Genomic DNA, 72,089 nt, shown 5'->3' with positions numbered 1-72,089 from the left:
GGTGGAGAAGAGAAGTCTGGGGAAATCCAGGCTTTGTTCATCTTGTTCATACTGTCTCCCTCCGCCTCTGTTTCCGAGCGCAAAGCGTCTGCCTTTATGCTTTGCAGGGAACTTCTCAAGAGGCATAGCAGAGGAATGGTGACGCTAATGATTGCAGCATCGCTGCTCACCACCTGGCTAGACTCCTCAAAGTTTCCAAGGACCTGGCAGATGTCTGCCAACCAGGCCCACTCTTCTATAAAGAAGTGAGGAGGCTGACTCCCACTGCGCCACCCATGTTGGAGTTGGTATTCCACTATAGTTGTACGCTGCTCATAGAGCCTGGCCAACATGTGGAGCATAGAGTTCCACCGTGTGGGCATGTCGCACAGCAGTCGGTGCACTGGCAGATTAAACCGATGTTGCAGGGTGCGCAGGCTGGCAGCGTCCGTGTGGGACTTGCGGAAATGTGCGCAGAGTCGGCGCACCTTTCTGAGCAGGTCTGACAAGCGTGGGTAGCTTTTCAGAAAGCGCTGAACCACCAAATTAAAAATGTGGGCCAGGCATGGCACGTGCGTGAGGCTGCCGAGCTGCAGAGCCGCCACCAGGTTACGGCCGTTGTCACACACGACCATGCCCGGTTGGAGGCTCAGCGGCGCAAGCCAGCGGTCGGTCTGCTCTGTCAGACCCTGCAGCAGTTCGTGGGCCGTGTGCCTCTTCTCTCCTAAGCTAAGTAGTTTCAGCACGGCCTGCTGACGCTTGCCCACCACTGTGCTGCCACGCCGCGCGACACCGACTGCTGGCGACGTGCTGCTGCTGACACATCTTGATTGCGAGACAGAGGTTGCATAGGAGGAGGAGGAGGGTGGTGGTTTAGTGGAGGAAGCATACACCGCCGCAGATACCACCACCGAGCTGGGGCCCGCAATTCTGGGGGTGGGTAGGACGTGAGCGGTCCCAGGCTCTAACTCTGTCTCAGCCTCCACTAAATTCACCCAATGTGCCGTCAGGGAGATATAGTGGACCTGTCCGCTTGTGCTTGTCCACGTGTCCGTTGTTAAGTGGACCTTGGCAGTAACCGTGTTGGTGAGGGCGCGTACAATGTTGCGGGAGACGTGGTCGTGCAGGGCTTGGACGGCACATCGGGAAAAGTAGTGGCGACTGGGAACTGAGTAGCGCGTTGCCGCCGCCACCATCATACCTTTGAAAGCCTCCGTTTCCACAAGCCTATACGGCAGCATCTCCAGGCTGATAAATCTGGCTATGTGCACGTTTAACGCTTGAGCGTGCGGGTGCGTGGCGGCGTACTTGCGCTTGCGCTCCAACACTTGCGCTAGTGGCAGTGGCAGGTTGGGGCACAGGGGGAGAGGCAGCGGTGCAAACCGGAGGCGGTGAACGGCCTTCGTCCCACCTTGTGGGGTGCTTGGCCATCATATGTCTGCGCATGCTGGTGGTGGTGAGGCTGGTGGTGGTGGCTCCCCGACAGATCTTGGCGCGACAAAGGTTGCACACCACTGTTCATCGGTCGTCTGCACTCTCAGTGAAAAACTGCCAGACCTTTGAGAACCTCGGCCTCTGCAGGGTGGCATGGCACGAGGGGGCGCTTTGGGAAACAGTTGGTGGATTATTCGGTCTGGCCCTGCCTCTACCCCTGGCCACCGCACTGCCTCTTCCAACCTGCCCTGCTGCTGCACTTGCCTCCCCCTCTGAAGACCTGTCCTCAGTAGGCGTAGCAAACCAGGTGGGGTCAGTCACCTCATCGTCCTGCTGCTCTTCCTCCGAATCCTCTGTGCGCTCCTCCCTCGGACTTACTCCAATTACTACTACCTGAGTGATAGACAACTGTGTCTCATCGTCATCGTCCTCCTCACCCACTGAAAGCTCTTGAGACAGTTGCCGGAAGTCCCCAGCCTCATCCCCCGGACCCCGGGAACTTTCCAAAGGTTGGGCATCAGTCACGACAAACTCCTCCGGTGGGAGAGGAACCATTGCTGGCCATTCTGGGCAGGGGCCCGGGAACAGTTCCTGGGAGTCTGCCTGCTCCTCAGAAAGTGTCATTGTAATGGAGTGAGGAGGCTGGGAGGAAGGAGGAGCAGCAGCCAGAGGATTCAGAGTTGCAGCAGTGGACGGCGCAGAACTCTGGGTGGTCGATAGATTGCTGGATGCACTTTCTGCCATCCACGACAGGACCTGCTCACACTGCTCATTTTCTAATAAAGGTCTACCACGTGGACCCATTAATTGTGAGATGAATGTGGGGACGCCAGAAACGTGCCTCTCTCCTAATCCCGAAGCAGTCGGCTGAGATACACCTGGATCAGGAGCTCGGCCTGTGCCCACACCCTGACTTGGGCCTCCGCGTCCTCGCCCGCGTCCACGTCCTCTAGGCCTACCCGTACCCCTCAGCATGGTATTTTACCAGTAGTGCAGAAACAGAACGCTGTAATTAAATGGGCCGCTTATTGGCCTGTGGTTGGAGGCTGACTTTGCTTACGGAATGCACAGCAGAGGCAGGAAAGAATTTTGCGCAAGCCTGCTGTAACACTTAGCTGGCTGCGTATGAATTAGGACAACTACCCCCAGCAGAGACCCAGTACACTTGTGGACAGGAATACAACGGTGATGTAAGAGGCAACACAGAGGCAGGAAAGAATTTTGCGCAAGCCTGCTGTAACACTTAGCTGGCTGTGTATGAATTAGGACAACTACCCCCAGCAGAGACCCAGTACACATAGGACGGTCACAGGCAGCCCAAATAGATTTTTTTCCCAAATGTTTTTGGAAAGGCCCACTGCCTATATACACTAAATATGTCTTCTGTCCCTGCCTCACCACTACTGGCCCTGGACAATGTAAAATTACTGCAGACTGTTTCACTGTGGACAGGAATACAGCGGTGATGTAAGAGGCAACACAGAGGCAGGAAAGAATTTTGCGCAAGCCTGCTGTAACACTTAGCTGTCTGCGTATGAATTAGGACAACTACCCCCAGCAGAGACCCAGTACACTCGTGGACGGGAATACAGCGGTGATGTAAGAGGCAACACAGAGGCAAGAAAGAATTTTGCGCAAGCCTGCTGTAACAATTAGCTGGCTGCGTATGAATTAGGACAACTACCCCCAGCAGAGACCCAGTACACTTGTGGACAGGAATACAGCGGTGATGTAAGAGGCAACACAGAGGCAGGAAAGAATTTTGCGCAAGCCTGCTGTAACACTTAGCTGGCTGCGTATGAATTAGGACAACTACCCCCAGCAGAGACCCAGTACACTTGTGGACAGGAATACAGCGGTGATGTAAGAGGCAACACAGAGGCAGGAAAGAATTTTGCGCAAGCCTGCTGTAACAATTAGCTGGCTGCGTATGAATTAGGACAACCACCCCCAGCAGAGACCCAGTACACTTGTGAACAGGAATACAGCGGTGATGTAAGAGGCAACACAGAGGCAGGAAAGAATTTTGCGCAAGCCTGCTGTAACACTTAGCTGGCTGCGTATGAATTTGGACAACTACCCCCAGCAGAGACCCAGTACACTCGTGGACGGGAATACAGCGGTGATGTAAGAGGCAACACAGAGGCAAGAAAGAATTTTGCGCAAGCCTGCTGTAACAATTAACTGGCTGCGTATGAATTAGGACAACTACCCCCAGCAGAGACCCAGTACACTTGTGGACAGGAATACAGCGGTGATGTAGGAGGCAACACAGAGGCAGGAAAGAATTTTGCGCAAGCCTGCTGTAACACTTAGCTGGCTGCATATGAATTAGGACAATTACCCCCAGCAGAGACCCAGTACACTTGTGGACAGGAATACAGCGGTGATGTAAGAGGCAACACAGAGGCAGGAAAGAATTTCGCGCAAGCCTGCTGTAACACTTAGCTGGCTGCGTATAAATTTGGACAACTACCCCCAGCAGAGACCCAGTACACTTGTGGACAGGAATGCAGCGGTGATGTAAGAGGCAACACAGAGGCAGGAAAGAATTTTGCGCAAGCCTTCTGTAACACTTAGCTGGCTGCGTATGAATTAGGACAACTACACCCAGCAGAGACCCAGTACACTGAGGACGGTCACAGGCAGCCCAAATAGATTTTTTTTCCCAAATGTTTTTGGAAAGGCCCACTGCCTATATACACTAAATATGTCTTCTGTCCGTGCCTCACCACTACTGGCCCTGGACAATGTAAAATTACTGCAGGACGCAATGCTCTGCACGCCGATATACAAAAAAAAAAAAAAAGTGCAACACTGCAAAAAGCAGCCTCCACACTACTGCACACGGTTAGATGTGGCCCTAAGAAGGACCGTTGGGGTTCTTGAAGCCTAAAATAACTCCTAACGCTCTCCCTATAGCAGCTCCGGCACCAGCACCACTGTCCCTGATCTCTGTCAGAATGCATCTGTGGTGAGCCGCGGGAGGGGCCGATTTATATACTCGGGTGACACCTGATCTCGCCAGCCACTCACTGCAGGGGGGTGGTATATGGCTTGAACGTCGCAGGGGGAAGTTGTAATGCCTTCCCTGTCTTTCTATTGGCCAGAAAAGCGCGCTAACGTCTCAGAGATGAAAGTGAAAGTAACTCGAACATCGCTTGGTACTCGTCTCAAGTAACGAGCATCTCGAACACGCTAATACTCGAACGAGTATCAAGCTCGGACGAGTACGTTCGCTCATCTCTAGTCATTAATAATAAAAACACCTGGAACACACATTTAACTGCTTGAGGACCAGTCTGTTTTGTACCTTAAGGGCTCAGTCACACGGGCGCATCCCAGCGCCGATGTGCCCGTCTTACTGCACGATAAGACGGCCGCACTGCAGGTGCGGAACATTCTCCGCACCACCGGAAGAAAGAACACATGACCGGCTCCATTGCCGGTCATGTGTTTTTTCTTCCGACGGTGCGGAGAGCCGTCCGTACCTGCAGTGCGGCCGTCTTCTTCGTGCAGTAAGATGGGCGCGTTGGCGCTCGGTAGCGCATGTGTGACTTAGCCCTAAGGACCAGACACCTTTTAGGGATTTTACCCATGTAGTAGTTTTACTGCCATATTTTTTTTTCCTTTTTCCAGCTACCAAAATTATTTTTGCTACGTTTTTTTTTCTGCAACATATAGGGCAATTTTTTAAAATATCTTTTTCACTGACTTCCCCCCCCCCCCCCCATTTTTTAGTTTTATTGGAGGTAAAAAGCTAAAATAATAATTTTTTTTTAACATTTATAGTTATTTTTTTGATTAGTATATTTATGCTAAAATAAAGTATGGGAACAGGTTTCTCATTTTATTTCAGACGTTTTGATATATAGTATGTATGGTTTTGGTTTACAGGGGGCATACGGCGACGGTTTTGGTTGGCATCGGCTTTGTGTTATTTTCTTTATTATGTATATATTGTTGTTTTATTCTGTCATTTTGTTTTACCTATGTATGTTATTACATTTTTTACTTTCTATGTCCCCTATGATGTCATATAAGACCTCCTGGGGGACATTCACATGTTTTTTGGGGGTTTTTTTATTTGACATTTTTCCACTGTAGCTGGGGCATCCATAGGAGCCCCAGTTACAGGGAAAAACATCCCCTGTAGTAATATTAGTCACTGGCAGAGCTGGTCAGGGTCTAGTCTGACCCTGCCTGGTGGTCACATGACCCCCCCAGCTCCCGAAGTAGAAGTTACACTTCTGCTTTTACTTTTCAGTACTAATTTTGTATTATAGTAAGCCCAATAATGTCTTGCATCTTCATTTTGAAAGCAAAAAAAGCAATACAGCCTAAACTATGCAAGCATAAGAAGCATAATTGCTAATAACACCATAAGCCACCTCTATTTTTAATTACCACTTTTCAAGCTACAATATTGCTAACATCCAGTTATAACTGATGTCAAAAGGTGCCTTTACATGGATTGATAATGTGTATGATGCAAGAAATTCTGTTTAGCACTTCCAGTCATCTCAACAACTACCAGCAGATGAACACCTTCAATAGTTTAAATCACGAATGTAGGTCATCAGAAGTGCTGAACATTTTGATCATAAGATCGGAAAATCGATGTGCAAATGCCAGTTAAAAAGATTGCTGCCATGGGAAAAAACATGCATTTTTACTTTTTTTGCCCTACCTATAAACCATGTGACTACAATTTTAATTTGCACGGTTTTAATTTGTCCTGGGATTCTAATTATAAAAGCATGTAAAGCACCCAAATTGTGATTATACAGTTACTACAACATTTTAAAAAGATATCTTTTATCTACAGGTGCAAGTGGCAGATGTTACTTTAGGTTGTGGATGGGTGATCTGTGGTTGGTAAAGTTTAAGTACACATTGTCACTTATGATTAAACTAGTTGGAGCAACTGAACTCGATTTATTTTGGATCCGAGTACAAGGTAAAACCAGAGAACAAATTAACAGGACATTTAGGGTCAAACATAGGTGACTGGAATGCACAAATAGTAGAAACGGTGATAATGGCAGCAAGGTATCATCTGTACAGCTCAAACTTGAGTAGCCATTCAAGCTGAACATCCGCTCTAAAAAGAGTGACTTCACTGTGGGAAACAAGTGGAGACCCAGTCTGAGCTGAACCACCAAGAAATGCTAAAGCACAGTGTACAGGGTGCTAAACTTCTGAAAACGGAACTGTAGACGAGGGAACCTTTGAACACAGGTCCACTTGACTCCAAACTGCTGAGCGCAAATACTGGCCTGAACCCTAGGAGTATAACCAGCATCCTTTACACAAAGAACACGATTTCAAATCCTAATAACCTCACAGAGAAACTTATAAGCTGACTGGGCTGAAAGACCATTTAGCCAGTCTATCAGTGCTGGAACCGAAGAGAGATGTAAATCCCTTGGTGTCCAGCACTAAATGAGACCCGACACATCACATGGTCCAGGGCTGATGTTATGATGTCTCCCCGAACAAGCACCGATGATCAGGAAGTCAGGGTACGGTCGATGCTGTGACACACGATAAAACTCTAAAAGTTACAATTTACGGGGTCCTGTAAAGTAAAGGTACCAGCAGACGCTGGGGTGGGGAGTGGGGGGAATAGAGTGGGATTAAGGCTATAAAAGTTTTTGAACTAAAATTTATATCGGAACCAACTACATTTTTGTACTAGAGGGTTCCAGACTAATAGAATTCCACTGGATAAATTACATACACATAAGTCTTACTAACATGGGGAATGCACACATCTATCTTAAAGATTCTAAGCCTAATCATTTATACATCTGTATATTTATATATACCTGCGAAATTTAGTACTTAGAAAATTAATATCTATCTTATAAGGCTGTAACAGTGATTTAAAGATCCTATTAAAATAATTTCCCTACAGTAAAAAAGCTGTGCCAAAAAGATGGAAAGCAATTTCTCCAAATAATTATGTGGCAGCAGATAGTGGATTTTGAAGGCACCAATTAAAAAAGATTTATGTTTTATTCTAGACTCCGATGTTAAAAAGTATCTAGCCAACCACATTATCGCATATAATATAATCATCTGCTCCCTGTGCAATAACAAATAAAAGAATGACATTATCTAAAAGCCATAATAATCTCAGTATATTTTACTTGCTGATTTAAGTTTTATCAACTCCCTCTGTCATGCTGGTAACTACGAAGACATTTTTTTTTAAATCAAAGGCAAGGAAATTTATGTTGAGCTATGTTTGAGTAAGAGTGGTGCATAGAAAATAAAGGTAATAATAATACACTAACAATAATAAATATGATTAAAAATGTAAGTCAAAAAAATAAGGCACTGAAAAATTGAAAACACCAAATTTTTACATGTGCTAAAATGTATTCTTATGATGGACTAATGGACCTGACGAAACAGTCTGTATGGCTAAAACCTATTGCCAATAAAACTTTATTTCTGAAGAATATTGGATTCCTTCCTTATAGAGTAGAAAAGTAGTCCTCATTAGTCCTCTTCTGCATGCCACAAAGCAAACTACATAAAACAGTACATTGTGTAAAGTCATAAAATATGAAAGCCGTCCATTGAGGCTATGGAACAAGTCTACATATTTTTTTTACTTACTACCAGAGACAGCAAGACAAGAAGCTTGTACAGCCCTTTCTGTAAGGAGGTGCCCTGATAAGCACTGACAAGGCACATGTCCACCCCCGTTCAACAAATAATATCATTGAACTAAAACCGTCAGTGAAATAACTGACAATGAATGCAGTCTTGTGTTATAAATATCTGTGATAACTAACATGTACTTTAATTCAGGCATTGTATATATGTGAACTACTGAATTAATGTGCATGGTATCTTTAAGGCAATAATACTGTATAGCGTGTAGGAGAATCAGGCTTGACCACAGTTAGCCGTGTTTCCTTTGGCAGTCATCTTACTAAGTATATTGTAACTTAATAGGGTACTGTTTTTGGCCCCACTAGGGGCCAGGTGCAAGGATGTACTCATGTACTAAGGTTCTACTTCCTTATCCCCTTAACGACCAGCCCATAGCCTTTTTACGTCCTCCCGAAGTGGGCTTTATTCTCTGAGGACGTAAAAACATGTGTCCTGCAGAGAATAATGCCCCTCGGGCTGTGGACGTGACAGCTCCATGCTGTCGGTGTCCGCAGGTAGCTGACAGCATGGAGCTGTCATCCCGGGCTGTTCGGAGCCCCCCCCCCGGCATTGCGATCGGCGCTATGCAATGGATAGCGCCGATCGCAAAAAAGTAAATAAAAGTGCAATAAAAGTTAAAGATTCAGCTGTTCTGATAGATCGGATCCATCGGAGCAGCTGAAATTAGTCACCGAGGTCCGCCGCACGACTCCCCGCTGTCCCGATGCTCCGGGCGCCGTAGCCGTCCTTCTGCACATGCGCGCCAGGCGGCATTACGTCAGCCGCATGCGCAGAAGGCTCGGCGGCGCGGGAGACTTAAAATCTCCTGGCTCCCGGCTCCTGTAGGTAGCCGGGAGGCAGGCGATGTCAGCGGGGACCGTGATGAGCGGTCCCCGGTACCGCGATCGCCGTTATACAATGGATAACGACGATCACGGAAAAGTGAAAAAAAGTTTTAAAAAAAGAAAAGTTTCACCTCCCCTCATGGATCGGATCCATGAGGGGAGGTGAAAATACTCACCTCAGGTCCGCCGCTGTCCTCCGGCCGGTGTCGGGACCCCCCGCTGGCTTCTGCGATGTGCCGATGTGGCGCGCATGCGCAGAAGCCGGCGAGCCCGGCAAATTCAAAATCTCCCTGCACCCGGCTGTCACAGATAGCCGAGTGCAGGGAGATATGACTGGGGACCGCTGTATGCGGTTTCCAGTCATATGATCACCATTATCCATCGGAAAACGGTGATCATATAAAGTTAAAAAGTAAAAAAAAAAGTTAAAAGTAAAAAAAAGTTTAAAAAGTTAAAGTTTCATCTCCCCTTATGGATCGTATCTGTAAAGGGGGATGAAATTACGTACCCAAGGTCCCGGATTTGTTCCCTGGTGGGATGTTGATCCGCGGATCTTACCCCAGCTTCGGCGCATGCGCCCATCAGCATGATGGCGGACGCATGCGCAAAAGTGAAATATTGCCCAAGAAATATAAAATCTCCCTGCTGCTGGCTACCAAAGGTAGCCAAGAGCCTGGAGATGTCACGGGGCGGTTACTGGTCACGTGATCGCCGTTATCCAATGCATAATGGCGATCAAGTAAAAGTTCTTTAAAAAGTGGCAGTTTCATTTCCCCTCACCGATGCGATCTAATATTTAGGGAATGCCAAAAAATGGGGATGGCGGCGGGGGGGGGGGGATTATTTTTTAGAAGTCAAATTTTTTTCCGTATAAGTGGGCAATGGGGCCTTGAATTTATTCAGTTCTGCCCTGAAATCCAGCGGGCATTCCCTCCATTATGGGCCTAGCCATGTGTCCTGTAAGTAGATTAGGGCCACAATGGGTATGTTTCTGAACACAGGACAAACAGGGGGATCCATTTTGGGGTGAAAGTCTTCATTCCTATGTACACTGTACAAAAAAACAGTTTTTAAATTGACAAAATTGCCAAACAAATGAAAATCGTAATTTTTTCCTTTTGCTTTGCTTAGATTCATTCAAATACTTTGGGGTCAAAATACGCAGTACACCCCTAGATGGATTTGTTAAGGGGTCTAGTTTTTAAAATGGGGTCATTTGTGGGGGTTCTCTATCGTTTTGGACGCTCAATGGCTCTGCAAGTGGGCAATGGGGACTGGAATTTATTCCGTTGTACACTGAAATCCAACGGGTGCTCCTTCCATTATAGGCCTAGCTATGTTTCCTTTAAGTAGATTAGGGCCACAATGGGTATGTTTCTGAACACGGGACAAACGGGGGTATCCATTTTGGGGTGAACGTCTTCATTCCTATGTACACTTTCCAAAAAAAACAGTTTTTAAATTGACACAATTGCCAAAAAAATGAAAATCATAATTTTTTCCTTCTGCTTGGCTTAGATTCATTCAAAAACTGTGAGGTTAAAAAAGTCATCATACCCCTAGATAAATTCGTTAGGGGGTCTACTTTTCAAAATAGGGTCACTTGTGGGCGTTCTCCATCGTTTTGGTCACTCAATGGCTCTACAAGTGGGCAATGGGGACTAAATCTCCTTCAAGCAAAATTTCTGTTCCGAAAGCCACCGGTTGCTCCTTTCATTTTGGGCCCCATTGTGCATATAGACGTAATACTAGGGCCACAATGGGTATGTTTCTGAGCACAGGACAAACAGGGGTATCCATTTTGGGGTGCAAGTCTTCATTCATATATGTGCGGTACAAAAAAACTGCTTTTGAAATGACAGAATTACCAAAAAAATGAAAATCGTATTTTTTTTCCTTCGGCTTGGCTTAGATTCATTCAAAAACTGTGAAGTCAAAAAAGTCATCGTACCCCTAGATAAATTCGTTAAGGGGTCTACTTTTCAAAATGGGGTAACTTGTGGGCGTTCTCCATCGTTTTGGTCACTCAAGGGCTCTACAAGTGGGCAATGGGGACTAAATCTCCTTCAAGCAAAATTTCTGTTCCGAAAGCCACCGGTTGCTCCTTTCATTTTGGGCCCCATTGTGCATCCAGACATATGATTAGGGCCACAATGGGTATGTTTCTGAGCACGGGAGAAACAGGGTTATCCATTTTGGGGTGCAAGTCTTCATTCATATATGTGCTGTACAAAAAAACTGCTTTTAAAATGACAGAATTAGCAAAAAAATGAAAATCGTAATTTTTTTCCTTCGGCTTGGCTTAGATTCATTCAAAAACTGTGATGTCAAAAAGTCATCGTACCCCTAGATAAATTCGTTAAGGGGTCTACTTTTCAAAATGGGGTCACTTGTGGGCGTTCTCCATAGTTTTGGTCACTCAATGGCTCTACAAGTGGGCAATGGGGCATAAATCTCCTTCAAGCAAAATTTCTGTTCCGAAAGCCACCGGTTGCTCCTTTTATTTTGGGCCCCATTGTGCATCCAAACGTAAGATTAGGGCCACAATGGGTATGTTTCTGAGCACGGGAAAAACAGGGGTATCCATTCTGGGGCGCAAATCCTAATTTTCATGTGTACTATAGAAAAAAGTCCTGTCTTTAAAATGACATATTTGCAAAAATATGAAATTTTAGTTTTTCTCTTCTAAATTGCATTGACTCCTGAAAAAAAACTGTGGGGTTAAAATACTCATGACACCCCTCAGTGAATACGTTAAACAGTGTAGTTTTTAAAATGGGGTCACTTGTGGGGGTATCTATCATTTTGACTCCTATGAGCCTCTCCAATCTTGGATTGGTGTAGGAAAACAAAGTGTTCCTCAAAATGCTGAAAAGTAATGTTACATTTGTACGTCTCCTAAATGGTTAAAAAAAAAACGAAAGTTTTTCCAATGTGCGCCCAAAATAAAGTAAACGGATGGAAATATAAATCTTAGCAAAAATTTCAATATTATGTTTGCACATATTTGAAATATTGCAGTTGGAAATGTGAAAAAATGACGATTTTTTCAAAATTTTCCCAATTTTGGCTCTTTTAATAAATAAACACAAATTCTATCAGTCTTTTTTTTCCACCTAAATGAAGTACAATATGTGCCGAAAAAACAATGTCAGAATCGCTTGGATATGCAAAACCTTTCTGGTCTTTTTCCCTGCTAAAGTGACACGTGTCAGATTTGCAAAATTTGGCCAGGTCATTAAGGCGCAAACAGGCTTGGTCACTAAGGGGTTAAGCTTATCTTAGACGTGGGAGATTTACACGCACATCCTCTTTATTAATAGCAGGACATCTGAGTGTCTTCTACATATTATATATGTATACTATCTTACTTAGATGATTGTGTTAACTCAGACTTAGCCTTAGCCATGGTATTGTCAACTGTAGACCCTATAGTTTCACATATGTATATTTAACCTATCGTGATGGATTTATAGCTTTACAGTAAACCAGCAAAGGAAGACATTTGACAGGGATGGACGGGGTTTATTGTTCTAGTCCGAGATACCCACAAACACCTGGTGTCTCCAATGGAAATTGGGTTTCATATAGAGGGGAGGGCAGGATATATGTGTAATTTAGATGTGTGATGTATTTCCTTATGTGGAGAAAAATGTATAGGACCTGCGTATTTCCTATGTAATGTAACCACTTGCCAGCTGACTTCTGCCTTGTAAGCACCCTGAGAAGTTTTACTCTGTCTTGCTGTGTCTCATCTTGGAATAAATGCTGCTTGCTTAAAAGAACATGTTCTCAGAATAAATGATTTTCTGCAGGGGATGACCAATATAGAACGTCCAAAAGCTGTAGCTTTGCATTGCACAAATTGTATCATAGGATGGGCCACTCTAGGGCGGCCATAGCCACTTGACTGTTCATCTAAAGATAGACATAAAGGTTGCCACTTCTTTACTATCATAATTCCTGTTTTTAGGCCATTCTAATAAAAGCACATTTTTTTGATTTGAAGGTGGTAGGAGATAAGGGCTTGGATGTGCGGCTTGCAGTTCAGGGTGGAATCAAAGGTTACCCCGAAACCGCACACTTGTAATACTGAGAAAAGCATGAAGCCATTGACTGTGATTGATAGGTCTGATGCGAGCTGAAAGATATGTGGGAAAGATAATAAATTGTATTTACCCCACATTGAGTTTTAAAAAGGTGGATAATAAGGAGTATAAAGCTAATAGACACTCTGGAATTCTGAATAGCACAGAAAGTAACTCCTGGGTTAGAGAGGTAGATTTCGATTTCATCAGCAGAAAAGTGGTACTGAAAACTATATAATTTTTTGAGCTGTCCCAGGCCAAGGAACAAATGGAAAAAGTAGGGATCCCAGGATAGAGCTTTGAAGGACACCAACTGAGAGCATGATATGATACTCAAAGTGACCTCTTTTTGCTATGATACATGCATGGAGCCTTCGTTGGATCTGTGTTCATTCCAGAGGCTCTCAATGTGAATTGGTACCTGAATCTACTGCAGATGACAGTGGATGCACTGGCATAACTATGGGGGATGCGGTTGCACCCGGGCCCATAAGGTCTCTCTTCTCCATATAGGGAGCCCAGTACTATGAATAAAGTATTAGAGTTGGGGGGCCTTGTTACAGGCTTTGCTTTGGGGCCTAGAAGCTTCAACTTATGCCTCTGGCCACAGGGCTGCTCTGGTTAAATCTAAGGAAGTTACGCCTTTGAGTGGATGATTACCTGGATGGATGATTTGCCCCTATTGTAGCAGAAGGAGTCCACTTTGAGTATGCTTTCCTTACTTCAGTCATAGCATAGTACTTAGAGGCATGTGGAAAGTGAATTTCAGCTTCTCACATGGTACTCTTCAACTTTGCAATTTAGTTTTACCCTTTATATCTTACAAGAGCCACAACAGAAAATTGAAATCCATGTTCTGAGGCCCACAGGAGCCTGTCCACCATACCATTGTATAGTGCATTCATGTTTTACTATTCAAGAATGCAATTTTTCTTTCAACATAGGACACCAATATTGAGATATAGTGCTGAACTATTGTCAAAATATACCCATTATAAGGCCGGCTGCACACGGCCGTGACAGGCTCCGCCGCAAAATTCCGCGGCGGAGCCCGTCACGGCGCCCCCCAGGAGACCCCATACTTACCTGCGGATCCGGCGTCATCGCTCCCGCATGATGCTTCCCCGCCCACCTCCGCCGCGTCATGTGATACGCCCACCGCGTCACATGATGCGCCATATGATGCGGCGGCGGTGGGCGGGGAAGCGTTTTCACGCTATCTTCCGCTGTGCTACAGCACGTACACCCACGGCAAATAGAGGATGTCGGGGGTGAGGACGGGTGAATTCGCAGTGCGGAATTCCGCGGTGGAATTCTGCACCGTGAGCACTGAGCTATTAGGTTCAATAGAACCTAATAGCTGCGGTAAACGCAGCGGATTTCCGCCGCGAATTACGCGGCGGAAATCCGTTTGTGGGAAGGAGGCCATATAGAGAGATTGGATCATATTTTTTATTTATTTATTTTTCAGCAGGGGCAAAACGTATGTCTTTGTCAAGATTCTGTTATCTTTCCAGGAAATAACCACTAGCAGCTTCTTTTACGAATTGTGCTGCAATTCTTTTCCCTGCCACCACTTTCTCTTAAACAAGATGGCTGATGTTGCCTCTTTCGGAAGCCATCTTGTTTCCTGTTTGGACCTACTTAAAGGGGTTGTCCCGCGAAAGCAAGTGGGGTTATACACTTCTGTATGGCCATATTAATGCACTTTGTAATGTACATTGTGCATTAATTATGAGCCATACAGAAGTTATCAGAAATTATTCACTTACCTGTTCCGTTGCTAGCGTCCTCGTCTCCATGGTGCCGTCTAATTTTCAGCATCTAATCGCCGGATTAGACGCGCTTGCGCAGTCCGGTCTTCTTCTTTTCTCAATGGGGCCGCTCGTGCCGGAGAGCGGCTCCGTGTAGCTCCGCCCCGTCACGTGCCGATTCCAGCCAATCAGGAGGCTGGAATCGGCAATGGACCGCACAGAAGCCCTGCGGTCCACTGAGGGAGAAGATCCCGGCGGCCATCTTCACCAGGTAAGTAAGAAGTCACCGGAGCGCGGGGATTCAGGTAAGCACTGTCCGTTTTTTTTTTTTAACCAGTGCATCGGGTTTGTCTCGCGCCGACCGGGGGGGCTGTTGAAAAAAAAAAAAAACCCGTTTCGGCGTGGGACAACCCCTTTAAGTTTTCACAGTAGCCCTAAACCTTGCTTGAGCATTGTGTGACTAGCTGTTTCTGACTAGTTCCTTTCCGGTGACCTAGGAACTGTTCTTTGCCAGATTGTTCTCATACCCACTTGAATTACATACAACTGTGTACCTCATGAGCTGTTCCTCATATACATTCTAAATTGTACTCAGCTCACCTTCTCCAGGTAATTGGATTCCACCCGTGATCCACCAGTATCATAACTGTCTTTGGGCTTGTGCCCCTAATCTTTTCAGACCTTAGCAACACCCCTGGCTGCTAGTTCTGCATCATTGGCTCATTTAAGAGACCTAACATTACAGCAGAAAGTTCCAGGTGTATTATAGACAGCCGTGAAGAGTAATTGTGGGGGTCAGGCAGGCTGAACTTTTGAACCATGGCCCAACGTACCTTTCGCTACACCCTTGGTGGTAGTGGCACTGCATGCAATAGTTATGTAGGTAACTATGTATGAAAGTGTTCTTTGATCGGTGTATGGTATTCCTTGGTCATCACAATTATGATGCTTATACTTCGTAATGGTTATGTACATACACACTTCTTTCTTTTCTCCAGATATACACATATATTTATGTGTATCAGTAAAAAAAAATATGTACATTTACTTGGACTTAAATTTAACAGTACATACATCAAAAATGCAATATGGATGAAGGATTGTGTAATTAAATTCAGGTCATCTTATTTGTGCTGGACTTTAAAAGTTGATCCAAAGGTCATGGATTACAATTGATTAAAGATAAATTTAAATATAAATCAAGAAAATTGTTTTCACTTTGAGTTGCTGAAATGGTCTGCTAGTGAGGCTTTATCAATACTCAGGCTTATAAATAGGCTGAAATGGTCTTGAGCTGGTAGGACATCAATAGTTATAGCTATCGGAACATAGAAGTGTAATTAGAATATTCAAGAGCTGCGAGTACACTCTACAAGATTGAACACTTTAATGTGTTTCTAGTGGTCATTGCGGGATAGATAAAATATTCTTTTTCCTCATCACGTTGAAAAAGCTGTAGAAAGCAGTCATAAGAAGCAGAGCTTTTATAGTAGACCTTAGTATGTAAATACTGAATCTATAAACATACAGACATAGATAGTATATTTATTATTTGTGCAAAATAAATTCTTCACTTCTTTCTTTTTTACTGTTATCACTTTTTTCCAGTTTGTTTTCTCTATGCTCAATGTATGGAAATAAATCTCTGTTGCTCTCTTGAAGCCTGTGTAAATTATTATCATTTCAATTCATATCAATTTTTATTGTGCATCTTTTTTTGAATTTTGTCATAGATTCGCCTTGCTTTACAGTATCCAGTAGGGGCTGTGTAGATGAAGAAGAGGAGGGGGCTGAGGACTGAGCACTGGGGGACCCCAACAGCAAGAGGAAGAGGAGAGGAGATAGAGATGCACTGAATGAGTGGTCAGATAGGTAGGAGGAGATCCAGGAAAGAGCAGTATCCTTTTGGCCGATGGAGCGAAGCATATTAAGTAGGAGTTTGTGGTCAACAGTGTCAAATGCTGCAGACAGGTCAAGGAGGATCAGTAGGGAATAGTCACCATCTCGATTTAGCCATCAGGAAGTCATTTGACACTTTTGTAAGGGCAGTTTCTGTTGAGTGTAGAGGGCAGAAACCGTACTGTAGGGGGTCAAGAAGACAGTTTTCTGAGAGATAGCTTATAAGGCAGAAGTAAATCAGGCGTCCTAATAGAACTCATTGCTTTTTTGCTTAACACTTGACAGAAAACATCAGTTATTTTAGAAATCAGTCAGTCATTCATAAATATCTATTTAGTCTATCTCACAACAATAGTATATGTACATCTTAGCATTATTAAAACTATGTTTATACTATGCAGAAAGTGAAATACTGCAAGTGGGATTGTCTTATTGTAAGATATGCATGGTAAATCTCTTCTGTTTCTATCATCCTTCCTGAGACAGCTCAATAGAATTGGTTTCATTAATATTGACAATGGCTGATTATAATTTTATCTGAAGGCCTGAAACCCCCCAAATCTCATTTACATGTGACCTTGATAGTTAAGTTTGCTGTATGAATTACTTACCAATATCACCGCACCATAATACCAGAAATAAAGTGACAGAATTTAACAATAAGCAAATTCCTGTTCAGAGGAACATATCATAAATATGTCATAGTTTTTATACAGTAGTAAATTGTACTCAGTAGTGATTATCTTCAATATTAACTTGCAAATTTGCAACTATATTCTGTAAATGCAGCCCTTAAAAAACCCTAATGAAATAGTTCTCACAGAACTACCAATTTTTGTTTTTCATTGGTAGACCATGCTGGTAATAGTGACCTGTAGAGCTCTGTGTGTCATGCTAGATTATTCCTGTTATACTTAGTCATACTCTAATCTTCTGTGTCTCACGTACTGTATATAACATTCTTTACTTCCTCCTTTCCTAGGCACAGCCTTCTCCTTGCTCTATTGGGATACATATTTAATTAGCCAATCATAATGCAGCATGCGTTAAATGCATATTACACAGGATTTAAATGGAGTTTTCCATGACTTTAACTATTGGTGGCTTATCATCAGAGTAGTTCATTCAATACTTGATTGGTTAAAGTTATCCTTTCGGGATTCCTGCCGATCACTCCGTTGAATTCATGTAGCCCTAGGCCCTTGTAGTGATTATGTCCCTACAGTTGAATCCTTTTAAGGATGCTCCCCATACAATTTGGATTGTATGGGGAGCCTTATACTGATTTCAAATGCTCATTACACACCATAACCAAGCTTACTACAATGCCAAAACTAAGTTTAGTGTATAGATAAGATGCCAGAACCTAGCTTACTACATATATGTGAGCATAACCAAACATACTACATATACAGTAACAGAACTAGGATTACTACTTAGATACAGGAACAAAACCACGCTTACTGAATAGATAGGGAACCAGAAATAAAGCTTCATACACACATACTACACTAGTACCAAGCTTATTACATAGATACAATACCAGTGGTGAGTTTACTACGCAGATACTGGAGCCTAGCTTGCTACAGGGATATGGTACCCAAACCAAGCTTATCTCTGCCTTTGTCAGAGAAAAAAATATATTCACTACCAGAGTTCAAAAAAACCAAAACAACTAAATAAAAGAAACATTGATCCATCAAAAACAACATATAGTTGTTATACAATTATGTATTTTTTTTGTAGTATATCTTGGTCCATAATATATTGGATCGTGCATCTCTATACAACCATCATTGGTTGGCTGGGCATCTCCTTGTTCATTTAGGGAGATGTGCAGTTATGCAGTTAGAATTTAAAGGGAACCTGTCACCAGGTTCATACTGCTCGAACCACGGGAAGTATGAACCCAGAACAGGCATGCACATCACATGTCTTTTCATGAAACGCTGCCGTGTTTCAGAATAAACATACATTGAAGCTTGGCTTGAAATGGAGCCCCAAGTCATGGGGGGGGGGGGGGAGTCGCAGGGTCTGGCCTGCCTCTCTCTCTGCGTGTATCAAGTAAAATGACAACTCTATCCCTATACACAGAAGGGGAGTGGGCTGGCACTCTTCATTATTTGGGCAGAGAACAGCTGGCATGGAGCTTTCCCCAAGACTTATAGCTCTTCTGAGTCAAACCTCAAAGTATATTTAGTCTAAAACACCACAGCATTTCAGAAAAACATACACATGGGCACAATATAAATTGTTGTTTCCGATTCACATTGCCCATGGTTCAGGTAGCATGCACCTAGTGACAGGTTCCCTTTAAGTTTGTACCCATTCAAAGCCAGCCCTCCTCCCCCCCACTTCCCACATCCCCACTCCCTGCCCTCAACCCCCCCCCCCCCCATGAGGACAGGAAACTAGAGATGAGCGAACGTACTCGTCCGAGCTTGATACTCGTTCGAGTATTAGCGTGTTCGGGATGCTCGTTACTCGTAACGAGTACCACGCGATGTTCGGGTTACTTTCACTTTCATCTCTGAGACGTTAGTGCGCTTTTCTGGCCAATTGAAAGACAGGGAAGGCATTACAACTTCCCCCTGCGACGTTCAAGCCCTATACCACCCCCCTGCAGTGAGTGGCTGGCGAGATCTGATGTCACCCGAGTATAAAAATCGTCCCCTCCCGCGGCTCGCCTCAGATGCGTTGTGAAATAGCTGAGGGACAGTGCTGTTGGTGCCGGAGCTGCTATAGGGAGTGTTAGGAGTTAGTGTAGGCTTCAAGAACCCCAACGGTCCTTCTTAGGGCCACATCTAACCGTGTGCAGTAGTGTGGAGGCTGCTTTTTGCAGTGTTGCACATTTTTTTTTTCTGGTATATCGGCCGTGCAGAGCATTGCGCCCTGCAGTAATAGTCCAGGGACAGAAGTGTGGAGGCAGGGAGAGCGTTAGGAGTTATTGTAGGCTTCAAGAACCCCAACGGTCCTTCTTAGGGCCACATCTAACCGTGTGCAGTAGTGTGGAGGCTGCTTTTAGCAGTGTTGCACTTTTTTTTTTTTTTGGTATATCGGCCGTGCAGAGCATTGCACCCTGCAGTAATACTCCAGGGACAGAAGTGTGGAGGCAGGGACAGAAGACATATATTATTGATTGAATATACGCAGTGGTCCTTTTCAAAAAAATATTGGAAAAAAATTTATTTGGCCTGCCTGTCACTGTGCTCAGTGTTCTGGGTCCGTGTCTGCTGGGGGAAGTAGTTCTCCAAAATCATACGCAGCCAGCTAAGTGTTACAGCACGCTTGCGCCAAATTATTTCCTGGCTCTGAAATCACCGCTCTGTTGCAGTTAATAACAGTGCAACACTGCAGTTCCGTGACACACTCCAGGGACAGAATTGTGTAGGCAGGGCCAGAAGACATATATTATTGATTGAATATACGCAGTGGGCCTTTTCAAAAAAATATTGGAAAAAAATTTATTTGGCCTGCCTGTCACTGTGCTCAGTGTTCTGGGTCCGTGTCTGCTGGGGGTAGTAGTTCTCCAAAATCATACGCAGCCAGCTAAGTGTTACAGCAGGCTTGCGCCAAATTATTTCCTGGCGTTCCGTAAAAGAACTCAGCCTCCAACCACAGGCCAATAAGCGGCACATTTAATTACAGTGTTCTGTTTCTGCATTCCTGGTAATACAGCATGCTGAGGGATAGGGGTAGGCCTAGAGGACGTGGGCGCGGCTGAGGACGCGGAGGCCCTAGTCCGGGTGTGGGCACAGGCCGAGCTCCTGATCCAGGTGTATCGCAGCCGACTGCTGCGGGATTAGGAGAGAGGCACGTTTCTGGCGTCCTCACATTCATAGCACATTTAATGGGTCCACGCGGTAGACCTTTATTAGAAAATGAGCAGTGTGAGCAGGTCCTGTCGTGGATGGCAGAAAGTGCTTCCAGCAACCTATCGTCCACCCAGAGTTCTGCGCCGTCCACTGCTGCAACTCAGAATCCTCTGGCTGCTGCTCCTCCTTCCTCCCAGCCTCCTCACTCCATGAAAATGAGACATTCTGAGGAGCGGGCAGACTCCCAGGAACTGTTCTCGGGCCCCTGCTCAGATTGGGCAGCAGTGGTTCCTCTCCCACCAGAGGAGTTTATCGTGACTGATGCCCAACCATTGCAAAGTTCCCGGGGTCCGGGGGATGAGGCTGGGGACTTCCGGCAACTGTCCCAAGACCTTTCAGTGGGTGAGGAGGCCGATGACGATGAGACACAGTTGTCTATCAGTGAGGTAGTAGTAAGGGCATTAAGTCCGAGGGAGGAGCGCACCGAGGATTCTGAGGAAGAGCAGCAGGACAATGAGGTGACTGACCTCACCTGGTTTGCTACGCCTACTGAGGACAGGTCTTCAGAGGGGGAGGCAAGGGCAGCAGCAGGGCAGGTTGCAAGAGGCAGTGCGGTGTCCAGGGGTAGAAGCAGGGCCAGACCGAATAATCCACCAACTGTTTCCCAAAGCGCCCCCTCACGCCATGCCACCCTGCAGAGGCCGAGGTGCTCAAAGGTCTGGCAGTTTTTCACTGAGAGTGCAGACGACCGACGAACAGTGGTGTGCAACCTTTGTCGCGCCAAGATCAGCCGGGGAGCCACCACCACCAGCCTCACCACCACCAGCATGCGCAGACATATGATGGCCAAGCACCCCACAAGGTGGGACGAAGGCCGTTCACCGCCTCCGGTTTGCACCGCTGCCTCTCCCCCTGTGCCCCAACCTGCCACTGAGATCCAACCCCGCTCTGAGGACACAGGCACTACTGTCTCCTGGCCTGCACCCACACCCTCAACTCCGCTGTCCTCGGCCCCATCCACCAATGTCTCTCAGCGCACCGTCCAGCCGTCGCTAGCGCAAGTGTTTGAGCGCAAGCGCAAGTACGCAGCCACGCACCCGCACGCTCAAGCGTTAAACGTGCACGTAGCCAAATTTATCAGCTTGGAGATGCTGCCGTATAGGGTTGTGGAAACGGAGTCCTTCAAAAGTATGATGGCGGCGGCGGCCCCGCGCTACTCAGTTCCCAGTCGCCACTACTTTTCCCGATGTGCCGTCCCAGCCCTGCACGACCACGTCTCCCGCAACATTGTACGCGCCCTCACCATCGCAGTTTACTGCCAAGGTCCACTTAACAACGGACACGTGGACAAGCACAGGCGGGCAGGGCCACTATATCTCCCTGACGGCACATTGGGTGAATTTAGTGGAGGCTGGGACAGAGTCAGAGCCTGGGACCGCTCACGTCCTACCCACCACCAGAATTGCGGGCCACAGCTCAGTGGTGGTATCTGCGGCGGTGTATGCTTCCTCCACTAAACCACCCTCCTCCTCCTCCTCCAACGCAATCTCTGTCTCGCAATCAAGATGTGTCAGCAGCAGCACGTCGCCAGCAGTCGGTGTCACGCGGCGTGGCAGCACAGCGGTGGGCAAGCGTCAGCAGGCCGTGCTGAAACTACTCAGCTTAGGAGATAAGAGGCACACGGCCCACGAACTGCTGCAGGGTCTGACAGAGCAGACCGACCGCTGGCTTGCGCCGCTGAGCCTTCAACCGGGCATAGTCGTGTGTGACAACGGCCGTAACCTGGTGGCGGCTCTGCAGCTCGGCAGCCTCACGCACATGCCATGCCTGGCCCACGTCTTTAATTTGGTGGTTCAGCGCTTTCTGAAAAGCTACCCACGGTTGTCAGACCTGCTTGGAAAGGTGCTCCGGCTCTGCGCACATTTCCGCAAGTCCCACACGGACGCTGCCACCCTGCAACATCGGTTTAATCTGCCAGTGCACCGACTGCTGTGCGACGTGCCCACACGGTGGAACTCTATGCTCCACATGTTGGCCAGGCTCTATGAGCAGCGTAGAGCTATAGTGGAATACCAACTCCAACATGGGCGGCGCAGTGGGAGTCAGCCTCCTCAATTATTTCCAGAAGAGTGGGCCTGGTTGGCAGACATCTGCCAGGTCCTTGGAAAGTTTGAGGAGTCTACCCAGGTGGTGAGCGGCGATGCTGCAATCATTAGCGTCCCCATTCCTCTGCTATGCCTCTTGAGAAGTTCCCTGCAAAGCATAAAGGCAGACGCTTTGCACTCGGAAACAGAGCCGGGGGAAGACAGTATGTCGCTGGATAGTCAGAGCACCCTCCTGTCTATATCTCAGTGCGGTGAGGAGAAGGAGGAGGAGGAGGAAGATGAGGAGGAGGGGGAAGAGACAGCTTGGCCCACTGGTGAGGGTACACATACTGCTGGCCTGTCATCCTTTCAGCGTGTATGGCCTGAGGAGGAGGAGGAGGAGGAGGAGGATCCTGAAAGTGATCTTCCTAGTGAGGACTGCCTTTCTCGTGACCCTCGTGTTACACGCATTCTGGCCACTACGGATTACTGGGTGCACACACTGTTCGACCCACGGTATAAGGAGAACCTTTCCACTCTCATAGCCGAAGAGGAAAGGGGTTCGAGAGTGTTGCTATACCACAGGACCCTGGCGGACAAACTGATGGTAAAATTCCCATCCGACAGCGCTAGTGGCAGAAGGCGCAGTTCCGAGGGCCAGGTAGCAGGGGAGGCGCGGAGATCAGGCAGCATGTACAGCACAGGCAGGGCAACACTCTTTAAGGCCCTTGACTGCTTTATGGCTCCCCAGCAAGACTGTGTCACCGCTCCCCAGTCACGGCTGAGTCGGCGGGAGCACTGTAAAAGGATGGTGAGGGAGTACGTAGCCGATCGCACGACCGTCCTCTGTGACGCCTCTGCCCCCTACAACTACTGGGTGTCGAAGCTGGACATGTGGCCTGAACTCACGCTGTATGCCCTGGAGGTGCTTGCTTGTCCTGCGGCTAGCGTCTTGTCAGAGAGGGTGTTTAGTGCGGCTGGGGGAATCATCACAGATAAGCGTACCCGCCTGTCAACCGACAGTGCCGACAGGCTAACACTCATCAAGATGAACAAAGCCTGGACTTCCCCAGACTTCTCTTCTCCACCAGCGGACAGCAGCGATACCTAAACAATACGTAGGCTGCACCCGCGGATGGAAGCATCGTTCTGTATCCCCATCCAAAACGGGGACCTTTTCGCTTCATCAATCTGTGTATAATATTCCTCCTCCTCCTCCTGCTTCTCCTCCTGAAACCTCACATAATCACGCCGAACGTGCAATTTTTCTTAGGCCCACAAGGCTCAGTCATATAATTTTTCTAAACAATTTTCATACGTTTCAATGCTCATTAAAGCGTTGAAACTTTCACCTCAACCAATTTTTATTTTAACTGGGCTGCCTCCAGGCCTAGTTACCAATTAAGCCACATTAACCAAAGCGATTAATGGGTTTCACCTGCCCTCTTGGTTGGGCATGGGCAAGTTTTCTGAGGTACATTAGTACTGTTGATACACCAATTTTTGGGGGCCCTCGCCTACAGTGTAATCAAATTAATTTTTAGCCCACCTCCATTACATCTGACGTTACCTCAGCTGTGATGGGCAATGCAATGGGATATATTTATGTACCGCCGGTGGCTTCCTGGCACCCACCTATGCTGTGGGTCCACAGGGAGTTGTAACTACATGTCTCCACTTCTAAAGAACCCCAGTCTGACTGGGGCATGCAGTGTGGGCCGAAGCCCACCTGCATTAAACATGACATTATTACCTCAGCAGTGATGGGCAATGCAATGGGATATTTTTATGTACCGCCGGTGGGTTCCAGGGAGCCACCCATGCTGTGGGTCCACAGGGAGTTGTAAATGCATCTGTGTCCACTTCTAAAGAACCCCAGTCTGACTGGGGCATACAGTGTGGGCCGAAGCCCTCCTGCATTAAACATGACATTATTACCTCAGCTGTGATGGGCAATGCAATGGGATATATTTATGTACTGCCGGTGGCTTCCTGGCACCCATCCATGCTGTGGGTCCACAGGGAGTTGTAACTACATGTGTCCACTTCTAAAGAACCCCAGTCTGACTGGGGCATGCAGTGTGGGCCGAAGCCCACCTGCATTTCATCTGACGTTAGCTCTGCTGTCCAGGGCACTGCAATGGGATACATTTATGTACAGCGGGTGGGTTCCAGGGAGCCACCCATGCTGTGGGTGCACACGGAATTCCCATTGCGGAGTTGTACCTGCCTGTGACTATTTATAAAAAACCGCGGTCTGACTGGGGCATGCAGACACCTTGACAGAATGAATAGTGTGTGGCACGTAGGTTCCCAATTGCTATGCCCACGTGTGCAGCTCCTGATGACGGTGGCACAGGATTATATTTCTCATTGCTTCTGTACAGCATTGTGGGCTATCGCCCCGCCCCTTTTAAAGAGGGTCGCTGCCTAGCCGTGCCAACCCTCTGCAGTGTGTGCCTGCGGTTCCTCCTCATGGCAGACGCACTTATAAATAGACATGAGGGTGGCGTGGCATGAGGGCAGCTGAAGGCTGCGCAGGGACAATTTGGTGTGCGCTGTGGACACTGGGTCGTGCAGGGGGGGGTTGGGCAGCATGTAACCCAGGAGAAGTGGCAGCGGAGTGTCATGCAGGCAGTGATTGTGCTTTGTTGGAGGTAGTGTGGTGCTTAGCTAAGGTATCCATTGCTAATGAGGGCTTTTCAGAAGTAAAAGTTGTTGGGGGGGGGGGGCCCACTCTTGCCGCTATTGTGGTTTAATAGTGGGACCTGTGAACTTGAGATGCAGCCCAACATGTAGCCCCTCGCCTGCCCTATCCGTTGCTGTGTCGTTCCCATCACTTTCTTGAATTGCCCCGATTTTCACACAAGGAAACCTTAGCGAGCATCGGCGATATACAAAAATGCTCGGGTCGCCCATTGACTTCAATGGGGTTCATTACTCGAAACGAACCCTCGAGCATCGCGAAAAGTTCGTCTCGAGTAACGAGCACCTGAGCATTTTGGTGCTCGCTCATCTCTACAGGAAACACGATGTATGAAAATGCACTGTCTGCACATGTTCTGTGGCAGTGGATGAGGTATGACTCATAGCAGCGCAGCACTTCTGGATGGCTGAGTGCCAGAGCGGCCAAGTTGTCATGTCTAATGCTAGCTCTGCGGATGCTGGCCTAAGTGACACCACAGGTCTCTACAGCTCTGATTGGTAACTAGTATCCAGCTTATGCCAGCGCTATTCTTTGTTTTATGCAGTCATAACTTCACATAGATATGGCTGTAATAATCCCAGCACAACTGAAGTAGGGACCTTGTGCCCTAAATTGCGTTTTCATGCCTCGGTCACACAAGCATGTTTTTCGCACATGAATAGGCACACAAAAAGAGTGCTTCTAAAAAGAACCAATGAATTCCTATAGAAACGCTCACAAGAGAGAATGTTAGGTGTGCAGAATGGCACACGCCTAAAAAAGATAGGACATGCGAGTGCACGGCACATGTAGCTCCGTGGTGCACACAAAAGATAAGACGTGTGCTATCTTTGGTGCTAGCTGTGCAGGAGTTTCCATTGACTCCTATGGGAGCAGCAGTTTATGAAAAAAAAAGATTCCCACTGCTTACAGCTGGACATTTAAAGTATGCTGCCCAGAAGCACATTTTAAATGTCCCACTGTAAGCTCCTGTTAGTCCCCGCGGGGATGATGGGACTTACCAAAAGTTCCCTTAATCCCCACGGGAGCTAAAAGGAATTTACAACTGGACATTTAAAATGCCCTTCTGGGCATCAGGTTTTAAATGTCTCACTATAAGCAGAGGGGTACATCTCCAGCCCAGCTGCTGGGCAGTTCCCCAGCAACGGGGGTGGGGGTGGGGGGTGGGGCAGCAGTAGGGGACTCCCTCCGCCTCTCTCCCCAAGCAATTTTCCTATAGGGGGGAGAGAGAGGTGGCAGTGTTACAGGGCTTTCCCCAAAAGCGTGGGAGAAGGGGGTGGTGCTAGAGGGTTTTACCCTCTAGCAATGCCCCTCTAGCCCCGCCCCCTCTATATTTGCTGTGGGGAATATCTGTGAGCAACCCTATAGCCCCACCCCCTCTCTCTAGCTTACCAACTGTCTCTGCGCTGTGGGGATATTCCTCGGGATTATGGATTAATACCCCATAGCAGAGAGAGAAAGCGGAGCTGTGGGGGATTTCACCATAGCACGGAGAGAGAGCGAAGCTATGTGGGATTAACCGATAGCCCCACATTGTCTCTCCCTGCGATGGGTTAATTTCCCATAACTCCACTCTCTCTCTGCTATGGGGAAATCCCAAAGCACTGCAGGGCTTCTTTTCTCTCTCCTCCTGGAGCAGCTTCTGCTCCAGTGAATTGGCGATTTTCATGCACATGAAACTTGGGTCTTCTGCACATGAAACATTGCCCGTTCACACAATTTTTACACATGCGAGGGGCAATTTTTTTTTTGCTCGCCTACTCGTGTGCAAAAAAAATGGTTGCTTGACCGAAGCTCATGCTGATTTTATAAATAAAGGAAAAGTTAGATCTTATTAATTTGGTCTTTTTTCTTTAACCAGGAAGTGCTGTGCCTACTTACAAATAAAAATACACAGTATAAATTGACATGTTGTAGATTTTAAATCTGTACCATAAATCAATTTTCTTGCTGAGTGCTAATCAAATTTTTTCTGCCTCACATTGCTGCTACTATAATAATCTGCAGGATAACCCCAAGCAAATCTGTTGGGGAAAATGCACACATATTGTGAACATACCTTGTCTCATGTAAAAATGTGCTTATAATTATATCATGATCATAATTCTAAACATTTTTTGTATTTACACTTACTTAAAAATAAATAACATTTCTACCCTCAGATATTCTAGGACTAATGTTAGAATGGCTCTACCTGCTGTTTTTCTTCTATGTCCACTTTAGTAATTGTTATACCTGCTCAGTCTTGCTTCCATCTCCATGGCATGGAAAAAAGGACTAAGTAGGTGTGACCATCTTGGAACATTTACTATGGTGGACTTGACCCAGAAAGGTTTGTCAATAGAAACCGTAGGTGGAGCTATTCTAAAATTAGTCCTGGAATATCAGAGGATAGAAACAAATTTTAATAAAATTAATACATTTTAAGAAAATACAAGAAATGTTTATAATTGATGGCTGAATTTACTATGAAGAGTATTTTTCATGGAAGAACCCTTTTAAATGTCCAAATAATAATATCAGGCATTACCCAAATATTATCTCTCCTTAACACACAAGTGTCAGGCAATTATGGCTCTTGTTTATACATTTGATGGTCCCTTCTAGCGTGTATAATATTTGGCTTGATGTATTTTGATACCACTGTTAGGCTAGATTCCCACATAGTGTTTTCCGGGAGGAAATCTTGCGGTTTGGCCACAGTGAAAAAACGTGTGATTTCCACCGGGAAAGTGCTGCTTCAAAACCCGCGGCACCTAGCCGTGGGTTTTGAAGCGGCTTGGCCACACGCTTTTCTGTTGCGGTCGGAACTCCCATATAGGAGAGCGCGGCCTCAGCGGAAAATAAAAAAGAATCGACATGCTGCAGCCAGCGAATCCGCGCTGCAACGCCGACTTCTGCCTGCTTTGCCGCGATGGATTCCCCATCCCGTGTGGACGACATTTCTGAGAAATCTCGTCCACATGGCAGGCTAACCCTGGGATTAGCGGCCGCAGGTGGATTTGCTGTGGTGAAATCCCAAACGGAATTTCTGCGGCAAATCTGCCCTGTGTGAACCCAGCCTTAGGCTAGGTTCACATCAACATATGTACTCCATTTTCCTGCTCTTTAAATGGGAGCAGAAAAACTGAATGCTGGATCTATTGAGTGATTCTACACAAGCTTTGCCAGATGGAACCAACTAACTGCAATGGGCTGTATCTGGCTTCTGTACTTCCCTCCAGCATTTTCAGGCTAAAATAGTGCAGCATGCTGCGCTATTTCATCCAAGATGTTGTGCTGGATCTGTGCTGGCAGCCCCGAATGGAGCCTCTAATGCAGATGTAAACCTACCTTTATTTGTGAGCTTTCCATTGAAATTCAGGTATACAGATGAACCTACTTATTGCTGAAGTAATTCATTATATTATTGTGTACACATTATCTCCAGTGTTAATAAAACAGATTTGAATAATCAATTGAGCTGAAGTGATCTATTCTTTAGGTCCCTATATGTTTTTATTTATATGGAGTTGTGTGTAAAACTATACTTTTTCCATTCTAATTAAAACTTAAAACCTATTAATTTGAATAATTATTTTTTGGGAAATAATAAATAAAAGGAAAACAAAAATGGCAGCTCTGAAAAAAACATGTTTCTGTAAATATAAGAACCTTGATATGTGTTACTGAGGATCATAAAGGGTAACCTATGAATGTTAAGAATGATTTTTATTTTTTTTATAGTAACCCTGGCCTTTTTTGTAACTGAACTGGTATTTGGTAATTCATTTTTGCAAACCCTCAGCAGAGTTTGAAACAAAAAGGTCCCAAGAAAAATAAATAAGGTTCCATCTCAGTGATGACAAGTGACTTTTAAATTATAAATACATGCTGCGTGGCGTTTTAACTTTCGGAAACCCTTTTCATTACAAGGAAAATACACACAGTATTTTTGCAATCTCTTGAACATGTTCCAACTGATTGCTTGTCCTACACAGATGGTAGACTAAACTTATTATCATTTTGCCGGTTAAAGAAAATTGAAAAAATAGAGATATTTAAGCCTTTTGGATGGTGAAAACTTATGGGAGCGTGTGTCAATGTCAGTGCAGTTGCAAAAGAATAAGCTTACAAATGTGCTCGCATATTTTTTTATTAGGTGGCTAGTCTAGTAATCTAAAGTCGAATACTGTAAGAGAAGATGGTAGAGTACCTAACACTTTTCAAATTTATTTGGCTTACCTTGAACTGTTAGATAGCATATAAGAAAAAAATAAATGTTAAATCACATTTCAAGTACAGAGCATACTATTTTTCCATTTACATATGCTATGCAATCATGTACTATAAGAAGTGGAGGAGCCCTTCACAGATTAAGTTCAGATTTTATACTGTGCTATGCCATGTTTTGTTTTGTGTGTATCTTTATTTTGCAGGTGGAGTCCAAAAGAAGTCTTATATTTTTAACTAGTGCATTCCTCCTTGTTATATAACAAGGACCAATGTTGTATTGCTATGTGCTATGGTTCTTGGGAGTGTAGTTAGAAGCTGTTCCCTAACCAATATGATACTGTATAATAAAAACTGCAGATGCCATAATTATTAGAGAATCCAATGGTAACTAACTTCAACCAGTGTAAGAATGCAAGGACATAAACATACTGTGCTGCTCATGTGGACCTCCGGCAAGGCTATATAGAAGAGCACCTTTCCACCAAGATATGGCAATTGACTAGTGTGTACAACTGTTACTGACAGTGTAAAATATGTAACAGAAGTGTGATGCAGTGAAAGCAGGAAGGACTAAGGATCCTTTTATACTGGACAACTTGTCATTTGTTGGGAATCTCTGTCAGGTAAAAGTAATGGTTTCAACAAATTCTTATCCACTCTTATTGACAACTTTATCTTCCAAAAGGTAGAAGAGAAAACAAGGGGATCTGCTATCTTGGACCTAATTCTTACCAACAAGGAGGAAATGGCTGAGGAAGTAAGGGTGGCTGTGACTTTAGGTGGTGGTGATCATGCTATCAATGAATTTTGGATAACAAGGGGAAGAAGGCCTGCGAGGACTCAGGCTTCAAGGTTGGATTTCAGAAAGGCAGATCAATCAATCAAATGGAAAGGGGGGCATATCTAAAGTAGTATCAATTTGGTTCACCTTTGAGGTGCAGAGCAACCCGCAAAACTATTATGGCATCATTAATGGGTTGCTAGTCTGCATGGTGCACTACATGTAGCAGGATGGTCTGAAACTTTGTATTTACTCTGTGCAGGAGTATACACCAATCAGCCACCTCCTTCTATATTAAGAGGCTGTATGAGTGGCTGTCTCATTGGGGTCCTACACAGTTATACCTGGCTCCCTCATTTGGCATTTGGCTGCCTGCATATTGAGGGGATGCAGTTATCTGCCCTCTTGTATCAGTAAGTATCTGGCCATTTTCAGTGATTGTTTGGCATATCTAAAGTAGATTTTAATGCAGTCTACAGAAACTGTAGGGCAAGTGTCAGAAAAGCTAAAGCTAATAGTAAATTAAGGCTTGCAACAGAGGCCAAAATAAAAAAAAAAGGATTTAGGGGATATGTAAAAAAAAAGTCAAAGATGATATAGGACGTTTACAGGATGAAAACGGTGAATTGATTAAAAATGATGTTGAGAAAGACAAACTTTTAAATTTCTATTTCGCACCTGTTTTCTTGCAGAAAGTAAATGCAACAGCAACTGATCTTTCCTGTGGTATTGAAGGAATAGAAGAATGCAGGCTATCTATAAGCAGAGAGATGGTGAAGGAACACTTAACTAACTTAACTGAATTCAAGTAAGTCCAAATGAATTGCATCCTATGATATTGAAGAAAGCAGCAGATGTAATTGCTGAACCACTTGCCATAATCTTTGAAAGTTCCTGGAGAACAGAAGTCCGAGAAGATTAGAGAAGAGCAAACATTGTCCCTATCTTCAGAAAAGGTAAGCTGGTGGACCCAGGAAACTACAGGCTTGTGAGTCTGACTTCTATACTCCAAAAGATCATTGAACAAATTATTAAACAGCATGTATGCAAGAGCTTGGATGAGAATGGAGTAATTATTCAGAACCAGCATGGGTTTGTATCAAACAATTCATGCCAGACAAATCTAGTTTCCTTCTATGACAGAATCATCAACTGGGTTGATCAGGAAAATGCAATAGACATAGTATTTCTTGACTTTAGTAAAGCATTTGACAAAGTATCTCATATCATCTGTATTGAAAAAAAAAATCAAATTTGGGATCAACAAGGCAAGTATTAGGTGGATTCACAACAGGCTGAGTGATTATACTCAAAAAGTAGTAATGAAGTGGCATCTTATTGGAAGAATATCTCAAGTAAGGTATCATAAGGCTCTACCCTGACCCCAGTATTGTTTAACATTTTTAAAGATCTAGATAAGGGAATTGAGGGAACCTGATCAAATTTGCAGACTAGGAGGAATAGCTAGCACTAGAAAAGAGGAAGAGAGAATTCAAAAGGATCTAGACAAACTTGAATAGTGGGAAGCGACTAACAGAATGGTATTTAACAGGAGGAAATGCAAAGTCCTACATCTGGGCAAGAAAACTGAAAAAAAAAAAACAACAACACATACAGAATGAGAGGAATTTGACTAAGCAGCATTTGTGAAAAAAGACTCGGGTATACTAATAGATTACAGACTGCACATGAGTCAACAGTGTGATGCAGCAGCAAAAAAGGCAAACACAATTCTAGTAAGAGAACCATTAAGTCTAGATCACATGAGTTAATTATCCCCCTCTACTCTTCCTTGGTCATTCATTTTGAATACTGTGCCCAATTCTAGGCACCTCAATTTAAAAAAATACTTCAACAAACTAGAGTAAGTTCAGAGAAGAGTCACCAGGATAATGAGTAGTCTGCAAACTATGTCCAATGATGAACAATTAAAGGATCTGGTAATGTTTAGCTTGCAAAAAAGAAGGCTAAAAGGAAACAATAGCTGACTACAAATATCTGAAGCACTATCACAGTGCAGAGGGATCAGCCTTATTCTCATTCGCACAAGGAAATACTAGAGACAATGGGATGAAACTGAAAGGGAGGAGACATATATTAGAGAATATTAGAAAAAACTTTCTGACATTGAATGTGATCAATGGGTAGAACAGGTTCCCACAGGAGGTGGGAAATTCTCTTTAAATGGAAGTCTTCAAACAGAGGCTGGACAGACATCTGTCTAGGATGATTTAGTGAATCCTGCATTGAGCAGGGGGTTGGATCCAATGACTCCGGAGGACCCTGCCAACTCTACCATTCTATGATTCTGTGTTGTATGTTGGAATACCTATGCGTCAGTAGGTGTACAAACACATATTGTGTGTTATGTCCTTATATGATGTTTGTGCCTATTCCTATATATGTCAAGATATTTGATCCCCAGGTTCCAGTGTGGGGCTGTCCTTATTGGCATGATTGCCCCACTTGCAGGCAGGGTTCTTTTTTCTCTAGTTATCTTCTTGGTGTAGGAACTCAAAAGATAATGAAGACCTTTGAGTTGGGCTTGTGAGCTTATGTATTTTGGCCAAAATATTAACCAATACCTTGCACTTATTGATATTTCCATCTGTCTTCTAAGTATTTGGCCACCTGCTGTAGGGTCTGATTTCCCTGTTTTCTCTTTACTACAAGCACGTTTGGTTTATGTTTGGTGTAACCCCTTTTGTCCTTAGATGATTGTACATTTGATTTATGTTTGGTGCGAACAATGTCTAGCTGTTTGTGTATATCCTATCCTTTCAGTCTTAGAAATATATCAATCATGCAGGCAAGGTGAATAAGAACTGCACAAACGTAACAAAAAAAGTATATAGATAGATAGATAGACAGATAGATATAGCAAAGTTTAACTTGACATTTAACACTTTGTAACTTTCTGTGCCACAGTTTGTTTACCTTCTCAATTGATTTACAATGGATCTTGTTGTGTTAAGAGAATAGTAACTTTTAAATAGCTCAAACTACATGTTGTAGAAAGTTATCATAGTCAAGTTAAACTTTGCTATATTTGTATTTTCTAAATTTTCTGAGAACTGTCTTTTAGCGTATTTTTATAAAAAATATATACAAAGAAGTATGTGTCAAGTTAAATGCATAGTTCCATTTATGAACTTAGGTCAACATATTTTTTTCATGTATCTTTTCTACTTATCGACAGTACTCCAAATGTCTACATGCCATGGGGAAGACAAGGAGCTTTGATATCATATTCCATTGAAACTAGACGCAAGTCCTTGCATCACAGGAAAAATGACCTGCATAGAAAGTCAGTTGGAGCTTTACAATGCTTGTTGCTTGATATCTTTTGTAGTGATGAATTTCATGCCCAATATGATTCCTCATGAATGCTTTTGAATAAATATTGTGTAACACATTTATGCATTAGAAGGCTCAGCCAGGCATATATGTTTATACTGTATATATGAAATTTGCTGATTGCTATGTTATGGTTGATCAAATGTCTCATCTATTGGCAACCTTAAAGAGTTTGTTTAGGAAATGAAAAAAATTGCTGCTGTCCATGCAGCCTATGAAAAACCCATCCTAGAATGTAACTGGTATAAAAGAATTCTATAGCACTCTTGAAGATTTGCAATTAGGTTGATAGCTTTATTGCATAACATCAAAGTCCAATTTTATTTAATCCTATTGTAGAATTATAATTCTACAATATGGTGAAATAAAATTGGATTTTGATGTTATGCAATAAAGCTATCAACCCAATTGCAAATCTTCAACAAGAATACTGTAGCTTTGCTTTATAATGTACGGTTACTGTAACAAGTCCTCCATGGGCACCTTTTCTGGAATGGAATAGAGGGAACATCTATCTCTTCTTGACTATGTCTGGGCATGCTCTTGATGGAATGGTAGATGGTGTCATGAGCTATTTCCTCCTGGACTAGGTTGTCACTGAGCTCCTTGGCAGTTTTTGGTGCTACTTTATAGAGTGTAATGCACTAAAATAGAATGTGCCAGAGGTTCTCAGTTGGGTTCATGTCTGGGGAATGTGAGGGCAAGTCCATAACATCAATGTCCTCATTATCCAGGAAATGCCTACACTCTCTGGCCACATTAGACCTGCACTAGAAGCAACTCAGGGCTCACTGCACAGAGTGAGGTCTGACAATGGCCCTGAGAATTCTATCCTAGTACCTTACAGCAGCAGTCAGAGTACTGTCAGCTATGACTTGAAGGTTTGTGTGACCGTCCAAGGATATGCCTTCCCAGTCCTTCACTGACCCATTGCCAAACCGATCATGAATGACATTGCAGACAGCATAATGTTTACCACAGTATCTCCAGACTCTTTTATGCTTGTCAGATGTGCAACGCGTGGACATGTTTTAATCTGGGAAGAGGGTGCCAATGGCAAACCTGCCAATTCTGGTGTTTCTGAGGAATGCCAGTTAAGCCATATGGGATGGGCTGCAAGCACAGGTCCCACCATAGGACATCAAGTCTGTTTCTGAAAGTTTGTTCAGAAACATGCAGGCCAGCAGCCTGACAGAAGTTATTTTGTAGGACTTTGAGAGTGTTCCACCTGTTCCTCCTCGCACAAAGGAGCAGAAACCTGTCCTTATGCTGGGTTGACGCCCATCTATAGCCCTATCTAGTTCTTGTCAATTCACAGCCAATGTCCTAGTATCTGCTTCATACTCTTGAGACTGCACTAGGAGACACAGCAAACTTTCTTGTGACGACATGTATGGATGTGTCAACTGGAGGAGCAGGACTACCTGTGCTACCTGACAGGACTGTAGGTACCATCTTATGCTACCAGCAGTGACAAAGACACCATCAAAATGCAAAATTAAAAAAAAAAATTGGTCCAGAAGGTAACAAGAATCTGTCTGTGGCTACCTACTGAACCATGCCTTTTTTGGGGGTTGTCTTGCTACTGTCTTTCCAGTGCAGCTGTTATTATTGTCATTTACACCAAAGCAGGTGAGATTAAAATCACAGAAAGGAAATTATCAAACAGACAAAAATCACAGATGCTTAAGTGTTCCTGTAATTGTTTTGAGCAGTGTACTAGTAAGGGCTCCTTCACACTGGCGTGGCGACTTTCAGCACCGCGCCAAAAATCACATGCATAAGTTGCGGCTGCATCTCCCACTTTAATGCCCATTCAGACAACCGGGCTGCGGCTTATATACGATACAGGCCGGAATACCATTGGGCAGGGGGAGAGAGTTTAGTTTTGCCGGCAAAGGCAGGGGGTGGAATGGGGCTGGAGCTAGTGTGTTAAACTACCGCCCCTTGCTGGCTGCCAGCAAGGGGCAGGACAGGGAGGGAGCTTAGCAGAGCTAGTGTGCTAGTCTACCTTCCTGCCCCCTCCCTTTGCCGGCAGTTGGCAAGGGGTTGAGAGGGGGTGGGAAGGGGGAGGGAGTTTAGCAAAGCTGCTACTAAACTCCCTCCCATCCCCCTTTTCCGGCAGCTCTCATAGGCTTCCATAGGAGTGTATGGGACTGGTTGGCATATTCCAGCAAAAGATAAGTCCAGACCTTTCTTTTTCAATCAGTATAAAAGTGTCTGGTCAGTATGCGCACTGTGTGCCCTATCTTTTCTCGCCGGCCGATTTTACACACCCAAAAATTTCCCATCTGAACAAATGCAATGGAATCCAATGCTTCAGATGGTCGCGATTTTCAGCCAGCCTTTTATCACGATAAAACGCTTATCTGAAGGAGCCCTCAGAGATAGGGCTAATGCATATGGCAGAGCCATGTATATTGATCCTATATGAACCCACAAGCATAGGGTGATTCATCAGGCAGGTATTCTTCACAAAAAGAAAGGTTCCTATGGAAGAATTAATCCCAGAGGCATAGATAATCTATGAAAAATAAAATCTACTTCTTCTTGAAAAAGAAAATCCACTATCCCCGTTCATGAAGAATTGATATAAGTGATGGGAGGTTACCCTATCGCTTAATAACCAGTAATCAGTATAACTTTCCCAGAAGTGGTATGTTGGAAAATAATTGATCTTGCTCCACTAATATAAATCAGGGTGGCATACTGATTAGAGTTTTTTCTCCTCATGCACAGAATGGGGGGATAATATCACCACATAGTCCTGGAAGGCTGCAAATGTTTTTTTTCTTTTTTTGGTGTGCCCTATGGGTTGTATTTTAATAAATTACAATAAAATGTAGTCTTCCTATGGAAGACTATATCCATAATAGAGCATGCAAGGGGCTATACTATATTTTTTTCTTACAGATTTAGGGCTCAGTAAGACGGGCGTTTTTTTGCGCGATTTGCGCATGCGTCCGGTGATTTTATAAAACCATTGCTTTGCAATGGTATCGGACACATGAGCGCTTTTTATGCGCTCGTCCGATAAATTATAGAACAGAAATCGCAGATCGCACCTATCTGCGATCTGCGATTCCTGTTCTCTTCTCTATATGCGCTCAATGGGGCCGGCGGCAGCAGCGCCGACCCCATTGAGAACATATAGTAGACAAATCATTCTCCTCTGCCACAGCTGTAACAGCTGTGGCAGAGAAGAATGATGTTTGCCCATTGAATTCAATGGAGCGGCAATACAGCCGGCTCCATTGAAAGCAATGGGCTGCCGGCGATCACGGGATGAATTTTCGGGAAGGGCTTAAATATATAAGCCCTTCCCTGAAATTCATTCAGAAATGTGTAAAAACAAAAAATATATATATACTCACCTTGTCCCGGCAGACGGAGTTGGCTCAGCGCAGGGACCAATCAGGGGCAGCTCTCAGCTGTCATTCAGCTGAGAGCTTCCCCTCCCTGCGCTGAGCCAATCAGAGGCAGCACTCACTCACCCATTCATGAATTCATGAATGGGTGTGAGTGAGAGCTGCCTCTGATTGGTCAGGCTGTGACCAATCAGAGGCAGCTCATTCAGCAGGCGGGGATTTTAAATCCCCGACTGCTGAATACTGCTCTGAGCTGTTCAAGAGAACTGCCGCCAGCCGCGGCTGAACTCCGGCTGCCGGGACAAGGTGAGTATATATATTTTTTTGGTTTTTACACATTTCTGGATGAATTTCAAGGAAGGGCTCATATAGTTAAGCCCTTCCCGAAAATTCATCCCGTGATCGCCCGCAGCGCATTGCTTTCAATGGAGCCGGCTGTATTGCCGGCTCCATTGAATTCAATGCGCTGGACAGCTCCGGCCCGTTTCTATTGAAACGCGGCTAGGAGCAGTATTTTTGGGCGATTTTTCGGCCCCGGTCACGCGATTTGCGGATGCGCATCCATCATGCGAACCGCAAATCGCGGGAAAAAACGCCCGTGTGACTAAGGCCTTATACTGAATACAAAAAAACCTGTGTTCATCTGGATGAAATCAGAACTACACAGAGGTACAGTATGAGCTTATAGCAGACTATGGGCAACACATTATGGATCGGTCCAATATCGATCAATAATATAGTTGTAAGCATGAGGTCTAAATATGTACAAAAATACATTTTTCTTGGTGTACAATATTACATCATTATTGACTCACTGAGTCAGAGTACAAATACAATTTTACTAATCCACTTGAAACATAGGTCATTAAATGGTGTTTGCAAATTAAACTGCTGGAGAGAAAAGGCAACACTTTGGTTAATAAACAGCTGCAATTATACCCTGGAAAATATGCTCAGGTAGAGGGAAATTAGTCATTTAAATGAACCATAAATTAAGATCAACCTAATTTCACTCTATTAAAATGGAAAGCACATTATCTCCCATTCAAAAGCAGTTGATGTAAATGGAACAAATTCAGGAAATTTTGAAGTGTGCTGTGATTTTTCATTTGCATACTTAACCAATGTGGAAGGGAATGGAGCTAAAAAGGGGAGAACAGACGGAACAATAATTAGTTATGTAAATAATGTGGCATTCTTGTTTATAATTAGTTGAAGAATAAAATAAAATGCATGCATGTCAGAGGACTAATTTTCATATGCAAATTAACAATCAAAATTATAAACAGTAATATGCAGTTTGGGAACGTGTGGCATTTTTAATTTATTAGCAGAAGTGCTATTTCAGGCTGATTTTTTCTGACGTGAGAAAGTGCTAGATGCTACAGTAGTTGAGACTTTTATTGATTTAAGAAAAAACTCAAGAAATGCAAAATAAAGTCTTGCTAGGGACTCTTCACACAGGATGGAATATTCTGCAACAGTGTTGTGGAATAAGTCCTGCTGCGGAATTTAAGTGCGCGGATTTTAGTGTGGAATTTAAAATAGCAGAATCCTACTGGCAATTACGCATTAAAATCTGCAGTTAGCAGTGCGGAATTTGGTGTGGAATTCATGGACTGCACATTCCGCAATGCTGTTGCGGAATATTCCGTCCTATGTGAAAGGTCCCTTAGTGTTCTTGTGAGTTGAAAAGAATAAGACAACTTTACAGAAATGTAAGACATTTTAGTTTTAGAGATCTTTATAGGTAGATGGTTATTTTGGGGGGTAATTTGAGAATTAAAAGAGAGACAGGATAAATGCAACTGAGAGTTTAGTGACATTTATTAAGTTCTTCATTGAGTATTGCTATGATGTTGATGATTGATGATTTATCCGTTCAACTGTTGCCAAATTTCGGTCACCTTGTGGATCAGCATACTCCATGCTTCCCTGCTATCATGTTACAATGCCACTAATACTGCATGTATTGTTTTCTGAGGAATTCCAACACATGCCCAATAGCTCTTTGACACAGTGTATTTTAATTACTGCAAACTAATGTACTTTGGCAGCAATGTATCTCTTAGAAATTAAAGGGATCAGTTGTCTGATTTATCAGTCAGTTCATAAAAAGACATACTGAAAAAACATTGTGGATGTTACCCTAATGTAGCACTAGGACTGTGAAAAAAGTACAAATTATGCACCAGCTAGTGCTTCTTTGAAATCGAGTCAAAGGCCTGAGCTTATGTGAAACAGAAAGGTTCATATGAATGTTTAGCCTGACTTCCCTACAAAAAAGCACCATGTCATTACACATCTGGTATAATGAAAAAGGTTTGGTACCATGTTAGCCAGTACATCAAAATGTGATTGTTACCAGCAAGAGACACCAAGTAATCTTGTAGATATGATACCTTTTGATGACTAACAAAAATACATGATGTTATAGCAAGCTTTCAAACTGCTCAAGGTTCTTCCTCATGCATAAAAATGAAAAGCAATAAAATGCTGCGATATTGCAAATGCTTTTAATGGGGCCGGCAGCAGCAATAGCAGCACCAGCCCCATTGAAAGCATAGGGAGTATATCGCGGACTTCTGCCACAGCTGTGAGAGCTGTGGCAGGAGTTTCCTGCATCCCCGTGGGGATGAAGGAATTCTCTGCCACAGCTGTCACAGCTGTGGCAGAAGTCCAGGATGCTATCCCATTGCTTTCAATGGGGTCAGCGCTGCTGCTGCCAGCCCCATTAAAAGCAGTGTTTTTTAGGCAACCCACGCAGCATGATTTTCCCTAGCTGGTGAAAAAACAAAAAAAAATCTTTTCTCACCTCTCCGCTGCTCAGACGTGTCCTCCGGCTGGCTTCCCTGCACTGCTGTCCAGCACTTTTAGCAGGCGGGGATTTAAAAATCCCTGCCTCCTGAAAGGGCTATGCTGATTGGCTGAGCACTCAGCTAATTATAGGCAGCACTTAGCTATTCATCACTGTCATTCTGGTCACCAAGCTTCTGGTTACATGGTATGACATCAAAGGTCCTCATAGAACTCTATGGGAAGTGTGCAAATGTACATTCAATACTCGCGCAATTGCACAATACGATGCAAAATTCAGTTGGAAGAACACATCTGTAACTCATTAGGTTAAATAGCCTTTAAAATCATGCCGTGGCTTGTCCCATGCCCATTTGAACTGGCCAGGTGAGGGCAAAAAGTACAGTAATATGTGCAAAAGTGCATCGTTCATGGTGTATATGTGCTGCACTAAGGGTTTTTGAATTTGCCCTAACACTACATCCCTACATACAAGTGTAGTAATAGATTATCCGCTTTAGCTGCTTTCTGGCCACCAAGCTTCTGGTTACATGGTTATGACATCAAAGGTCCTGCTTCTACTGCAAGACAATTGATCTTTGCTCTTCTCTGTCCTTGTGTGCACAGAAGAGGACCTGCACCCCTGGGGAGATATGTAAGTGATCTCCAGCCTTATCTACTGGAGGGGACTCATTGGGAAAAGGAATGGAGGACTGTGCAGCCTTGGTATGTAATGTTCCTTTTACAATGAACAACAACTGATGTAATCACCAGTTCATTTGCACTCGTGCAGCTTGTTTAGACAGGCAGATTCATTGTTAAGAATCATTCACTTCTTACTCACTTCTCGAGAAGTGAACAAGCCAACAATGATTTTTAGTCCTGCAGAAACTGAACAAAGAACCAGAAGCGCATAATTCTTATTCATTGTTCATTCCTTGGCTCACATTCAGACTGAACGATTATCGTTCATTTTCGTTCTTTCTAAGGATTTTGTGAATGATAACACTGTGAGAGAAGCTATAAGATTTTCCATTTTCCATTTTGTCTTGTAACCTGCTTTCCCTTGATATTTCTCTTTCTATCCTTTAGCACATTTTATGGTTTCTAACAAATGGTATGCTTTTGGGTAAGAAATCTGTATGTAAATGGTCAACTGGTGTCCGGAGTGTGTGTGTAGTGTGATCCTGTCAATAAAAGGAAAAGAGAAGACATTTTTAAGAGTTATTTTTCTTTCCTCGGTAATGTGCAGGATTTTCAGGCTACTTCGTCAATAAGGAGACTTGTGTTTTATCAACTTAATTTACATGTTACACCAGACTGTTTTTACCAAGGAAAGCCATGAAACTTGGTAACTACTAGGGGAACACATGTAAATTTGTGTCAAAGCATATATTGTCCTCAGATGAGACTGATGCAAGAGAGAGTGGACAAAGACTACAGTACCAACTGAATGAATCTGCGAGCAAAAGGTAGAAAAAAGTTTGCTGTGTGATCAAAATCATTCATCATGGTTTAATAAGTACTGAATCTGTTATATGGTTGATTTACAAACAGTTAAGTAAGCTTGTTTTCTTTGGGTTCTTTGTCCTTCAAGAAAGAGGGAAGTTCCATCTTCCAGGTGGTGAGGGGGATGGGTTTATTCATTGTTCAACAAAAAAAAAGATAGTGACACATCCGAGGTGGGGGCAAATGAGTACAGTAAGGCGCTATGCTATTCTATGTATGTTACCTTTATTGTTACAGCCACAAAGTGGAGACAGAGGAGCCTGCTACACAAGTATATGACTTGTAAAGAAGATTTATTTGCCAGAGTAAAAGTATGTTATGGTTTTGTCCCTCTCAATAAAGACCAGTCTAGTGAAAGTAAAAAAAGAGAAGTGTTTTCTGTATGTTAAAAGTATATATAACATATATGTTCTACATGCATACAACATAAGTACATGATGTATTCAAAATATTGGGTTCTACTTATTTGAATACTATTAGAGTATGATTCTAAAATGAGCTAATTATGTACTTGACAAGCCTGATGAGTGCATTGCAAACAGAATCAAGTTAAGAGCAAAAATTTTCTTGAAGTGTATCATATTTCTAATGTGGATAGATTTATGATGTCAGAGACCTGCCCAGTCAACCTATTAGGGTAGACATACTTACTGTTCCCCTCGGCTCTGGAGTGGTTGAACAATTAATTTGCTTGTTAAAAGCTTTTGTTTTCTAAGAAAAAGCTAACAAGTCCATGCCCCTGCAGATATAGCCCAGCTTACTCATCTCCCACAGATGCTATGGGTGACTAGCAAGATAGATATTAGAAAGCTTATAGTCCCACCTGTCTAGATCAAGCTGAAAGAAGAGGGATGTGCTTCGTTGCATGCTTTAGTACCCCCTGAGCCCCACACAAGAGGCAGTCATTGAAGTAACAATTCATGCCTTAGTACAGGCCGAGTCCATAAAAGACACTGGGTTGAATCCCACTGCATTACTTTTGCTTGGATTCAAAGAGGACAAAATGAACACAGTAACCACTGAGCTGTCTGAAATCACTAGAGCCCACAGAACAACAAGATGTCCTATATCAACAGGATTGCCTTGCCCTTATGACACAAGAAACTTTTGGATTTGAGCAGTTTAAAGATGAACCCATTGCTAATGCAGATTTTGAGTTTTTTGCAGATTGTCCCAGATATCATGAAGATGGACAAACAGAACAGGTTATGCAGTGATAATCAATATTGGTGATTGTACGAAAAACACCCCCTTCCTGGGAAGCCTGCTCAGGAGGCCGGAGTTGATGGCACTCACTACAATGTATAGACTGACTGAAGTTAAGACTTAATGTCTGCACTGACTCCAGGTATACTCTTTGAATCACATTAGATTTCATATCCTTGTGACGTAGTGGAAATTTTGTTGGATCGTTGGGTAAACCAGTCCAGAATGCAGAAGTAGTGTTTTTGTTGTACAAGACTTTAGCTCTTCACAAACAGGTAGTTGTCATCAAGGTCCAGTCTCACACCAACAAAGTAACTCCTGAGGCTCTAAAGAAACATAGAGTAGATGCAGAAAATTCTTGGTACCCATGTGTTGTTACAAAAACACCAGAACACAACTGCCCCAGTAATGGTTGAAGCATTGCTCCTGGTTGGTTCTTAATTGATCATAGACTGAGGGTCATCATGCCATCTCATTTGCTCAGGAAAATACCACTATAGACTGTCACCCTCCTGGACAAAGTGTACGTGTGTTGAAACTCCGAATTATGGGACAACTCTGTTTCCAAAACATACCCTCTATAGGAATTGCAAGGGGCTACTTAACAAACATGTACAATGTGTGGGACAACATAAATGGTTAGACAGTAGAAAATAGTGCCAGAGCGTAGGATAACAAGTTGTCTGGAGTCCTATATCACATGGTAGTAGCCATGCCACTTTTGTGTTACCGCATAATGGTCTGTCATAAACCGTAAGCCCTGAACACTCTTCAAGAGTGCTGTGGATAACTGGCTGAGGCCACATGGTAAGCCTCAGGTAATGTCTATAGGCATGGTTAACAGGATGGGTTATTTGCCCATAAATACCACAAATGGTGGATTTGTTAGTGAAAGCTACAGACTATCTAGATGATCACATTTTCACAATATGGGGGGCTGGTTAATAAAAATGATGTGATTCAAGCTTAATTGATTTTTGTTACTAACCAACACACAATAGTGTTAGATTATCTTACAGCTGCCCAAGAGTGGCATATGCCAGTATATTTTGTAACTTGACACACTTAGGTATTCAAATGCATCAAGCATCTGACTACAATTTAGGGCAAAAAGGGAATCCTGTCAGCTAGATGAAACCAGTGAGAGACCTTCCACACTGTTGAGTAATACTGAAGTAATAACTATGGGAGCATCAATAGTGGGGGGGAGTCTGGGGAGTAGCAATAACTCATGGCAGGGTAATAAATGGTATAGCATGTGATAAGGCAAGAGCCCTTAAAGGGGTTGTCCCACCGCCCAAACTGATTTTTTTTCTTATTAATGCCCTGTAGAGTAAAAGCATTATACAATACAGCATTAGACATAAAATCGATATTCTGCTAACCTTTTTATTCCTTTTCTTCCCCGTATAAAGCTGACCTGAAGAATTTTTCAAAGATGGCGCAGCTGGGGTAGTTCCCATTATGCACTTGCTCTCTTTCTCTCTTCAACGTGCGTGCTCCCAATGACACCGGTCACATAACTGGAAGACCGGCGTCATTATAGAGATGCACGCTGTCATGGGGAGAGCGATATCGGGCTGTGAGTGACAGCCCGATATAGCTCTCTCCCTCTGTAAGTCCTTTCACTGCTTTGAATGGAGGCAGCAGCTGCCCGGCTCCATTCAAAGCAATGGGAGAGCAGGGAGAGCAGTGTGATCTCCTGCTACTGTTCTGACAGCTGTAGGAGGAGATTCCTTCATCTCCCCGGCATGTCTCCTCATCACTGGACACTGGGACAGTGCTGTCACAGTGTCCAGTGATGAGGAGATATGCTGGGGAGATGAAGGAATCTCCTTCTACAGCTGTCAGAGCAGTAGCAGGAGATTGCAATCTCTATCATTACTTTCAATTGAAAGTAAATCAAAGTAAAAGTAACACCAAACATGCCCTCACACACATGCCTCCCCCCCCACAGTGCCCACACACAGTGCCCCCTCCCACAGTGCCCCCCCCCCCACAGTCCTCCCCTCCACTGTGCCTCCTCCACAATGTCCCCCTTCTGTGGCAGAAGTCCAGGATGCTATCCCATTCCTTTCAATGGAGTGGGTGCTGCTGCTGGCCCCATTGAAAGCAGTGGTTTTTAGGCAACCCCCGCAGCATGAATTTTGGGGAAGGGCTTGAAATATAAGCCCTTCCCTGAAAATCAGCACTAGCTGGTGAAAAAAACTAAACTCTTTACTCACCTCTCCGCAGCTCAGGTGTGTCATCCGGCTGGCTCCCCTGCACTGCTGTCCAGCATTTTTAGCAGGCAGGGATTTAAAAATCCCCGCCTCCTGAAAGGGCTGTGCTGATTGGCTGAGCACTCAGCCAATTACAGGCAGCGCTTAGCTATTCATCAATGAGGTGGCTGCCATGCTTTTTGGCTGCTTCTGAATCAGCACAGTAGGATTATAGTTTGGACTTAGTGGACCTGCATCTTTTAAATTCTTATCAACTATGAAACTGTGTCTCTCTAGTATATTAGGGCTCATTCACACTGGCGTTTGCATATTCAGTCCATCAAAAACGCACTGTTTTACTGAGTGTATTTTTCATGCTTATGCAAGTTTTTTATGCGCATGCATATTCACTGCATTTTCACAAATGTTCAAAAAACGCACTGGGCAATTTTGGTCCGTGATACAGACCAAAATAGGAATTTATGTAAAATACACATATGAAGAATGCAGGTCAGAAGACACCAATGGTTTTTGTATGCTGTTCATATTACGTGTGCAAAAAATATGCACGCAATACAGACAAAAAACATACCCGTGTTAATGAGCCGTTACTGATTCTTTTATAGACTGCAAATAAATATGCCATGGGCATAATTGCATGATTAGTGGAGTCTCTACATTCGTAGACCCCGGTCAGACGAGTTATGTGCGCAAAAAAATTTGCATGTATTAGAACCATTTGTTTCCTATGAAGTGTTCACATGTCCATTTCTTAGAGGCGCAAAATACTTGCACCTGCAAAAGATATGACATTTGTGCTGCACGTAAAGACATTGTGTGATATCTGTTAATCGCCGCTGGGAGTCCCCTCATCGCTGAACACTGTGACTGTGAAAGCAATGGGAGAATATCGCTGTCCTCTGCCACAGATGTGACAGCTGTCACAGGGGATTCTTCCATGCCCGTGGGGAGTTCCATCATCACTGAACACTGTGACAGTGCTGTCACAGTGTTCAGTGATGAAGGGACCTTCGTGGCACATGGAAAAAAAGTACGGAGCTTTGGTCCCGCGCATTTTGCACATCCGTGGAGCTCATTTTTATTTGCGCACATAGGTGCACAAAAAAAAAAACGCTCATCTGACCGAGCCCTTATAGAAAGCACTGTACTGTTTCTTAAAAGCAGCGCTCCCACCAAACTCCAGTGCGGCTTTACAGACTGCGTGTATGATATTTCTTATTTCTGTTACAACGTTTCTTACCTAAGCCCATTTTCTAGACACTTTTCAAAACTGTCAAGGTATACAATGTCTAAAATACATAATAAATGAGATGCATTCCATCTGCAGATGTGTCTACCCTTAACTTTTTGCAAATTTTGCTAGCAAAACTGTCAACAGGCTGCTAACACATCAAAACCACTGAGTGGCCACAAATAAACAAATACAGTATGCCTTATTTTTCATCTTGGCTAGATATCCTCAGATATGTGTGTCACAAGATGATGAGAATTTCAAAACAACAAGATTTTGTGATACTCTAAGAGCTCTACACTATGTATGTCTGTGTGTGGCCACGCAGTAGTTATGATGTGAGTTATATACTGTCCAAGGTTTTGCAAGTACGTAGCAATATTGTATTGAATTGGTTTACTGAGAAATTATAGTCCTTAAGCAAATTTGCAAGGTTGGACAAATCTGTACATCTCCAAACAGAGTATGACAAAATAATTTTTTTGTTTCAAAGCTGGTGATATCACAACACACATCTTGGTTTATGTTGAGGTAAGAGAACAGGAAAAGAAAGATACATTTGCTCCCGGTTTTTCTAGAGTACTTATTTAACTCATTAAGGATCTAGCACTGTAAATTTACTGCACTTGATCCTTGGCTTTAATCCTAGCTAATAGTAAAAATATGGTGTTCAATGAAAGCTTCTCCTTCTGCAATGTAGCAGGAGTAGGTCAGTTCCTCAGATGTCTGTTTTTAACCATTTATGCGTTTTCTCTTGCAGGCTACATAGTGCTCATTGAGCAGAACCAAATAAGCTCTGTTAGTGACTACTGTCACAGTAGGAGGATATTTTCTCCTGGAACTGGGGCTGTTGTGGATGTCCCAGTTACAGTGAAAAGTGTGAAATAGGAAAAAAAGACAATATGAATGGCCTCCAGATGATTATATGATATCATGGGGGACATAGATGTAAAAAAAAACTATTGCAAAAATAAGTTTAAAAATTACAGAATAAAATTATAAAAAACGTATATAAAAGAAAATGACCCATTGCCGATACAAACCTATGCTTACGACATATACGCCCTGCAATCTGAGACTATACAGGGCTCATATGGATGAAACAAAATGAGGAACCCATTCTTGTACTTTACTTTAGCGTAAATATACAAATTTTTTAAAATAATAATAAAGAAAGAAAAAACTTTTTTATTAGCTTTGTTACCCCAAAAAGCTAAAAAAAATGAAAAAAGTCTAAAAAAGGATATAAAAAAATAGCCCTGTATGTCAGAGTGAAAAAATGCAGCAAAATAATTTTGGTTGCTGAAGAAAAGAAAAAGGGCGTAAAACCACCATATGGGTAAAATCCCTAAAAAGTGGTTGGCCCTTTTGGACCAAAACATCCTGGTCCTTAAGGGATTAATTAATCTTCCAAAATGCCAGTAACTCTTTACCCTGGCAATGAGTTGTAGTGGAAACCAAAGTAAAACACTTTTTGAATTAAGCATATGTAGCACACCAGACTGCAGATGGATAGACAGAAAGGGTGAAGATCACAGTGGCTACACTGCTTCCCTCACACACGGTGGTGGCTAACAGCGCACTCAAAGAAGAAATTAAAAGCGGCATATTATGGTCTACCCGAATACTTGGATAGAATGCAATGGTAAACTTGTCAAGTGTGTGACGCCAGTCCGTATACAGACCAAGACCTGTGCCGGACAAAATAGTAATAAAAATGGGAAAAACCAAAGGGAAATTGTCCTTTCTCCTGGAGAGTAGTGCAGTATCTCAGTGCAGATGTTACGGTGGTGAGAAGGGACTCCAGGAGGCAGGATTTAAACTTATTCATGAGAAGAATCTTCAATACACTGAATACTTTTAGCATTACTGCATTGCTTGAGGTAGATATACACTTCCATTTATATGCAGGCATTAAGTTTAGAAACCTCATCTGTATGCTAATGAACTCTATTAAGTGAAAAGCACAGGGATACTTTTCTATCCCCTACGCTTTTCCCTCCAGCTTCTCTTTCTTTCTGTTATGTTTCCCTTCTATTTCCTAGGGCATAAATTCCTTCTTCTCTGTAGTTAATGTTTTCTGAAGCTGTTCCAGTCTTCTGCTCTAACACTGACTCTTCTCCTAATTCTTCTTAAACCCAATACTCTTGTTTGAACTCACACTTTTCTCCTTCCCACTGCACTGTCTCTCAGATCTTACTTCTCCAACCTCTGCTCTATCTGGTCTTTTGAACTCCTATGCCACTCACTTCACTTAACCAACCAGTGCGGAGGGTTTATCTCCCAATTACAGGCTGCCTATTTCCGGGCTACCTGAACCATACATAGAACATAAATTGAGGTTTTGAGGCCTAATGTGATTGACAAACAAGCAAACAATGCAATTCTTAAAGTATATATACGTACATAAATGCAGTACACACAGTGCTTAATGGAGTGTACAAGTCTGGTACACTACACATGTTACACTTTCTTTTTACCAATTTACCATATGCAGTTCCAAGGATAAAACATTAGATTTTCTAATAAATATTTAAAGGCCCAAATCCTGTTAGAACAAAGCTTATAAATCCGGCTATTAAACAAAGAACAGCTGTAGCTGTTTTAGTTTGTTACTAAGACCCATCGTTTTCCAAATCACTGAGTGAACCCTTTCTATGTCAATCCAACACTTTTAGGGTAATTTAACTTAATAATACCTTCTTTTGCACAAGCCTTTGTATCTGAAGGGTTATTACCATGGAAGTTATTTTAGGTTGGTTAATGGCATGTAGTAAATTTTAAATTGACACAGAAGATATGCAGGCTGCTTTTTAGAGTGTTTACCTTTCAAATATGTTCCTTACTTCTGAAAAGTTGTTTCCTTTATCCTGAAAAGCTTTCATAAATTATTAGCAATTTTTCCCCTATGTTCACATGCACCATTACATTCTATGTGAAAGTATTCAAACTGGCCAGGTCTTAATTGTTATCACTTTGAGAGCAGTTTCAAATGGATGCAGAATCTATTATTTCTGTCAGCAGTTTTGACTTTATAATGCTTGATATTTTACCCATCAAATATTTCTTAACCAGAAAAAGAGTCAAAGTAAAAAGCTAGTTTAAAAGAAGCAGATAATGTGAGGTATTATTGTAAAGTATAAAAAAGAAGGCAAATATTATACCAATATATTAATTCTCAATACTTATTATTACTTGTGTTGTGTTAAGGTTAAATTCAAGCTTACAGAGATATAGCTAGAATTGATTTCCAACTATAAAATTAATCCCTTATGGACCGCCCCCTTTTTAAATTTTAATTGTCAGTTTTTGCTCCCCACTTTCCAAAAATCATAACCCTTTTATGTATCCATTGACGTAGCTGTCAGAGGGTTTGTTTTTTTGTGAGACGAGTTGCATTTTTCAGTGGTACTATTTGATGTACCATATAATGTACTGAAAAACTTTTAACTTTTACTCTGATGATCATGTGAACAAATAGGCGTTTACTTACACCTGGCTTAACATTTGAGACTACAATTGAGGGTTTTACATTTTTGGTATACTTTTTAATGTGATTCACCATTAATCCCCAATATTTCTATTCTTTTAAATTCAGGAAACCAAATTAGAGTAGGATTTCAATTCCACAAAATTATCAATTTATCTATAGTTTTTCATAAAGCTACTTTGTTTATCAGATAAAGTTCTAAGGTTCTACAATGGTATATATTTTGACGTTTTCAACTGACACTTCGGATCTGCATTATAAAACTAACCTACTTTGGAATCTTTAATTAAGTACTCTAGGCTTTTGTTTTGAAATCCATCACAATATCACTGACCTCCCCTGTGAAGAATCCAGTTCTGTAACTCATCCCTTCCAAACTGTGTATTCTGCATTTTATTTCCAGCCTCTGGATCACTGAAACATCACTGTGACCATGTTTTGTGTCCTGCAGTTAATAGGGCAGATTTGTGACAGCTGTCAAAAAGAAAAACTGTCTTTTATGACCCTTAACAACCAATTACAGATCAGATTTAATTTTGTATTCTGCTCTTGAAAATGAAAGCTGCTGTGTGATTGCCATGAATTTCATACATTTTTGCATACTTTAGGTGGTGTTGTTAATTTTCTTTATGGTCACACATTTTTGAAATGGCTTTTTGTCAGTTGTTTCTTTTTACAGTGGAGCGTATGGAAAAACTCACTGATACAAAAAAATGCACAATTTGTAGCACAGTTAAGATTTCCTTGTTGATAGAGGGGTATGGCTTAACTGCTAGACTGAATGGCTTATACTTCATGGATTCTGCGGCAGGGGAAGCAGTCATCTGTTAAATTAGGCAAACCTATTAATTTCTTCTTCTCCTGGTCTCCAGAGCAGGACCAAGATCCTGTGGTCAAAAGTTAGAGGGGCAGCTCTCCTCAGTCAGCACCTATGGAACACTCAGCAGAGTGCATGAGTTCCATTCAGTTGAGGCATTATGGTCATTAAGATTGTATCATTAAATGTTAAAGGACTGAACAGCCCTAAAAAATGGGCAGATATGTGAGAAAATGTTAAATTGCTATCTCCAGATATTGTTTTGTGTGCAGGAGACACATGTAGTTTTCAAAGATGCTTTAATGTAAAGCATCCAAATTACCCTAACATATTTCAGTCCCATTACAATTCCAAGTCTAGAGAAGGGATAATTGTGATTTAAAAAATTCTATAGCATTTTAGCTTATCTACAAAGAAATAAATGCACAAGGAAAGTATTTCATACTAGTCTGCACTATAAACAACACAATTTACACACTAGCCTCTACTTATGCTCCAAACACAAGACAGAGGAGTTTACACACATAATCCTACACCTTGTTTCCAATCTCAGGGAAGGCATACTTCATATTTGTGGTGATTTTAATGAAGTTTCAAACATTAACATATACATGATTTCTAAATTGTCTTGGTTTGTTTAATCCCTAGATGATATATGGTGTAAGGAAGAGCTATTTGATGGTTGGCGGGGAATGCATAGCTCTGAGAGACTATTCCTTCTATTCTAGCTAGCTGTGATCAAGAAAGAAATGTATTTCGAAACGCATCTGATCATAGACATGGTGTCACACGGTTATCCACCATATGTAATTTTATGGAATAAAAGAATTGTTTTTAACGAGCTGGCTTTTACCCTTTTTTTTGCTGCTATTTAAGCCATTTGACTATTGCTCAGCCTGAGCACCTGAAAATTATCAAGCTAAACCGGGGTAAATACTACTTACTAATCAGAGGAAGAGAATGTTGCCTCTCATCTTAAGGCTCAGCATCTTAAATCTTGGATTCCATACGTTTGATCGCATAAATTGGTCATAAGCATTTGTGGCCTTCAGCAAAATGAGCTTTGGGGAGGTTCTTTTCTTCTGCACTGTTTTTGAATCCCTCAGCCCGATTCTTTACAAATAGGGCCTTATCAACAGATTTTAAAATCACGAATGGCACCAGACAGGGCTGACATGGTCTCTACTAATATTTATATTATCATTAGAGCCATTAGCCCAGGTTCTTAGATAAAATCCTTCAATCAAGGAGGTCCAATTCGCAGACTGCTTACATTTAATATCACTTTATACAGATAATATTGTATTGACTTTAACAGATCCCTTACACTCTTTAGATACTGCACTGGAGGGTATTAAAGGATTTGGTAAGATCATTCATTATAAAATAAATACACAAAAAGCCCAGCTTTTGCCTATGAATTTCTTGAAAGCTATATTACATTATCTACAAAATAAGTAGTGTTTTTTCTGGCAATATGAAGGAATTAAATATCATGGCACAACAATAACCTCTTAACACAAAAACCTATATCAACATAGGTTTGAGCCTACGCAGAAAGCACTGCAGGAAGAATCTCAAAAACTATCTGAATTCACAATATCATGGATGGGAAGGACAGCTACTTTTGAAACTCCTATACTTATTTTGCTCTCTTCCCATTGTCCTGCCAAAACTTTTCTTTATAGCTCTGAATATTGTTAAATTTCATTTGGGAGCATCGTAAACCCTGCTTAGCTCATAAAATGCTCACAAAAGACAGATGAATAGGAGGACTAGGCCTCTCAGATATATATGAGTACTATAAAGCTACACGTTTCCCAAATAGCTCTATGGTGTAGTTTGGAAATACAGATGCACTGGGTCCACATAGAGAATTATTTAACATCTCATGTCGTAATTAAATCTTTACTTGTAATTTCCCTGTGGAATTTACCCCTAACTTCCTACAACCCCCCCCCCCCCCCCCCCCCCCACTGACTCATATGGCTCTCAAAGCGGGTAAAATGTTTCATGACCATGAAAAACCATGCTGAATTTGAATATTTTCGAAAGGAATTCATTGAGGTTCTCTAGTTTAGCACAATTGTGGAGAATAACTCAGACTGTATAAACAGTTCCCTTCCAGAGATCACAACAAATACTTACAAATACATAATTTCCTAAATGCCCAATGAATGTTCACTGTTTCAGTATAACCCAATTATATTCAAGACATTCTCTTGAGGTACAAAGGGGCTAAAACCTATTTACACTCTATTACATGACCATGTCTGCTTCCAAAAAATATATCCACTACAGGAATGGAAGAGGAAGCTAGCTTAAGTGTTCAGTGAAAGGAAACAAGCCTTCTATCTGATATATAAGGCTTCTAAATGTATATTACATGTGGAGACATTAGTGAAAATAATGGCCCAAATATATCCTAATTGTACAACCAATTGTTGAAGGAATTGTGACAATAGGGGAACATTGTTGCATATTTTCTGGAGCTCTCCACTTCTCCAACAATATTGGGATTCTGTGTTCCAGGTAATATCTTCTTGGATGGGGTGTGTAGTAATGAAATCTCCATCCCTACCACTGTTGAATATTAGTTCATACACAATCCCATTAAAGTTTTTAAATATTTGGATGTAAATTGTCAGCACTATGTAACCATACCATATTGAGACACAGGAAAGATGTGGATATTCCCCTATAGGAGAAAATATAGCACTGATAAATCATTATCTATCTATCTATCTATCTATCTATCTATCTATCTATCAGAATGTTCACATGCAATACCTTTACTCTTCCCAAATTTCAATGCATATGGAGTCCATGGTCTTAAAGTGCTCTCTGTATGTCGAGTTGATTACAAACCCTATTTCCATGACATGCCTACGAACCACCATGCTGAGATGACAAATATGTGGAGTCACTACCCAATCACTTTGAATAAACCTGGTAAATACTTTTCTATTCATTCGCTTCTCAGTTTTCTTTCCTTTTTTGCTATATGTTTCTAGATTAAATTGTTATTGTGCACCTAACATACAATTGGTCTTGACTGATATGTGATATGCTATGATTGTATAACTCTGTACATGAGAGATTACTTCTCAACTTTTTGCATGTTATTTTGAAATTACATTTTTCCCTGTTGACTGGCAGCTAAAATCTGCACATAGTAAAAAATGAAAGGAAAAACACCACTAATCAGTAATCTAATAAGGACAATCCGTTTTGATTTGCTCTATTAGGGCACATGAACAAAATATTGGGGGTGTTGTCATGCTTAAGAAGACCTTGCCTGTCCTTGGTTGGCTAAACATTACTTGTATGTGTTTGATTTAGATTTTAGACTTTTAGGCCTTAGTCAGACGGGCGTTTTTTTGCGCGATTTGCGCATGCGTCCGGCGATTTTTTAAAACCATTGCTTTGCAATGGTATCGGACACATGAGCGCTTTTTATGCGCTCGTCCGATAAATTATAGAACAGAAATCGCAGATCGCACCTATCTGCGATCTGCGATTCCTGTTCTCTTCTCTATATGCGCTCAATGGGGCCGGCGGCAGCAGCGCCGACCCTGTTGAGAACATATAGAAGACAAATCATTCTTCTCTGCCACAGCTGTAACAGCTGTGGCAGAGAAGAACGATGTTTGCCCATTGAATTCAATGGAGCCGGCAATACAGCCGACTCCATTGAAAGCAATGGGCTGCCGGCGTGCGCGGGATGAATTGTCGGGAAGGGCTTAAATATATAAGCCCTTCCCTGCAATTCATCCAGAAAATTGTTAAAATAAAAAATATATATATACTCACCTACTCCCGGCAGCTGGAGTTCCGTGCGGCCGGCCTGCAGTGGGTGTGAAGGGGGTGTGAGTCAGACCTGCCCCCCTGATTGGCTTTGAATTCTTTAGAAAATATATGTATTAAGCTTATTAAAGTTTTAAGCTTTAATATAAAAATATGCAGTGCTTACAAAAAGTGAAAAAAAAACCTAAACAATGTGACACACAAATTTAAGCAAAAACTGTACAAACCAGACTTAAGTGTCAAGTGTGAAAACCTTTTCCTAAAGATAATCACCCCTAAGCTCTGGTTCCTGCATCTTCATTTCCCAAACTGTGATAAACATTCTTGGCCAGTTCAAAAATTTAAAGGTCTGCCCCTTCTACTTTTCTTCCTTTGTGATAGAATCAGGTGACACAAAAAGTCACATCCACCTGACCATTCTATTGTATGGTTAACTGGGTTCCCATACAATATATCACCAGCCATAGGCCTCTTAGGGAATCCCATAGTACCATGGATCCCAATCTCCTCCTTCAGCATTGACTGTAGTACCTGGGCCATCTCTAGCTCATGGATATCCAGTTTTTTGCAAGTCTAAGTTGGGATAATAATTCCCTAAATGCTGGCTTCTATATCCCCCATGGTGCAACTGAAATAGAAGTTGTGAATCAGTTCAAAGAGAGTAGAGAATAAAGCAAAGTTAACCCAGTGGATGCCAAATATACGCAGTCATGTTACCTTTTTATCACAATACTTAACAAGTGAATTGTACAGTGCAGTAAAATTCTGTATGTTGGCACTATATAAAGCAGGAGTGTAGCTAGGTTTTCCTTTACCCAGGGCAAAGATTTAGTTTGGCGCCCCATTCACCCCTGGTATATTATGTTATATAGTAAAAGTGATTAAACAATCAAATGGTTCCTTAAAAAATTGAGATTAAGTACAAAAAACTTTTACAAATAAAAAAATGTAAAATATAAATAAACCTTTTCCCATTAGACAATGTAAACAATAAGGAAATAAGAATAATTGGTACTGTCATATCCAAAAAATCCCAAAATATCTAAGCATTGTATTATTCATTTCACTCGGTGAGATCTCATAATACTTATGTTCACAGCTGCAGAGCCTCATGACACACACTTCAGCTGCTGCAGAACACCATGAAACACACTTTAATGGCTTCGGAAAATCATGAAAAAAACATCAACTGCAGCAGAACTTGGGTTTAGAGAGAGTAATAGCCATGGAGTGTAACATCTCTCTGGGGATTCTACCCGTTGTTTGTATATTGTTAGAAAGAGAAAGAATGTGAGGGGATAAGGCAGACTGAAAAAAACTTTATAGTAATCTATTGTTAAGCCATCTGGGCCAGGAGTTTTTGTGGTTTAAGTGATTCAATGGCACTAGAGCTTTCTGCTAGAGATATAGGGGCAGATAATGTTTCTTACTGCTGCACTGACACCTTAGGGAGAGAAACGGAATTTAAAAAGTTAGATATCTCCACAGTGGTGGGTTGGGGAGTTGATGGGTCATCTTGGAGATTATAAAGTGAAGCATGATAATCAGATATAGTATTTGTTGTAGTTTGAGGGTTAAATATTTCTTTTTTTTATGCATTAAAAATATTAAATATTTTAGAGTTAGCAGGTCTATATTTGAGACACGATGCTAATAATGCACTAGCTTGATTATTTTGACTATAATACCTGGCTTTAGTTATCCACAGTGCTTGTTCATATTTATATAAATCTAGTAGATGTAACTGATCTTGGAAGTTACATATCATGACTGATCTAGCTGGGCATTATTTTGCTTTGCTTAATTGACTCAAGTGAATAATATTATTTGAGAGATGTAATCTTAACTCATTCTTCTCTCTTATCTGCATATGCTAAGTTTATAAAGTGTCCCCTATATAAGGTTTATGAGCACACCATATTGTAGATAGCTGTATTTCAGGCATGCAGTTGTGATGAAAAAAATCAAGGAGCTATGAAGACAATTTGGCCAAATACTTAGAGGAAGCTAAAAAGCAATTTTTCAATTTCAAATGAATTGTAGGGGGTTATTATTAGAGATGAGCGAGCATACTCGTCCGAGCTTGATGCTCGTTCGAGTATTAGGGTGCTCGAGATGCTCGTTACTCGAGACGAGCACCACGCGGTACTCGTCTCGATTAAACGAGCACTGACCATTGAATTCAATGGAGCCGGCAATACAGCCGGCTCCATTGAAAGCAATGGGCTGCCGGCGAGCGCGGGATGAATTTTCGGGAAGGGCTTAAATATATAAGCCCTTCCCTGAAATTCATCCAGAAATGTGTAAAAAGTTTAAAAAAAAATATACTCACCTTGTCCCGGCAGACAGAGTTCAGCCGCGGCCGGCTGGCAGTTCTCCTGAACTGCTGTGAGTAGTATTCAGCAGCCGGGGATTTAAAATCCCATCCTGCTGAATGAGCTGCCTCTGATTGGTCACAGCCTGACCAATCAGAGGCAGCTCTCACTCACACCCATTCATGAATTCATGAATGGGTGAGTGAGTGCTGCCTCTGATTGGCTCAGCGCAGCGACCAATCAGGGGCAGCTCTCAGTTGTCATTCAGCTGAGAGCTGCCCCTGATTGGTCCCTGTGCTTAGCCAATCAAAGGCAGCACTCACTCACCCATTCATGAATTCATGAATGGGTGAGTGATAGCTGCCTCTGATTGGTGAGGCTGTGACCAATCAGAGGCAGCTCATTCAGCAGGCAGGGATTTTAAATCCCCACCTGCTGAATACTACAGAAAGCAGTTCCGGAGAACTGCCGGCCAGACGCGGCTGAACTCCGGCTGCAGCGGAAAGGTGAGTATACATTTTATTTTTTATTTTTACACGTTTTAGGATGATTTTCAGGTAAGGGCTTATATTTTTAAGCCCTTCCCGAAAATTCATCCCACGCTCGCCAGCAGCCCATTGCTTTCAATGGAGCCGGCTGTATTGCTGGCTCCATTGAATTCAATGGGCTAACATCGTTCTTCTCTGCCACAGCTGAGGAGAATGATCTTTATGCTGACAGTGCGGGGAAGGGGGGTCTCACTCTTGCCACTATTGTGGCTTAATAGTGCGTCCTCGGAGCCCGAAATGCAGCCCTGCATGTTGCTCCTCGCCTGCCCTATCCATTTCTGTGTTTTTTACATGACTTTGGTGATTTGCTAAGATTTTCACAAATGAAAACCTTAGCGGAGCACCAGTCATATACAAAAATGCTCGAGTCGCCCATTGTCTTCAATGGGGTTCGTTACTCGAAACGAACTCTCGAGCATCACTGAAAGTTCGACTCGAGTAACGAGCACCCGAGCATTTTGGTGCTCGCTCATCTCTAGTTATTATGTTTCAGAAATAATTAGAGAGATTGGTGCATGATCATACTAAGTAACTATACTAATTTAGAAATTACTACATGATGAAACAGCAGATTATCAGTGAAGAACATGCATATGTGTAGGTCTTATGCATGTGTGAAAAAAGGTGGAATCTTTTTTAGTGAGATGTTGCAACCTCAACACATCAAGAACATTTTATTTTGGATATGAATCGGTGGGTTTATCTGTCAAACTAGATGCAGACATGTTTAGAGATGGCCACATAACTGTTAACATCTTCTGCAATCAGGATAGACCCATTTTTATAATGGTTGATTTTCTTGAAAAAAGCACAATAAAATTTAGTGTGTTTTTTGTTTGGAACATAAATGACTCCTATAGTGCAATTTATATTGTTTCTTGGGTTAATAAAGGTCTGAATTGGAGAAAAAGCAAGAGAAACCAAGTAATCTTGTAGATGTGATATTGTTTAATGGCTAACAAAAATACATGATGTTATTGCAAGCTTTCGAACCTCTCAGGGTTCTTCCTCAGGCATAATGCAAGGCATAATGCCTGAGGAAGGACCATGAGAGGTTTTAAAGCTCACAATAACATCATGTATTTTTGTTGGCCATTAAACGATATCATATCTACAAGATTACTTGTCTTTCTGGAGTAATGCTCTCAACTCCAGCAACATAGCTTTAAGAGGTTCCTCAGACACTGGTTTGAGGGAAGAGGACAGAGTTATCATAAGGAAGCACGTTCTGCTGAATAATGTGTTGCTGATCAGATACAACATGTGTAGTCACCATTTCAGAGTGAGCTTCAACACTTACATGTGTAGCAGGTTTAGATCCTGCATTCTGTGATGTAAGCGCCAGCAAAAGTACAGGATGGTGAGAAGGTAAATCAGAGTTTCCTTGAGAAGGACCAGGTTATGAAGCAGCTGAAGACACTATAGAGGCTGCAACACTCCTGCCCTTTGATTCAGTGATCATGTTGCTATCTCCATTTTATGACCTTGTGGAAGGAAAGAACTCTGTGAGTCTTACAGAGTTCAGCTTCTTTTTGCTTTGCCCATGATGCAGGAGCACTAGAAGAAATAAATGATCATACTCTGACAGCAGGGACCTACAAAGGATGCAGTAGAGAGCTGATTTTTAGTGAAGGGCATTGGAGCTAGTGAATGTTCAGCTTACTCCATGTACTGCAGGTCATACCCCCATATGTAATTATTTTAATTGTGGTGTAAAACATTGGTGGACCATGGAGTGTCTGCTGCTGCCCTCCACCCCTAGATCTTCAAAGCCCAGCATCTGGGGTCACTTCTGTCCTTCTCCTGTTATTTTCTAAATACATGGAGGAGGGAGGTCTGAGAGGAGACACAGCCGACACATCACTCACCCAAGTCACCAGAGTGTCCATGCTGGCGTGCTGCTGGGCTCCTTTCCTCTTTCTCCTTCCCCTGCACTCATGATGGCTCCAATGCAAAAAGGAAGAAGTGTTGAGCTGTGCAGAGCACAGTAGTTGAAAAACAACAATCACAAAGGCACCCGGGGCATATTTCCTGCCTGCCCCCTCTAGCTATGCCCCTGCATAAAGATTATTATCGCAAACCTTCTATTTTGTTTTGTGTGCTATGTATTTTAACTATTTTTTTTTTACCTGCTTTGAGTACTTAGTAATTTTGTCTTTATTAAAGTTTTGGATATTTTTATAAGTTTTCTGTGATTGTTCCCAGCAAGAGAAACCACATAGTCTTGTAGATACGTTGTAGTCTTGTAGATTACATTTTACTCTACTGGCTAACACAGTACCAAACCTTTGTTTTCAATAAGTTTTCTTTAACACGAGTACCAAGGTGTACAACAATAATAATAGCTAAACTCTTTATCATATTTTACTTTTGACAACATAATATTCTCATTACATGATTTTTTTTATCAGGTACACGACACAGCTAAAATAGTTACCTATATGATTCAATTATATTCACTGACCTATGAGTAATCACCATATATCACTATATAATTTTATTAAAAGAGTGTTTTAGAAAGAAGTCCGAGATGTTTAGTGCTTTTATACAGCAAGCATTGGTAGATCAAATCTACAAATTCCTATGCTCCAATGATTGAGAGTAAAGATTTGTATGGGTCTTGATGAATGTTCCTCTCTGACAGATGTGAACGCAGACACACTCCATTGACAAGCAAACCAAGTTAAAAGATAAAAGAAAGGTTGTCCACAAAGAATGAAATCATTGAACCAGTCTAAACTGAATTAGGTCTCACAAAACTGTACAAAAAGGGCATTGGTTAAGACAGTAATAAATCTAAGAAAATAAAAGGCTATCAGAACTGCTGTTAGCCCTTGAATTATATATATATTTATACATGATGTTTGTATGGTGTATTAATTTAATTATTTAAGCAGTATATTTTTTTCATGCAATGAAGAGGAAACATTGATTGTTAATAAAACAAGCATCAAATATGGATGACAACAGCTGTATGAGTTAAGGCTGATTTACAAGCAACGATTATCACTCAAAATTTGTTCAAATGATAGCTTTTGAGCAACAATTGTGGCGTGTAAATGCTCCCATCATTTGCTTTTCTGCTGAATGATGGATTTTATGTGAGCATGAAATCCATCATTCGTGATAGCAGGGACCGCACGCTGAGTTCTCCATGGGAGCGCTGATAAAATTGTTATTAGCCGGCAGCCCGTGGCAGAACAAAGGGGCTGTGAGCAGAGAAAAGACCACCTAATGTTATCTGCATACAGTGAAGGGAGCCATATTCACATGCAAACGAAGCTAATAAGCTACTAAGGGGCATTAATGCCCATTAGTAGCTTATGCAAAATGATCGCTCAAACCGTCAATCAAACTTTTTTTAAGGAATTTTTGGTGTAAATGGGGCTTTATTACTAGAGATGAGCGAGCACCAAAATGCTCGAGTGCTCGTTACTCGAGTCAAACTTTCAGTGATGCTCGAGAGTTCGTTTTGAGTAACGAACCCCATTGAAGTCAATGGGCGACTCGAGCATTTTTGTATATGACTGGTGCTCCGCTAAGGTTTTCATTTGTGAAAATCTTAGCAAATCACCAAAGTCATGTAAAAAACACAGAAATGGATAGGGCAGGCGAGGAGCAATATGCAGGGCTGCATTTCGGGCTCCGAGGTCTCACTATTAAGCCACAATAGTGGCAAGAGTGAGACACCCCCTCCCCCCCCGCACTGTCAGCATAAAGATCGTTCTCCTCTGCCACAGCTGTAACAGCTGTGGCAGAGAAGAACGATGTTAGCCCATTGAAAGCAATGGGCTGCCGGCTAGCGCGGGATGAATTTTCGGAAAGGGCTTAAAAATATAAGCCCTTACCTGAAAATCATCCTAAAATGTGTAAAAATAAAAAAAAAATGTATACTCACCTTTCTGCTGCAGCCGGAGTTCAGCCGCGTCTGACCGGCAGTTCTCCTGAACTGCTTTCTGTAGTATTCAGCAGGTGGGGATTTAAAATCCCCGCCTGCTAAATGAGCTGCCTCTGATTGGTCACAGCCTCACCAATCAGAGGCAGCTCTCACTCACACCCATTCATGAATGGGTGAGTGAGTGCTGCCTCTGATTGGCTCAGCGCAGGGGCAATCAGGGGCTGCTGAATACTACTCAGAGCAGTTCAGGAGAACTGCCGGCCGGCCGCGGCTGAACTCCGTCTGCCGGGACAAGGTGAGTATATTTTTTTTTTTTACTTTTTACACATTTCTGGATAAATTTCAGGGAAGGGCTTATATTTTTAAGCCCTTCCCGAAAATTCATCCCGCGCTCGGCGGCAGCCCATTGCTTTCAATGGAGCCGGCTGTATTGCCGACTCCATTGAATTCAATGGTCAGTGCTCGTTTAATCGAGACGAGTACCGCGTGGTGCTCGTCTCGAGTAACGAGCATCTGGAGCAACCTAATACTCGAACGAGCATCAAGCCGGGCGACTATGCTCGCACATCTCTATTTATTACCTATAGTTAATAAAAGTTCTGTAACAGAAAATCAACCCATAGATAGGACGATGAAATGTATATCTTCATGTTAATGAATGTTCCCTTTTGTCATCCATGACCAAAAGGTATAATTAGTTAAGAGATAGGGCGATTGATTTAAAATGAAATACCTGGACGAATTAATAATACATAAAATGTATGAATTACAGCTGTTAACTTGTGTGGGTGTGTATGTATATATATATATATATATATATATATATATATATATATATATATATATATATATATATATATATATATATATACATAATCATACGAGTTACTACTTGTAGTTAATATATATATATATATACTAGCAATTGCCTTCTCCCTTAACTAATTGGTATATATGGACATGTACATCCCAATGCACAGTAGGTCAAAGCATTTTTTTTTTTTAAACGTTGATTTTTTATTACTACTTCTCAAATTAAACATACAGATTAAATATACTTTAACTGAAAACAACTGCGTGCCGTGGACATGAGGCAATTACATATAGAAAAGCATGCAGCAGTGTGTTAGAGAAAAGAACAAAGATGAAAGGGAAATTAAGGCATAAATGTTAATTTAGCATTGTGGCTCTCTGGGTTATACCACTTTGCCTTAGCTTGATGAAATCTGACTATGTTATCAAGTCTAATTTTTATTTTTTAATATATTAAAACTTAGGGCTGACAAAGACAAACAAACAACTGTATAGTTGAAACACCTCTAAGGCCTTAGTCAGACGGGCGTTTTTTCGCGCGATTTGCGCATGCGCATGTGTCCGGCGATTTTTTAAAACCATTGCTTTGTAATGGTATCGGACGCATGAGCGCTTTTTATGTGCTCGTCCGATAAATTATACAACAGAAATCGCAGATCGCACCTATCTGCGATCTGCGATTCCTGTTCTCTTCTCTATATGCGCTCAATGGGGCCGGCAGCAGCGCCGACCCCATTGAGAACATATAGAAGACAAATCATTCTTCTCTGCCACAGCTGTAACAGCTGTGGCAGAGAAGAACGATGTTTGCCCATTGAATTCAATGGAGCCGGCAATACAGCCGGCTCTATTGAAAGCAATGCGCTGCGGGCGAGCGCAGGATGAATTGTCGGGAAGGGCTTATATATTTAAGCCCTTCCCGACAATTCATCCCACACTCGCCCGCAGCGCATTGCTTTCAATGAAGCCAGCTGTATTGCCGGCTCCATTGAATGTAATGCGCTGGACAGCTCCGGCCCGTTTCTAATGAAATGCGGCTAGGAGCAGATTTCCGGGCAATTTTCGGGCACCGGTCACGCGATTTGCGGATGCGCATCCGTCATGCGATCCGCAAATCGCGCGAAAAAACGCCCATCTGACTAAGGCCTAAGGCTGTGTTCACACAGCGCAGTTTTGCCGCGGTTTTTCCGCAAAAGAACTGCTTCTGCAGCAAAACCGCTTCAAAGGTTAATTTGGGCATGCGGATTTTGCTGCAGATTTTCGTGTCGTTTATTTCCGCAGCGCTTTTTTACTTTTTGTCGCGTATTTGGTGCGGTTTTGGCTGCATCCATAGAGGTCTATGGATAAAAAAGCGCTGCAGAAAAGACCAAAGAATGAACATGCTGCATCTTTTAAAACTGCGCCGCAGTTGCATTTCCGCACTGCGGCTGTGCGGATAAAATCCGTCCTGTGAGAACAGCTTTTTGGCAAATCTCATTTGTGCTGCATTGCACTGCAAACGCAGCGGTTTTACCGCAGTGCGGATATGCAACGGCAATCCGCAGAAAACCGCAGCAAATCTGCCCTGTGTGAACCCAGCCTAAGGACTGTGTTTGACTGTATAAGAGAGGTGTAAGAGTGTCAGTCTGTAGTGGGGTGTTAGTCACACCAATATGTTTAAAAAAAATCTATTTAGGCTAATATCCCACATTTCATTAGAATCCAATAACGGCCACTTAGTGAGTCACTGGGGAAAGGTCCACAAAGTGACCCAAACAGCGTAGTAGAGGGACACTTAGGTACATGTCCAAGACAGTATCTCCCCTACATTAGGGAGAGCATGTTACCCCTATAGGCCTCAAGATGCTGAATAAAGAGGCAGGCCCCTACTTCAAATGTTTACCGAGGTAGATGTTGTGGTCATATATTGGCAAAAGAGAACAAGAAGAATCAATATCTCCTCTTATGCCACCCAATATGTCAATGTATACAAGATACAGAGATATCAGAAGGCTTTAAGGTTCTAATCACAGTGGTATAGCCTGATAGATCAGTGCTGAATTCTGTAGTTCATAGATTTTGTAAAATTCGTCAAAATGCTCCTTGCAGTGTGTGCAGGTCGAATTATATGGTCAGGGGTCATGATGTGTCTTGATTCAGTCAGGAAAGGTTAGATTATCAGGTAGTAAAACGAGCTTTATACCATTTAGAAGCCTTTCACACAGGAATAGGCTGCATAACGCACCGCACTGCGAATTTTGGTGTGGAATTCCGCCGCTGCGTATTTGGCTGCATCCTGCGGTGTAATCCCATCTAATCTGAAAGGTCTCTTGTTGCCCTCATTGATTCAGTCAAGCTCTCCAGTGTTGCTGCTTTGTGATGAGTGGAAAATATGGAGTGTAGTGTTAATCATCGTTCCAGGAGTAATCTGAAGACTGCAAACCACCATTTGAGGATTATAAATGTTTTTTTGATGATTCGCATTCTTTCTACTTAATTACAACATGAAATAAGTAGATTCCACTTTTTCACAAGCGGAGTATATTCTTATGTTTTCAGTTACTCACAGAGATGATTATTTTGCTATACTATGGTAAAATCAATACAACAGGTTTCAGAGTCAAAGCAAGTGGAAATTATTTGCATTTACCAGAATAGTGATATCCTTTGTACATTCTCTTAATGTCTTCTGTGCGACAAAGAGAGAAAGTAATCTCAAGCCATTGGAATGCCTCTCTCAGGAATGGGAAAAAAAGTCTCTATAATCATTTTAATACATGAAAAAAAAGAACACACTTGTATATCTAGATAATAGCACTGTTAGGATACAGCATGTTCTCATGGGGCATAAATGCCATAAACAAAATCCTCTGCATTTACAGTACAAGGCTCACAAATAAGATTTTGGTAAATCTTATCCACATGATATAGAAAAAAATCAGCATGGAATCTGATTAGAATTTTCATGCAATTTGGATTTTAAATCTGCATCATGTCAATTGTCTGCAAAGGGTGCAATATGTAGAACATCTGCAGAATTCTACAACAAAAACTGTTTGCGGGTTTTGTTGCAGTAGATATTTGTGTAAAATTTTCTGCTACAGAAATCTGCAACAAATCAGTCCAGTGGGGAAATACACTTAGGCCTCGTTCACAGGAGCATGGTTTCAGCGCAGTATAGGTGTGCCAAAAAAGTTGCGCCCATACTGCGCTAAAAATCACATTAAGGCCTCCTTCACACCGGCAACAAAGTCGCGCGATTTTGTTGCGTTGCTACAATACTACAAATCACATGGTTTCTAATGGTTTCCTTCACACATACAATGTTTTGTAGCATGCAACAGCCCGGCACAAAAATCTTGTGGGTCCGGCGATATGCCGGCGACTCGCGAGGATTTGTTGCCCATGTTTCCCTATGGAACCTTCCTCTCTGTTGCATTGCATGAAAACATGATTTTCATGCAGTGCGATGCAACTTTAACAGTAGAAAATCCTACTGTCAAAGCCAAATCTTAGCCTTAGCTGCAAAAAAAACAAAACACGTACATCAGCTTAGTTGTGGTCTCCGCCGAATTGAGCACTGGTTGAGACTGGGGACTGTGGGGATGAAGGAATCCTGTCACAGCTATGGCAGAAGTCTGTGATGCTATCCCATTGCTTTCAATGGGGTCAGCACTGCTGTGGCCCCATTAAAATCAGCGGATTGCAGGCAACCCCAGCAGCGATGATTTTCGGGGAAGGGCTTGAAATATAAGCCCTTCCCTGAAAATCATCCCTAGCTGTAAAAAAATTAAATTATACTCACCTAGAAGAGCTGTCTGGCTCTTCTGTCTGGCCCTGGTAGTCATCTTCTGTCTTCTGGAGGCTGGGAAATGAAAAATCCCAGCCCCCCAAAGCACTGGTCTCATTGGCTGAGCGCTAAGCCAATCACAGGACATTAAGCCCTGTCGCTGCTTCCCATGAACAAGACTGGTAACAAAAATAGACATGAAGATGGAACTAAGAGTCACTTCTCACCTTGTAATCTGCAGAAGTCCAACCAATGTTACTTGTTGGTGAGGATTAGATTTACCAGGTTCAACTATAAAAATGTGCTTCTTACAAAAAACTAATTTGACTTCTAAACTTTATATTTATTATGAAACCTTGCATATAAAGGTTGGTATCAGACAAATGTATACTAGACACCTATTAGTTATCCACATTTAGTTATTGCGTTTGGAATATTTAGGTGGTGATATAGTACAGTATATGAATTTGATATGATTTTGTATTAAACCATTGATCAAGTGTTTGCTATATAGTATCTAAGGCCCGATAATGATTTTGCCTAGGGCCCTTCTTTACTAAAACCTTCCTTGTAACCCATAACATGAATCATAAATAACATTTGTAAACCTAATTTACTATGCATATTATTGTTCCCTTGCATGCTTCTTTGACAGTCCTGCTAACAATAAATTTGTTTATTCAAAGCCATTTATAGTTTTTGTCTTTGTTTAATTGGGTATGAAAATGTGAGAAAAAAAAGCAACAAATAAACATTAGCTATCACCAGGACAGTACATTGTGACCTTAAGCTTTCTGTTCTTGGCCCAATTCTTCTATTGAATAAATGAAGTAAATCATTCTGGCACACAGATAATTAAATAATTATCAGCCATTTAATAACAGAGAGTGGGTGTTCAGAATTACCATATTAGACAGTGTCTTTAAGGTCTAATTGTTGCATTACATCAGAGTTACTCATTCATTATTCTTGTCATTTTGGGTGATAATTTGCACTTTAGAAGACAGCGACAATTTTAGCAGGTAATTAGAAACATGTCAGGTTTGGCCTAGTGAGTTACTGTCACAATTACAGCATTTATCCTGGTGTCCTCATTTATAGAAAAAAAAAGAAAGGAAGAATTGTAGGAAAATAGAATTTGCATTGCTTTATGAAATGTATTTCCTGTTATCATGGACAATTAAAAACACATTTGCAAGAAGTATATCTATATACACTATCTACCCAATCCAGTAAGACTGCTTTTTTAAAGTAACTTAACTTCCTAAGTTTCCTCATTTTTCTTTTGTAGCTCCTATTTTAGTAAAGTTTAAGCAAGAGTGCAATCAATTTACCCACTTTACATAAATTATATTTTTATGATTTAATTTACAAATCTTTAGGCATGTTTCACATGTCCGAGACTCACAAAACTCACGCAAATATGAACCCCATTCCTTTGAATGGAGTCATATACATGAGCGATGTTTTTGCATGTCCTATTTTTTCGCATTCCTCAGACTGCATCGCTCATTGTTTTTAACGGGACAGTAAAACACAGTACATGACTTGCGATGTGCATTTGAGTGCTATGTCAGGTTTCCCATTGGAAACACTGGTTGATCCTGTAGTGCTCCTGAAAGCCACGCCGGATAATTGGTACTTCAACATCACTTATGTATATGACTCCTTTCAAAAGAATGGGGGTCATATTCGTGTGAGATTTGTGCATCTGACAATGCACAATCTCGATTTTCTCGACCGTGTGAAACTGGCCTAAATCAGGACTGTTTTGTCTATTTATGACAGCATTTAAACTGTCAATAGCACAAAAAGATGGAAGACCTAATCTCTTCTTGCTCTTTGAGATATCAAGTCCACAATTGATAAGCGTTATTTTTTCAAATCCATCCAATGCGTATTATTATTACATAATCACAACTTTCATGGACCTTTTCTGCTTCACTAGGACTTATTACACCCTCATGCTGGAACAGTTAGGGGTTCAGTTATGGTAGAATATACATCTTATGCAATCTGAAGGGAAAGTGATATAATTTTCTAAGGCCTCAGTCAGATGAGCTTGTATTTTGACCCCAAAAGAAAGTGTTGCATGGATGTGCAAAATACGCATTATCAAAGCTCCGTGCCCATTGATTTCAATGGGGCCAGCGCTACACCCGGCCCCATTGAAAGCAATGGGATGCAGGCACCCCCCAGCAGTGATTTTCGGGCAAGGGCTTGAAATGTAAGCCCTTCCCTGAAAATCATCCTTAACTTGTGTAAAAAATAAAATACAAATATACTCACCTCTCCGGCGCTGTCGGGGCTTGGTACGTCTTGACGCTTGGCTCCCTGGCACTGTACTGAAGTTCTTTCAGCATATGGGGAATTAAAATCCACGCCACCTAAAAGAGCTGTGTCTGATTGGCTGAGCGCTCAGCCAATCACAGGCAGCGCTCAGCCATTCATTGAATGACAGTTGAGCCCTGCCTGTGATTGGCTAAGCGCTGTGACCAATCAATGAATGGCTAAGCACTGCCTATGATTGGCTGAGTGCTCAGCCAATCAGACACTGCCCTTTCAGGAGGCAGAGATTTTAAATCCCCTACTGCTCAAAGTACTTCAGTACAGTGTCGGGGAGCCAAGCATCAAGACGTGCTGAGCCCCGACAGCAGTGGAGAGGTGAGTATATATATATATATATATACACACACACACACATATATATATATATATATATATATATATATATATATACACACAAGCTAGGGATAATTTTTCAGGGAAGGGCTTATATTTCAAGCCCTTCCCTGAAAATCACTGCAGGGATTGCCTGCAACCCATTGCTTTCAATGGGGTGGCTGCAGCACTGGCACTATTGAAAACAATGGGAGAACATTGCGATTCTCTGCCACAGCTGTCACAGCTGTGGCAGGGGATTCCTTCATTCCCGTGGGGAGTCCCCTCATCACTGAACAGTGTGACAGTACTGTCATAGTGTTCAGTAATGAGGGAATTTCCTGTGGGGATTCTTGCAGAGCCCAGACCAATGCGGTGCACGCATGTCCTATCTTAACAGATGCGAGTATTTTCACACCTGTATAACACGAACATGTGAACACATCATAGGAAACCAATGGTTCTAATAGACGAGCAGTTTTGGTCGCCCATACACGCGCACAAATACACGCTCATCTGACTTAGCCCTAAGAGAGTGATGTCTCCACAGACAAAGGACAAGTAACATGTTGATCAGTTTGAATAATAGAGTTTTGTCCAGCTAGTTTAGCATCACATCCACTAATTCTTATTACTTAAGCCCCATTTATACGCAACGATTGTCGCTCAAAATTCGTTCAAATGATGTCTTTTGAACGATAATCGTTAAGTGTAAATGCTACCACCGTTTGCTTCTCGGCCGAAATATGATTTTTGGTTGAGCTTAAAATCCATTGTTTGGCCGGAGAGCTGATAGCAGAAATTGCAGGCTGTGTTTCTTCATGGGAGCGCTGATAACTTTGTATTCAACTGCAGTCCCACTGGAGAACAAAGAAGCTGTATGCAGAGAACAGACCACCTGCTATTCTCTGCATACAACGCAGGGAGGCTCATTTACATGCAAATGAAGCTAATAAGCTACTAATGGGCATTAGTGCCCATTACCATCTTATGCAAAATGATCATTCAAACTGTCAATCTTCCTATCTTTTGATCAAGTTTTTAGCGATCATCTTTGCGTGTAAATGGGGCTTTAGTTTTAAAGAACCATTCATTTCAGGATTAGTGTTGTTTGTTGTGATCAGCAAGGTGATAAAATCGTACCGATTTTTGCAAAATCAGATTGGGTCATCCCAAACAGATTTTTAGAAAAATTTGACAGAAAATCATGTTACTAATAAGAAATAGTGTGTGTGTTGTCTTCCATGAATGTGGCTCAGTTGTTAGCACTGTTGCCTTTGAGTGTCGGGATTCTAGGTTCAAATTCCATCAAGCATAACATCTGTTTATACAGGCAGATAAATCCTTTGCTCACTAATTGCTCAGTCATACCAGTGAATGAGAATGACTGAAGATCAGTATTTAAACAGAACAATTAGTGAAAGAGCCAACAATGATTTTCATGCTTGCATGAAATGAACAATAAGTGAAGAGATTATTTTTCATCATTTGGCCATTGCCTGCATTTACACTGAACGATTATCATTCAAATTTGAACAATGTAGCTATTTTTTGAATCATAATCATTCCGTCTAAAAGCACCTTGACTTTTTCTCCCTGCACTGTGAATGTTTTCTTAGTGTGCTTAATGAAAGACAAGAGTGAAACAACGGCTTGCATGTTAATAGTTTATTAGATTGTGTTTGTAACTTTAGCAATCAGAGCAAACTTGTTAGTCATCAATATAGAATCCTAGTAATTTCAAAAGGTTCACTTATTTTTTCTTGCAACCATATGCTCCAAGGAACTACTGTAGATCTTAATGGGACATTAAAAGCGGAATGTGTCTATAGATTGGTTTCCCCAAGACAGCCACAGAATGCAAAAGATGAAGTGCACCTCATAAAATACTTGAACTATGTGGAGAAAGCCATTATTTTGCAAATTTTCATTTGTGCTAAAATGCCAACAGTGGTCTATGACAATAAAGATCTAATTTTCAGTGCTTACTAGGTGATTATTAGGCAATAAGGCAGTGGAGAGCATTCACCAAGATATGTACAACTTTAGTGAAGAAACATATTCACTTTTGTTTACAATTCACAATTATCCTAAAGGTGTTCAAGCAAGGTAGGATGGTGTAAAACTTGGCAACACCTGAGTTAGGCCACCTGCACATGAGCGGAAATTCTGCGGCGGGACTTCCTGCAGAATTTCCGTCCCTGGACGCCTGCATAGGATTTCATTGCAAAACGCAATCCTATGCAGACGGCCGCGATTTGTCCGCGTGAAAATACAAGCGGGAAACAAATCGCGGCATGCTCTATTTCTGTGCAGGTCATGCAGAGGCCCACATAGAAATGTCTCTCCCGGCGCGGGCTCCGCTCTGCGCATGCGCCGGCTGGCCGGCAGCCGTCACATCAAAGAGCCAGAGCCACGGGAGAGGTGAGCGCTGCACTGGTCCCTGCAGGGGCTCGGGTCAGGTCCCGCTGCGAGAATTCTCGCAGCGGGATCCAACCTGGCCGTCTGCAGGTGGCGTTAGTCACAGTTCTCATGGAATCTAGATAAGGGTCCAGAAAAGGCATCACCAGCACTCAGAGCTAAAGCACCAAGACTCAAACCCAGAACTTCCTGTTCCCAGACCGGCATCTGTACAAATTCTCCTTCATGCCCTATCCTTGTTCCTGTTAGCCCTGTTCCTGCCTCTCTGTCCTGGCCCCACCATACTTACCAGGATCCTCGTTCCCTTGCTGTCAGCCCGGAAGTCACTGCTTGGTGTATTGAGCAGACACGTCTCTGATATCAGTGTGTGCACACACACTGCACACATACAACTGGAATACTATCTTAAATTATCTATTGGGAAGATTCAACTATATTACCTACCAGTCATCCATCCTCTTTTTTTGGATCAAGAAGATTTAAGTCTGCCGATTTTGCCTAAAGGTTATGCAAACTTGGAGCCTGTGACCTTGCTACACTAATTTTTCCAGATATCACCTCTCACTGAGAGAGGATTTTCTTTTCCACTTCAAATCTAGACATAAGTATATGAGGGCTTGTTCATTGCAGGCTGAGTTCTATATTTTATCTGTACCATTTTGGTGTGCATTTTATAACAATATATTTTTTACCATTGGGGGAGGGGGGGGGGGGGGCAGAGCAAAAAACACATAAATTCTGCCACGGTTCTATTTATTTATATTTCTTTTTTACAACATTATACATAAATTACATAACATTTTTATTATGATTATTGTGATTAAAAAGTAAAATTATATACTCTGTATAGATAAAGCTTTTGCACTTCTGCACAGTAAAATTCCTTTTTTTTTTAAGAATGATTTATTTTTGGCAACTCTGCATTCAAAGACCCAGAACTTTATTATTTTTCTATCAATGTAGCTGTCTACAGGCTTGTCTTTTTTTTTATAACAAACTTTAGGATTTATTGGTACATTTTGGAGTACATATAATTTTTTTACCACTTGTATTGTTTTTTGGGAAGGAAATGAACAAAAAAAAGGTATTCTGGCAGGTTTTTTTTTTTACAGTGTATTCGTTATGAATTTGGTGATTTTTTTTTACTTCATACTTTATATAATAAAAAAATAGTAATGTGAATAAAAAGGTTTTCTTATTTCATAATTTTTCACTTTTTTTAACCTTTTTTTATGTCTCTTTAGAGGACTTAAACCTGCAATCCTGTGATCACTCAGATAATACCCTGAAGTTCTTCTATACTGCAGTGTATTATCTCTCTTCTTCCACAATAACAACCATGGCAAACCCAGAGCCTACTGTTAGGCCCTCTGTTGCCATGCGATTGGATGGCATAGGGCCAATAAAATCACAAAGGGAGCTCCCTCCTGTTAACTGCTTACATGCCATGGTCAACGTTGGCAAATAAAGGTTTATCTGCCAGAATCAGAGTTATCTTCTATCTTGGCCATTGCAAGGGGATCTTGGCTGTCAATTACAGCTTGTTCCTCCTGTGGGTTATAGAAAAGTTGGACAAAGGCTTTATATAGAA

This window comes from Eleutherodactylus coqui, chromosome 5 (genome assembly GCF_035609145.1).
Source record: "Eleutherodactylus coqui strain aEleCoq1 chromosome 5, aEleCoq1.hap1, whole genome shotgun sequence".
Classification (NCBI taxonomy): domain Eukaryota; kingdom Metazoa; phylum Chordata; class Amphibia; order Anura; family Eleutherodactylidae; genus Eleutherodactylus; species Eleutherodactylus coqui.
The sequence above is the reverse complement of the archived record's forward strand: the minus strand, read 5'-3'. Positions refer to the sequence as shown.